This window comes from Dipteris shenzhenensis, chromosome 13 (assembly GCF_047967505.1).
Source record: "Dipteris shenzhenensis isolate YYH24624 ecotype China chromosome 13, Dip_SZ_1.0, whole genome shotgun sequence".
NCBI classification, from domain to species: domain Eukaryota; kingdom Viridiplantae; phylum Streptophyta; class Polypodiopsida; order Gleicheniales; family Dipteridaceae; genus Dipteris; species Dipteris shenzhenensis.
Window position 1 is genome coordinate 7,413,750 of NC_141608.1, and position 72,089 is coordinate 7,485,838.

The window sequence follows — 72,089 nt, forward strand, 5'->3', positions numbered from 1 at the left end:
TCTCAACTTCTTCACCTTCCTCCCCGTTTCTTTCTCGACCATTACATGCCATTCCTTGAACCTACTAAAAGCCTCATCTTTAGTCTTTAGGAAGTATATCCATATCCTTCTACTGTATTCGTCGATCAGCATCATGAAGTAGTAGGAACCACCCAAAGCTTCCGTCTCCATCTTTTCGCAGAGGTCCGTTTGAACGAGCTCTAGAGGAGCCTTTGCCCTACTGGCCTCTTTAGGAAAGGGATGCCGATGCTGCTTGCCCATCATGCAAGCTTTACATACATTGGGTAGATCTGAAATTTCTAGTAGGTCTGCAATCATTCCACTTTTATGCATCTCCTTCAAAGAACTAAGGTTTAGATGACCAAACCTCTCATGCCACAGCTTAGTGTTCTTCACATTCACTCGAGCACTGAAAGCTGAGAGTTCGTAAATGTTGTTGTGATGTGTACCTTTAATAACGACCTTCCCTTGAAGATCCAGAATCTGTGCACCATTCTTATCGAATTGAACTTTGAGGTCCCGATCCGTGATTATGGAAATGGACAACAAGTTCCTCTTGATATCTGACACATAAAGAACATCGGACAACTATTTTACAACTCCATCTGACTTGAGAGCAATCGTACCTTTTCCTTTTGCTCGACATTTTGCATCATTGCTGACTGCTACCAAGATGTCATTCCCTACCGGCTGTAGAGAGGTATACCAATCCTTCCGACTGGTCATGTGGCGCGATGCACCACTGTCAATGATCCACGGCTCATCCGTAGGTACATGAACTACCTCCGTGCGAATCTCCTCAATTGCGATGAATAGCTCTATTGGTACTGCCTGCACGCTGTTGCTCGACTCTTTCTTTACTCCATTCTTCTCATCTGCAATCTTCTTTCAGCACTCATTCTGCTTGTGCCCTGCCTTGTTGCAATAGAAGCACTTAATCTTCTTCTTTCTCTTTTTATCATCAGATGAAGATGGGTTACCAGAGTCCTTACCCTTACTTTTATTTGATCCGGTCCAGAAAGCCGAATCTTCTCCAGTCCTCATCTTTTGATGCATCTCCTCCTCCAGAAGCATCGCGCTGAAATCCTCAAAGTTGAGGGGTGGATTTATGTTCTGTGTATTCAGCGCTGTAACAAGAATGTCGTACTTTGGTGGGAGAATCCGTATGCACCTTCGTGCTAGATTCTCACTGGTGATGGTGATGCCAATTGCAGTCATCTGATTGTGCAGATTCTTCACCCTAGTGATGAACTTCTCTGCCGCTTCAGACTCAGACAACTTCTCGTTCGCGAGTTGAGTCTCCAGATTCTGAATCCGCATCTGATTCGTGGTCTCGTACTGATTTTTCAAGACCATCCATGCCTCCTCTGCTGTGGTGACATGTTGAATTAACGCCATGATGGAATCACTAACACTGTAGACAATAGAACATAGCACATCTGCATTTCTTCTTGTCCACTTGAGAATCTCATCCGCAGTTGGTACTATCTGTTGTCCTACATTGGCTGGATCCCGTCTCACAACCGGCCTCACATCCACCCCAGTAGCAGTGTCCCAAAGCTCGTATGCGCTTAGGATGGTCTTCATCTTGAACTTCGAGAGTGGATAGTTAGAGCCGTCCAACTTTTCGCTTTCGTTGAACGGTGGGATTCGCAGTCTTGCGGGCTGGGCCATCTCTCACAATCTGCTTGCAAACCAAAAACACACTACCAAATCTTCTTGCTAGAGTCTAGGCTCTGATACCATGTAAGAAAATAATATGTCTGTGCTCAACAGATAAGAGGATCTCATATGCAAGAGAGAAAACAAGATAGTATGGAGAATCACAAATTTGATTACTGTAGAACTGATACAATAGATGGCGCTGCCTCCCAACCATGCGTTCTTGTGAAAGAAGCTTCGATGGCATGTTGGAAACAGTAGAAGACGGAGGCTGGATGCTAAGGAATCAGGGTTGCTATAGCTAGTGATGAAATGGCTTCACGGGCTTGCTCTTATATAGCCACCAATTGTAGTCAGTTAGGCTCAATTGGGTGACCGACCCAATCCACCCAAAACGGTTGACTGGGGGTCGGTCCCGAAATAGGCCACTGACCATACGATAGAACCGATGCGCAAAACAGAGGAACTAACCTATAGTCTCCGTTCAGCCCAGAGCCATCCGAGATCATCTGAGGCTCCAAATGGGCCTCGCAACCCGAGAGTGGGCTGCCCCAGGAAATGCTCCGTCTACCCTCAGTGTGGTCAGTCAAGGAATGCCTTCTCGCACTTGCATGTAGCCTAGTTGACAGTGTGCCAACTCTATCTGAAGCTGTCCAGCCATCAGGCCACACATGGCCCCCATCTGGTGTCCAAACCAGGACCTACCGGATAACCGAGCTACTCAAATGCCTTCTCCTCATATGGGGGGCTTACAAGTAGAGTTAGCTGGTTCCCGCATAGTTACACGAGAGTGGAGCATTGATATATAACACATATGACATTTTTGCTAAGCAAGAGGGAAGGCATGATTGTTCGTTGGCAAGCTTTTTGCTCTGGTAATTTCTTTACGAGATTTCTTTTATAAATAATGAAAAACAATTGGTATGTCAGATAATATCTTATATGTATTTTCTAGCAATTGAAGAAAATACATACTGGATCATTACTAGCTACCCAGTTAAATCAGAAACTTTGATGTGTGATTAGACAATGACATACATATACCCTTCTGCTGATCACAAAATGGTATATGTCACTTATTGCTCCTCGCATCATAAGGAAAAAGAATTATGTTTTGTATTTGTTATTATTTCTCAATATCATACTAGTATGGGATGGTATAGATATTGACAAATATGACAAATATAATGCTTGGACTTGTATCAAAATAACATAAGAAATGAATGGATGTAGTAGAGTACTTTCTCTTGGTATAGGATAAGAATAAAAATAATCTTTCATAAGTTTTGAATTGGCTAAATTCGTTATCTCTTGGTTAATGAGAGCTTAAGATCTCTTGAAGAATTTTTTGACCATGATGATACTTGATGAATATACAAGAGAGTACTCTTCACATCTCTACTCGTTGACTCGAAAAATCAAATACACAACTGAGGTCACTTGCAATCCAAGCAAGAGGGATTTTATGCAATTGTATTTTTTATATTTCTTTCTATGGATATTATTTTATTTTAGTCAAGTGTGACTATGGCAAGGTATTCCATAGGAGCACACCAGATGTGGTAGGGGTCCTAGTGGATGCTTTGTGGGATTTAGTTGGGGATGCCTAACTACCTGTGTTTTTATAGGCTAGATGGTTAGTATTGTGGGTGATTAAATGTTAATACTAGTGTTATTGCAATGGGTCGTAAGGTGTGTATTTTGATGTCTATATATCAAGCGTACAATTGTATTGGGATTAATTGGTGTGATGATTCATCAATTGATTATAATAACTAGCACTAATGTCACTAGTGTTACTAGTGTTATTGCAATTGGTCACAAGGTGTGTATTTTGATGTTTGTATATCAAGCGTACAATTGTATTGGGTTTGTCGGTGTGATGATTCATTAATTTATTGTAATAACTAACAAAATTGGTGGCTTGAGTACAAATGATGAGCTGGATAATGAGAAACGGAGATGGTGTAGGTGACTTGGATTGATCAAAGTATCGAATGGTTACCAAAGGCCATGGGCCATATTATAAAGTAATGAATATTAAGCCGTGGTCTAATTTATCTTATTAATTGTGGATGAGGGCATATTAAGCCTTGTGATATTTTGAGCTCGTGGAGCTATGTTAAGAAATCCCTCTAATTGTGGAAAAGGGATGCTTTTGGATGTACTATTATTGGATCTTTGCTTTTTGGAATTACATTATAAATACTCTAAATGGGAAGTAAGTGCCACCATCTAGGGGGGCAGATTGGACCCCATGCAGTGTCGCTTTCTCTTTCTCTTCTCTCCCCCACTTGTTTCCTTGTTCTTGGTTTCTATGGTTTTGGTAAATCATGAATTTGTGATCATGTCTAATTCCAATTTTTGTAACATTATCATATTCTTATCCTTGCAAAATATGAATTGTCTCATTCATCTATGGTTGAATTTTGAATGTGTTGTTGATGCAATATAATGTAACATAGATTTCAATTCTAGAGTGTTAAATACACCACCCCTAAGTTTGTTGTGCAAAGAGGTGAACCTTTTGACCCTATACATATCCCTTTCCCTTCCTTTGTATCCAAAGTAGTTGCAAAATTATGACCACCTCAACTTGTCACTAGTTTTTAAGGGTCTTATGAATTGAATTTGAACATTTAGGAAATATCCTTATTTCTAGTTAAATCTCATAGAACTATGCATGCTCTCGATATTAAACTAAAAATATCTACAATTGAAGTTATAGTGTAACAATTATAGCTATGTATTATTCTCTTCATATTCCATGCAATTAACTTCTGGAAATATTATGTATATTATTTCAAATTCAATTTAGGGAAATATTATGAATATTTCAATTCAATAAAATACCAACTCTACCAACTTTGGCCATTCCAACTACCATTTCTGGCAAAGCTACAAGGAATTTGATTGCCGCATAGAAGGCAAAGTTGATCAAGATAAGAACAAAAAAACCCTCCATGACACGAATTTGGCCATTTGGACACCCCCAAAATGGACAAATTCATGCCATGGGAGTGTTTTGGTGTTTTTGGACACTACATGCCATCCCAATCAACTATGTCTTCTACGTCAGGGTCAAATTTCTTCATCTACCCCTTTAAAATATATATTTCTTTTTAGAAGATTCATGAAATGCATCAACATTTTACAAGGTGATGTAGGGGAAGCTTAAAAGTCAAATAAAAAATTACATTGGCATAGCCAACCTACAAGGTGCCTCCAATGATAAACATAAAAAAGGCATTTTTACAAGGTGATGTAGTGGAAGTCCAACGTTGTTGAATTGCCGTTCAAAAAATATATTTCCTCATACAAATTATAAAATGCATCAAATTTTTACAAGGTCATGTAGGGGGAGATCAAAATATTAAATCACAAATTACATTGACATAGCCAACCTACAAGGTGCCCTTGAAGTCTTGCATCACCTCTCCAACAACTAGCATATGCACAACTTTGTGTCCTTCGGTATGAAGACTCAATATTATTTGTGCCCATTGTTCCCATTTTATCCTCCATGAAGTTCCTAAAAGAAGAGCACAAGTGAAACTTAGCATAAACAATGCGGTACCATGGACATTAAAAGTAAGAAACACTAGGGAAACAACCTTGTAGCTTGGATTGTCCTCTTCAAAGCACCTCTAGTGGGTGAAGATGCTTCTTTTGTTGCAAACAAAGTAAAAGGTCATTGAAACACTAGGGAAACAACCTTGTAGCTCATATTGTCCTCTTCAAAGCACCTCTTATGGGTGAGAATGCTTCTTTTCTTTTGCAAACAAAGCACATATTGAGCCTCCAACTATAAGTTCACATGGTACTTATTGGAGATATCCTCAAATGGTGCCATCAATACTCACAGAGTGTAGAGAGAGTGTGGGCCTTGATAGAAGGTATGCATGGATGAGGAGGGATGAGAATGGGCATGCCTAAGCAAAAGGGACGAGAAGAAAAGTGACTTGGTTGATAAGAGTTCCTTTTATATAGCATGGTCCTTATCATGATTCCTAGAGTATCATTATGTCAAGACAACAAATGATTATCCTTTTTTTTTTAAATGATTGTTTGCACTTGTTCCGATTAGATTAAAAGAAAAATTTGAGAACGAGTATATATATTAAGCTGTTTATGCTGCTCTATGATATTGAAAAATGGGTGTGCTCAGAATTACCAATTCTTAAGTGCTACATTTAATTTTCTCTACACATTAGGACTTTTTTTAAATCAAGGAGGATATCGATAAATATGTAGCTCTTGACCCATCCTTAATATGAGTTGGAAGGATCAAGATAAGTACGTGACCCTAACCTCCTTGATTATAGAAATTATAATAGTGTGATTATAATAGAAATTAAAGACAAGCTAAGAAAAAGGAATTTCCTTTGGAATATTTTGATTGAAATTGTCTACACTTTGGATTATTCTATATATTTTCTTCAATTGAAATGCCCTTTTTTTTTGGTTTATTGAAAGCCAGAGTTTAAATTTTGCGAATCTGATTGGGGAACATCGATAACAACTCTGCGTTCATATTGAAGCCTACATTGCCAGAAGACATAGTAAATCATATTCTAATTTGTCTATGTTTATGGATGGATGCAAGTGAGGTTACACGCTTCTCTATTTTTGAAAATACAAGTTTATATTAATATGGTGTCAAATATATACAATAGTCAAAAATGACCAACAGACTTCCAAAAGAAGTTCTGATCAGTAGATATATCAGTAGCCATCCGTTCAGCTGAAAAACCAGTAGCAGTAACAGAAACATCTCTCGCGGCTCTTCTTTGGGTGCCAGGTGTGCAACCACTTGCAATATAATCATGCCTGGGATGCATGGATGGGGGCACGGCTTTCGAACTCTAGTTTACGGTCTGGGTTCTAGAGGCTTGAAGTTGAGAGGAGTGACTTCATTACAAACTTTGAAAGTAACTCCAGTGCGGTCCGTGACACCGGTCTCTTGTAGACAACCAAGGGAAGGGGGGCAATGGTGAAGACATAACGTAGGCCGGAAAGACATGCTGGGATGCCGTGGTGGTGAGGAGAGGCTGTGACGCAAGGGAGCTGAATACAATTGACCTGTGGGAATAGGGAAAGAAAGAGCAAGCTCAGGACTCTTGACCGCCGTCATTGCCTAGCCGTGAGAAAGTACCAGCTGTGGGGTGGAGGTCGTGGGGAACTGTTCTTTTCCCACGTGTTTTTGCAATTGTGCCAGCAGGGCAGTCTCCTTCTTCGTGATTTGTTCATCCTTTTTGCAGCAATCTTGGATTTGCTGCAATAGTCGTGATATCTTTTCAAGATTTGCACCTCTTTCCTCTGTTCATACATTCATTACAATTTCATTGGTACCAATAGAGACATTACCAAAAATCTTAGCACATCTCTGAGCCCATAGAGACCAAAGAACGGAGCTGTGCATAGTGTTCCAGTTTTCCAGGAACCTGGTTGGTATGTCACCCAATAGAAGGAAAGCATAATTGATCGAGAAAAAGCCAAACTATTTGTGCACATTGTCCCATTCTTCTCTAGAACATCTGCAGTTTAGAAACAGGTGGGAGATATCTTCCTGCGCTCTGTTACATCTTTGGCAATACCCATCTCCTTGTCCTCAATGCTCATTTGGCTGTCCAGACTCCTTTGTGCATGACGAGCCATAAGAGGCAAGCCTCTTTCTCTGGGAGTTTCATGTCCCACATTTTTTCAAATCTTTTAGACCACACTCTTTTCGAATCTGCTCTCAACCACTTCCGATTTAGTTGAGCTAAAAGCTCTTCCTATCCTTTGACAAAGATGGGGACGGTGTAGAGTTCTGACTAGCCTACCCACCTAAATTCTTTAGTAGATGGAGGAGCCCTTCCACCCATCCATGCAGTTGATTCTCTGTCCCAAATTGTCGGTCTCACAACGGCTAGCATCTCTAAGTCGAATCTGTTCAATTTAAATCTAACTCTTAATATGTCATTTTCTATCCACTTCCTTTGCTCTCTATCCCACATATCTCCCCAGACTCGAATCCCTTTCTTGTTGAGCCACAAGGCGTTCTTGATTTCGTCGTCTCGGAGCAGGGTGGCTAACCAAATGGCTGAGAACCAAATTGAATTATTTTTTGTGAAAGTGCCCGTTTTCCTAGAGAATCATTTCCAGATAACGTATGGCCTCAGTGACTCCCAGGCTACCACATACCTTTCCAAAGGTCTAACCCCTTTGCTATGCAAGCTTTCTTTTCATAGAGGGCAGACCCAATCGGAAGGTGTTTCGAATGTTTCCACCTGACAATCTTTACCTTATATTTCTAAGGATTAAGTAAAGCCCAAATCTTATCCAGGTTCTGCATTGCCTTTATGATCCATTGCGCCATGAATCTAGCCACAGATTTTTCGACATATGCTATTCATAACCCACCTACTTCCTTTGGTTTTGTGCAGGTTTGCCATTTCACTTTAGGGACCTTATGGTTGACCTCGTCTCTTCCCCAGAGAAAGGATCTAAACAAGCTATTGATTTGTCTTAGGAACTTCTTGTTTGGGAATTAGCAGAAGGTTAAATAAATAATGGAGGGGTAGATGTAATGGTTGAGGACAAACTTTCTTCTTGCTAGGGTCGGTTGCAGCCCTTGCCATCTGTTCACCTTGCTTTTGACCCTGTCTAAGACCCAGTCCCATCTGTCCTGCATAGTGCAGCCGAACCCCATAGGAATTCCTAGTAATCTGAAGACCTCTCCTTTTCTTATCTCTTTACACCCCTTATTATACATGAAGAGGGGGGGAGGGCTCAAAGTACCATATATAACTATTTTATCATGATTTATTCTGGATCCCGAGGCCATGCAAAAGGTATTTAGGCATTCCAGCGTGACTTGGATTGAATATTCGTCATTGTATGGCATTAGATTTGTGTTGTCTGTGAATTGTTGACACATAATCTGTCTGCCCCCTTTCACTTGAATTCCTTTCACTGTGCCCTTGTCTAGTTCATCATTGACGAGCCAACCTAGAGCATCTGCAGCTATAGCGAAGAGAAGAGGGGCTAGAGGGCAACCTTGTTTGATAGATCTTTTAAGCCCGATAGGTTGTGTCATTTTACCATTTACTTCAAATTTGCTTCTAGATTGACACAGAAGAATTTCAACATAAGACACAAAGCCGGGTCCCACTCCCATGTCTTTGAGGGAGGACGAGATGAATCCCCATTCCATTCTGTCATATGCTCTGTCGAAGTCTATCTTGAGGAAGCATATGTCCTATTGAGTCTCCTCATCTAGTTCAAGTCCTTCCCACAAAGTGAGAATAGCTTCCAGGATATGCCTTCCTTGTATAAACCCCTTTTGTTCCTCCCTTATCTAGCATTGCATCTTGGTTTTGAGTCTAATAGCAAGTTCCTGTGCAAAGATCTTATAGTTGATGTTCAGCATAGTCAACGGTCCCCAGTTCCTTAGTTCATCTTTTGGTCCACCTTTAGGAATATGTTTTATCATGCATGTGTTGCTTCTTGGGTCTAAGAAGCCCTTTGCCTTGGAATCTTGCCAGAGCAACATGAGATATGGGCCTACCATTTCCCAGAAGACTTGATAAAACTCTATAGGAAGTTGATCTTCTCCTGGAGTCTTACCCTTCCCCATTTGGTCTATTGCACCCTTTAGTTCCTCTAGAGAGAGATCTCTGTCCAAATAGATGTTGTCTCGCCCAGTATAGTTTCTCCCCTACTCGATCTTGCATCGCCCGATATGTTGTCGCCTTCTTATGCTCATTCAAGGGCAAAGAAATCAAAGAAGCGCATGGGATATGAGGTAGAAGGAAAAAAAAAAATACCACAGCAGGGCTTTAGTTCATTTGTTAACCCATGTACATTAACTAAGAGACACATAAAATCTTTTTGACTCATCATTGGGTGGAGCTTTTGTTCCTCAACTTCTTGAAGTTGATCAGGCTCATTTGAGAGGATAACATGAAACCTCTAGATAACCTCCTCTTTTCTCTTTTTGCTAAACTCTTCTTGGTCGGGTTGTCTAGGTGGGAGTTGTTCATCTCCTTTTCAAGCTGGGTGGTTCTTTTCCTCTTCACTATGGTGAATGGCTGTTCATCCTAAGAGATGGTTTTGAATTCGGCTTGCTCTAATTGAGCTTCAAAGTTTTGGGTGTTGGGTACAAAATCCTCTTCACCTGAGCTATCTTCCATGTTCTCTTCGTTGATTCTCTCTTCTACAATCTGTTTATCTTTCTTTTCTATATCTAGCCACCTCTCTTTGATTTGATTTTGATCCTCTTCCTATGGTGAAGGGATTGGTTCCTCAACCCTTGTCTTATCCACTGTCTCTAGCTCCTTACACTTCTCTTCTTGCTTCTCTTTACCACGGTTGTTGCGGGCAGGGCAGTCTTTAATGAAGTGTCCTCCCAAGCGAAAACAAGAATTCGGGATATTTTTATAGAAAATTTTTTGTATTAGTTCTGCCCTGTCTCCATCTAGCAGTCGAATGGCATTGGGAGGATCTATGGACAAGTCCATCAACACACAGGCTAGCGGGTTTCCTCTAGGGCTTATGAATCTCTCCGTTTGTACTCCTAGAAATTGGCCAAGGCGTAAACAGAGTGCTTCCAATTGTGGAAAGAGCGATAGGGGAAGGTCTGGGAACTCTACCTAGATGGGCGCTTTAGTGGGTGGAGGTAAGTCAGGATTGAAAGAAGGCTCCCATAATTGGACAAGGAGGGGTTGGTTCCTTATTGTCCATGTACCTTTCTGCACTACTTCCATCGCCATTTCTACCTTTTCAAAGATAAAGACGATATAGCCGTTTCTCAGGAAACGAATACTCGTGATGTTTAATCCTTTGCACAACTAGATGTTTCTAATCCACCCCTCTAGGAACATCGCAGGAGGGCATGGGTCGTGGATGTAGCCAACTACCGCACAAGAGCAAAGCCATTTGGTTGTTTCATTTAGCATTCCATTGTGAACCTTCATTGTCAGAAGCTTACCTTTGAAAGAGCTTCCATCTGAGCTAGCGAGCTTTTCTGCCAATCTTGTGCTGGCGGAGTCGTCGTAGATACGATTGGCACGTAGGGAGGGCTATTCCCATGCAATTTGCTTTGTGGCTTGTGGTGCTTTGAAGAGGCTTCTACCTCCGCCTTGAACATCTCCAGCATAGGAGCCTCTCTGCATGTCCTACATGGGCACCCCTGCTTGCATTTGCTGCACTGGATTTTGTCTTGGTGCTCCATTGGTCTGTCGTGCTTGTTTTGGCGCTGAAAAGGCGGCACCTTTAGATTTTTCTATCGTTTTCTTTCTTGAGGACGACGGACGATTGTCAGAGGTAGATTTGAAAGAGCTTAGTATTTCTATGAAAGCTGCACGGTTGACGTTTTGCATGTCGTTGTCCTCCACATGGAATGTGAAGCCCGAAGTCGTACCATCTTTAGTTCTCTTTGGTTCGCTCGAGATCTTGCATGACAAGGTCTATTTTGCTATTGTGTTCATGATTCAGAGTCGGCAACTCTAGTCCACTCGAGTAGAGGGGGATTACTTTGGCAGGGTGAGCTCCCACCCTATCTTTGCTGCCGTCACTAGGGGTGGTCTTGTCGCCGCCATCACTAAGAGACACCCTATCCCTACCGCCATCGCTAAGAGACACCCTATCCCTACCGCCATCGCTAGAGGATGCCATTGCCTATCCCCTCACATGCTTCTCTATTAGATTTGCATTTTGAAATATTTGGTACAATTTTATAAGGAATAAATGGATCTAGATACTCCAATGAGTACTCTTTTAATGGACCTTTTGTAATAGCTTTTGGTATATATTAGCCATTTTAAAGATCATAAACCTTTCTAGGAAGTTGTTTCTATAAAAGTAGTTTTGTGAAGACTTGGAAGAATTATACAAAAGATCATTTTGATAGGCTTTCTGGTCGAGATAATCATGAAAAATGGTGACTTCTTCAAGGTAAGCCTCTACTCACTCAGAATTATTTTAGAAAGTCATATTGGAAGAGAGAACCCCTCCATGATGATGATCACAATTATATGAGGAATATGATTTATGCAATTTATTGAAGACTACTCTTTATTTATTTATTTTTTCAGCTTACTATTGTAATTATAACTATTTAACTAGTTAATATATCATTGACTTTCAAATATACTCTATGGGGATGGAATTAATAGATGGATGATTGTCATTTGCATGTACTATTGAAGAGTATAAGAATATATTTAAGAATTATTTTTTACAATTTGGTTCACTTAAGCATTATGTTTGAAAATGAAATTTATCATCTATATAAGCTAGGCAATAGTTTTGCTAATTAAAGCGTGCACATGCGCCATGCGTGCGCATACAAATATATGTTAGATTGTGAGTAGTGCTTCTTGACTACCACTCTAGATCCCATTGTGCTTGTTGGATCCTCTCTTTCCCTGGATCCACTTTGATTTGGACTTTGACCTAAATCCCAATCCATATTGGCTCAATTTTGACTCTATTGTATAGATTATCAATTTTTGTACTTCTTCCTATATTCCTAAATTTGTCTTTGGGGGCTCATTGAAATTATAAGTGCTCAAGAAGACCTACATAGAGTTGCACTTATAGCTAAAGATTGCAATCCATTGTGCAAAGATTTATGGCTCAAAGTTATAACCTATTTGGTAGATCTTTGTCCCAAGAGCATGAGCTTGATGGAACCAATTACTCTTTATGGCAATTCAAGATTGAGAATATTTTGGTACATTTATTTTTATGGGGATTAGTGGATGGGGATGAACCTCATCCCACAAATGATGCACCTACTACACCAGCCACACCTAATAGAAAATAGGTTGAGCCTACACTTGGAGAACTTGCAATTGCTATAACTAAGAAAAGCAGATGGGATCCCCATGATTCCCAAGCTCTCTCTTAGTCAATAAAAAGATCTTAGACTATAATCCCTCACATCAAGCCTTACAAAAGGTCTTTGTTGCATGGCATGTCTTGCAGACAATGTGTCAGCCTAAGAATGAAGCAAGGATTTATTCATGGATGATTTATTCCTATTAGTTTCGTTAAGAAGCGAAACTTGTTGAAAGTTTGTATGCCTTGATAAAAATAAAGGTTTGAAAAATTCGCCAAGATTTGAAAATTTTATGAGAAAAATTTTAAAGTTTTGCTAGGATTTACAACATTTTCTTTAGAATTCAAAAGAAATATATAAAATTGTAATATGTTCTACAAATATTATGAAACTTTGAAAACTAGCTCAATAAACTTTCTCCAAGATTTTATATTAATATATAAGTATAGATTCGATAAAAACATCCCTGATTTCATTACTCAAGGAGCTTGAAACTTTGAATATGCATGAGGGAGATAGTATGCCAAACATCTGACTAGGATCCATGAACTTAGAAACTTCCTCCTGAATTTAATGAGATTATCTCTGAAAAGACTTGACATCCAAGACATTACAATCATTTCCAGAGTCCTATCTTAGTTCCCACGTCTCTATCTTTGTCTATGAGGGATAATGCCACGCCCTCCTTGAGTAAGAGTAATGAAAATAAAAACTTCATATCTAAATAACCAAGAATAATGAGAATAGTTTTAATCTTAAAAACATCCCCAAAAGTAATTCAACTCTTATATACATCGCTTTTGGCAAAATGGCTCATGTAGATTATAGATCGTGGCCATTCCAAGAATTTTAAGTATGAACACAACTATGTTCTATTGTGCAATGTGGAAGCTATAGTCACTTATATTGCACCAGACACTATGGTCAAGATATGAGCTGACTACATAAAGATGATCAAGTAAAGGGAAGTACTATTGCAGTTTGAGATTTTCTATTTCATGTGCTTTGAAATATAATCATGTCTTTTGATTGGATTTATGCTTGTAACTTGTGATGTCTATTGATTGGCAAAGATTATGAAATACATATAGTTTTGGGAGTGTAAAATCATGCCTACTCGATGTTTGAGACTTTTTCCTTGCAAATTTATGACAAAGATTTGGATATGATAGCTATCTTATGTGCATCTTTGATTGCAGATGCTATTGTTGGCACACAATAATTTTACTTTTTGCTATCACATGTATATCCAATTAATACAAACCATGATGTAGAGCATCTATAGTGAGATCTAGTAGTCTTTTTCTCTGTCTTACAATGCAATGATCATCCTACAAAATAACAATAGATCCTTTTCTACTAAAAGAGGGAATAGAAAGAAAATTTGTCTTTATTCTTGGAACAAGAAGGACAGCTAGAAGACATAAATTACTTCCATCATTGAGGGAAATTTTAGTTTCTCAGCTTTCTTCATACGATATGAAGAATTTTTGGCATATGATACTATTTTGTCAATAGGAGCAAGCTGTAAATCAACAAAGTAATGTTCTTGGATGTGCCATTGTCAAAATAACAAAATATATTTGTAGTATCACTCACACTTAGTGAACCAACCTCAAGCTTGGGAACATAACTACATACAAGAAAAGACCATTCTTTAGCCACACACTTTGCTAAAGCATTATCCTTGATAGCCTTTGAAGCATAAGAAACTAAGACTGACATTCCAACTTTCTTTTTGGTGAGGTGCCAAGTCACAAATTTGAGATTTAGCATAAGATGACATTTGAAATTCGGAAAGGAATGAAGTTTCTTTATTCCAAAAAGAGTCATTTATAAAGGAAACACATCCTGTAGGAAGAGAGAAGTACCACCCTACCACCTCACGCTCTACCTCCAATATCTCAATCCCAATCATAATCTCAATCTCAATCTCAATCTCAATCTCAATCCTAATTGGATATAGAAAACAAATCTCAATGTCAATCTTAAAATTCGTGCACCAAAACCTTGATCCCAACCTTGATCTCAATCTCAATCTCTATCCAGTGGCTTGTCTAGCCAAGCAACTTGAATCATTATCTCAAAAGATCAATTGTGGCATGCTATATTCAGCAATGTGAACTGTAACAATTTATAGCTTTTATACAGACATACTATGGTAATGAATATGCCTATACTAGAGAATCCTCTGAAATGTCTTACGAAGGATACATTTGGGAAAGATGCATAGGAATGTCTTTCTAAAGGATGTTTGAAAAGAATTTGTACTTTATGGCCTTTATTGATGACTTTTCTAAGTTTACATAGGTCTATCCTTTGAAGGAGAAATTATATATTAGATGTACGCACATCTCAAAGTCCACTCACACGTATCAAATACATGCATTTTCATACATTTGTAGGGATCCAAACATTTTTGAAAAGTTTTATGTCAGGGGAGGTGATCAGTTCCCTGCACTCAGTGATTGAGATTGGGCTTTTGTCTATGGTGATAGAAATTGCACTAGTGGAAATTGGTTCTTTTTTGGCAACCCATGCAAGAAATTTCCCATTGTGGCCACCTCACCATGTGAGGCTAAGTACATGGTAGCCTTCACCACTATAGTTGAGTGTGTATGTCTCAAGGGATTGATGGTAGATCTTTGTGGGATTTTGTAGCCTCCTATTCTCACTGACAGTTAGAGTGCAACTATAGCTCAACTATAGTAGCACTAAACCCTATATTTCATGCTCTCATGAAACATAGAGGTATATTATTATTATGCCAAAAAAGATTTCATGTAGGAGAGATCAGCTTGATCTATTGTCCTACACTATAAACTACTAAAAATAAATCTTAATGTTTATCTCCTAATTTTATTGTTAAAATATCAAATAATGTATAGAATTTTATTACAATAATATGGATGAGATGCTTACCTTGATTGCTAAGCTTTTCCATGGAAACAAATTTTAACTTGATTTCCAAACCCAAAGTTTTATTTTTGTGAGCCCTCAATATACCACGTGCCACAATTGTGGACTTTGATCGTGGTGGAAAGAAAAGTACATTGGAAAAGGCAGAACTTGTAAGAGAATATAACTGCTGGGAAATTCTAAAGACTACATCACAGCTAGTATGAGAATATGATTGCTGGGAGATACTAAAATCGTTGGAAATACATGGTCTCATTAAGGAGGACCCTTGAGAACACGGCTTATTTAGAAACAGCTAAACTGGAGCATGATACCCACACTCAAAACCTTTTCGAGGAAACACTGTATGAAGTAGTCATTTTCGATTGTTTCCATGTCCTAACATTATCATTCAAAAGACCCTGCTTAGCTTTAAGGAAAACCATGACTTTCATCCATAGTATATGGTGCTAGACCTTACCAATATTTATTCATCAATTCACTCTGTACACTTATCAATCAAAGTAAGAGTCAAATCAACATGTTGAGACTGCCCCAAGCATTACAGCTCAAATGAACAACATGCAATCACAAGATTACAGTGTGGGTAATTGTACAATTGGCACCATGCTGAAGATACCCAAGTTTGACATCAGGCCAGTATGCTTCACATCATGAGGCTGACACTGGGCTTGCCTCTGCACAGTGAACTGCAAACTGGGTATGCACAGGAATACTTTTTGAAAATCCAGGGGCCATGTCCTTTGGGCTCTGTTAAGATGCTTCTCATGCACCCTGGGCTTGGTGCCCTGCCGTATTATCATGGACATCAAGGCTCCAATTATTCAAGGGAAAAGGGAAATGTACAACCAAATTGAATCAAAATACCTCCATGAAAGCTACGAATATAACCATATCATTGGATTGTTGAACCTCTGTACACAGCATGAAATGCAGTCTACCAAACAAAACTCATACAACTTGACAAAGAAAGTAGCTATGTTTTGAATGCTATTTCTGCATCCTGTCCCAGCATTTCAGGATGCGCTGACATGATCACTGCAAGGTATTCAGGATTCCGCTGTAAAAAGCCACTAAATTCATCCCAACTTATCACACCATTGTGATCCAAATCCAAAGAATTAAAGAGCTTCACAACCTGTAGGCACCCAAAAACTTGGAGTGAACGCCATCTCACTGCATCAATTTAATATATGAGGTTTGCATAAAAGAGCATCCCTGTTACCTCTGAGCGTTTGATGTTTGGAAAAATATTTCTCAAACTCTGTTCTACTTCTGTCCGTGAGAGCAGACCATCATGATCCACATCACATGCATGGAATGCTGCCTCAATCACTCTTGAAAATGATGTTTGTCCAGACAAAAAGGCCATCCCTGCTACAAACTTCTTACCACAAAAAACACAGTCAACCAAGCCCAAGCGATATATAAAAACGTTCTTGTAAATTAAAATTTTCCCAGATAAAAGAACTTTTATCAATGCTTGACAAACCAACCGTACAAATCAACAATCTGCGAGCCACTTATTATTGGAAAAGAAAGAAAACAGAGACTGGTTGTCAGGAACACCAGCCTGTTCCCAAAGAACCCAGTTCACTACCTAACCCTTTACCAGCAGGCTGTGGGCTGCCTCGTTTACTTATGTCATACTTGGCCTGATCTACAGTATGCCATTTCCCAAATAAGCAGGTACATGCACAAGCCCAGTACTCAGCAATAGCAAGCCGTGAAGCGGGTCTTCCATTACTTGAAGCCTACACAACATTTGGGACTATTCTATGGTGATGAGTCTTCACTAGTTTTGCATGCTTTCACAGACAGTGATTGGGCAGGTTGTTACGACACGAGAATGTCTCACAGTGGCATCTGTTGCCGCTTGGATCTTCATGCATTTCATGGTTCAACAAGAAGCAGCCTACGGTTGCTACTTCCCCTTGTGAAGCTGAGTACAAGGCAGCCTCCACAACTCAGTTGAGCGTGTTTGGCTCGCAAGTTGCTTGCAGATCTTGACATTGGCCAGCCATCTTCTACTATCATCTACACTGACAGCCAGAGTGCTTTAGCTGTTGTGCGTAATCTAGTGTTCCATGTATGTACGAAGCACATTGAGGTCCACTATCACTATGTTCGAGAGCAACTGTCAGCTGGAGATATACTAGTGTCCTACGTTCCCACGGAGGAAAACTCAGTAGATCTCTTCACGAAGGCTCTACCATGACCCAAGTTTGAGTCTTTTCATCATGCCTTACACTTGGCACCCCACATGATGTTGATCTCCCTGTACTATCATAGGTTGCTATATCCATCTTGGACGAGCATGTGCAACAATGATCTAATTTCCAAGTATACTTGAGACGTTTCCAGGATAGTGAAGGGGGGTTGGTTAGCACTTATCCTGGTATGTGCCTTGTAGGATCAGTCAACACTTAGGTTGACTTCCTTGGTCAACCCCTATGGTTGACTTCGGGGCCTATATTGGCAACCTCTTGTACTTTCCCATTATCCATTTGCAAGTACTTCGTTTTCCCCCAGTTGTTGTCTGCTCCTTGCATTCCTTTCACACTCCATTGCTCCCCGCAACCAACAACTCAAACCCGCGAGATATCCTAGAGATAGATCTAACATTCACCAATGGAGACCGATTACTCTATTGGACACCACTTACACGATCTTAGCCAAGGTCTTGAGCTTGCGGTTGCGATCCCACGTCGCTGATATCATCCACAACACGCAGACAAGTTTTGTTTGGAAGCAATATACTAAATAACTTCTTCACCTTTTGGACGGTAGCAGTTGATGGGGACTTGGGAGGAGTCTCAGCCTATTGCGATCCCTCCTCTGGTTTTCGAGAAGGCTTATAAAAGGGTGGCATGGTCGTTTTTGGAGGGCACTGGGATGCCATTCAAGCCAATATGCCGGGAAAACATGCCCGAGTTTACTCAACAAATAACCTAAGGAAAAGGCAAGATGCTAGAATGGAAAGACTGGGTAAATAAGGGCACATCAGCCCCGAAGAAGGCATTCATCTCCGACATAGAGGAGAAAAGATGGATAAACAAGGCCCTAAATGTATAAGTAAGAGGCCTAGCAATGGTGACTCTCCAATGGCGGAAGCAAAGGCACTCATTACCAAGATGGGTGTCAACCTCACTTTAAGGCTGCATGGAAAGCGGGGAAGGATGATGCACCCATGAGGCTGATGGTAATTAATTCAGGACTGCCATGGATAGATCTACCTTTATGAGCATGAGGGCCATGCTAAAGGGAACTAGGACATATCTGGATGATGACCTCATGCTCTTGCAGTAGGAGCATTGAAGAGTAGGAATGGTACGTGTCATGGCAGCCAAAGAAGAAGGAAAATGGGCTGCCTATAGAGATAAGAAAGTCATTATCTGAGAGAGGGCAACGAGAGGAGGAGAGACATGGGGACAGGACATGAGGGTGTCAAGGCCATGGGGTAGGGGAGAGCATGTATTGAAGATGGTGGTATGGAACTACAATGGCTCCTTATAGTCCGATCCAGGGCGTTTTTCGGAGACTTACACTGACAGAGAGATGATATTCTACACCGATATGAGAGTCCAGAGAGAGAACTATCCATAGTCACAAGATACACCTGGGAGTCACCCTACAAACAGGAGAGTAGGAGGGATAGTGGGGTACAAGGTTCTAGAGGGATAGTAGGTCTTTTCAAATTATGCCTAAGACTGCTTATCTCTATGATGCGAAAGGATGAGCACGCATGTCATATGTGGGTGCAATTTCAGTCACCTGACACACAACCGCTCTTTGTTGCAGTATGTTACTTTCCCCCAAACACATCATCATACGCGCATGAGGTTTCACTACAGAGGATCATAAACCATATGATACGATTTATGATGATATCATGGAGTTCTCCGGGAAGGGGAGAGGTACTCCTCCTAGGTGACTTCAATGCACGCATAGGGAACAGACAGGTGGAATTGCTGATTCTGAGTCAGATCCCCTCAAAGTGCCATAGAAGCACCCAACAGAGCTTGGGATAGTGAGACATTCGGAGGATGCACCACGTGTGATAGGATATGGGACACACCTATTGGAGATGGGAGTGGTACACGATCTGATAATATACAACGGTCTTCAACCTGCTTCCCACATGGAGGAAGTAGCAGCACTGTGGACTACCTATTGCGCACCCCAGCTTTTGTGACACGGGTACATGACTGTATAGTGCCCCCCCTCTTGGCACCGACCACTCATACTTAATCATTTAGCATCTTGATTGCACTACCAGACCGAGGGCGTGATCCCCCCTTCCCCCACCCAAGTCCGGGTGTACTTCGATCATGCTCTTGATGCAATATACATGAGCCACTTATCTTGTGGGCTAGCAACCCCGATGTAAAGTGATTCATGACAATGAGTGGCGAGAGAGAGATGTGAGGTCTCACCTCATACGAGAGCATGCTTTGGCACATTTAACAAGATCTGAGCCACATCGGATCTCACGACGTCTAATACAACGTAAGAGGCGGGCATTCCTCACACAGGATGGATGAGGTGATTCGATCTTTTCAAGGAGGTAACCCCACCTTTGCATGGGGACTCCTGAGGAGAAGCCACCTATTCCCACCATCACAGACCCAGATGTGTGGCACACCTATGAGACATCCCTCTATGACGTCCCAGTTCATGCACTGTTAGAAATGACCCAACAAAGGGTACACACAGCAGAAGACTTATAGTAATGCCCAGGAGCTCACACAATGTGGTGTGGGGTGTGGAATCACAAACTTCTTTACTTAATGTGCATCAAATAGATATGCAGACTCATCAATAGACAATGAACCAGCCAGAGAAACCACCAAAATAATATATTTCCGTCCAAAGCTATGGACACAATACAAAAGAGAGAGATCCAAAGTCCCACCAATGGTGTGGTCCTCTGATCTTACCACAAGGTGCTTCTCCTATCTGCTCGCTATCTCTAGACTCGAGCCCGCGTGCTCCACCTCGAGCTTCTGTAGACTATTCGTCCAGATCCCTTCCACCTTGCTGTCTTTGCACCAGCCTAGGTGGGCAGCACTCTGAGCCAGGTCTGCAGCTCTACAGCCCACTTGAACCCTCCTAGAGAGAGGCCCACAGGTGCCTGTTCTGCTGCTCCTTCTGCTCCCTGAACTGCTGCTGCAAGTGATGAGTTATGAGGGCACAAAGGCCCTCCTTATATAGGCCCAAGAGCCTGGCCAGCCAACCGAACCAGCAGCCCTAGAAAGGGCCGACTGCTGGTCGGTTCAGCCCCCTGCCCCTAGCCGACCAAAACCGACCCCCTTGGGGTCAACCTACTGACCAGGCCGGGGGGTTTGCCAGCCCAGCCTCTGCTCCCCCGCCTTGCCACATGGCCCTGCGCCACTGTTTGCCTCCATGTGAGGCCTGCTGTTCCAGCCTGCTGTGCTGGCCTGCCATGTGCTTCTAGTAGGCGCCTATGAGCCCTGCATGTATCGCCTCCTGCCAGGTTACTTTCCAGGACCCAAAGCACTGCTGTTCCTGCTGATGTCATTGCGCCTTGTCCAGGGCTCGCTGCAGGTCGAGATCCTGCCTGCAACCCTTGCCATCCGGGTCACCTATTACGTGACTGCATCCTGCCATGAAGGCGCCTTGAGCTGCCTCTGCCAGGCCCTTCACTAGCACCTGGGTACCATGCTTTTGTGCTTAGGTTCACCCCCCCCATGCTCTCCTCATATGGGGGCTTACAGATGGGGAGGTGACCATTCCAACACCCCCTCTCACCGACACATCCAAGCCCAATGCCAACACGTCGATGAAGATGCTCCAGTAACTCCCTAGTTGTAGTCCTCTGGAACTTTTTGATGTCGAAATCTTTTCCTAGCTTTCATCGCTCCACCAGGTCTAGTTCCACTTCCGCACACCATCCTGGTACACAGGTCCATCTTTGGTAGCACCTCCTGGCACCACCTCCTTCAGTCACGTTCCCGCCTTCGAACTCGAGCAACCCAGCCTCTATGATCTTCCAATTGTCCCCCTCATAATGAGTGAACAACCTAGAGTCTTCCAGGCACCATGCTCTGAGGGTCTGTTTCAACCCGTCCTTCCTTTGGCAAGGTCTGCAACCAATGAATATTTCCAGATAACCTGGACCAAACTCTCGCTGAGTTCTCAAGCAAGTACTCTTCTGGCTTCAGTACTCTTTGTCCATTACCTTCTAGCAATCTGCGTTCAAGATTTGAAGAAGCACCAATACTTCCCCTTTTGCCTTCGAAGAAGGCCAATTCCTTCCAATCTCGTATCACCTGAGACAAATGAAGAACAGAGTCTCTCCACAGCATGCTATAAAGGCTCAAATGCAAAATATCAAGTACATACCAAACTGTTGTACTGCCTGTGTGTTTGCCCTGAAAGCAAACCTTGTACCTCATTGAGGCACCCACCAAAAACCTGTGTAATCCTGTACTGTCCCCTTCTGAAGTACAGCATCCATTTGACCATGAGAACCCAGGGCCCTCCATGGAATCCACCCTCGTGTCAGTGTCGACAGCCACACCTGGAAGGTACCAAGCGCTCCATGCTGTCCTTCACCTTCACAAAGACATCTGACTCCTCGTCGACCCACATCTCTATGTCAGACATCCTCACTGTGATTTCGGGATCAACATATCTGACCTCGGTAACACTCGGTGATGTCACCAGGAACAACTCTTTGATTACCACATTTGATTTGGCCTCTCCCTCTGAATCTGATTCGGACTCCTTTTTGTTTTTCTGATCCGCCTTTTTCTTTCTACAGTCCTTTGCAAAATGTCCTGGCGTATCACAGTAGAAGCACTTCTTCTTCTGCTTCCTCTTCGAAGTCTCCTCGTCATTAGAGTCGTCTTTCTTGGACTTGCCACTGTTAGGCTTGCCCTTTCCTTTGCCAGCGTCATCCTTCGGCAGCATCGCCTTGTCGTCTTTGTCCTCGTTGTAGAGCTTCTCCCGAGCTTCCTCCTATAGCAGTAATGGACCCAACTCCTCAAACGTCAGAGGTTTGGTCCTCTGTCCTGCTGTCACAGTCGTAACAAAGCTCTTGAAACTCCGAAGTAGTCTCCTCAGTACCATCAAGGCCAAATGGCATGAGTCTATCTTCTGACCAACTGCTACTAGCTGATCCCTCACCACCTTGACCTTCGTCAAGTGGCTATGTACCGTGTCTCCTTCTTCCATATCAAGATTGTAGAGTTGATGCTGAAGAAGCAAACTCCGGGAGGTGTTATCCGTCTCGTACAGATCCTTCAGAGTGGCCCACGCCTTTTATAGGAGGGCTTGGAGGCCTGAAACTGACTGACCAGGCCAGTCTGCTGCAGCCGACTGAACCGACCTCGTCAGGGCCCCTTTTGGGCCTGAATCTGGGCCGACCAGACCTGGCTGGTCTGGCCTATAAATAGGCCCCCTCTGTGGGCCTTTTGCTGCTGCTGGCTGGTCCTGGTACTGCTCCATGTGCCCCTGTACCATGCACCATCTGTACCAGGCTGGCGCAATCTTCTTGCTGGTGCAGTCCTCCATGCAGCTAGGTAACCTTAGCCCCTTTCCCCCTACACTCTCCTGCCCCCTTGTCCCCTCAAAACGGTGGCTCATAGGTGGGGCAGTGACTTTTCTAACACCCCCTCTCAATGACACAATTGTGGGCCAATCTCAATGCGTTGAATGGGGTGTTCCATCTGCTCCCTGGGAAGTGCCTTCGTGAAGACATCAGAGATGTCGTCGCTGGTTGGGCAGCATATCAACTCTATGACTTCTTCGTCGATGAGTTCTCGAACAAAGTGGTCGTGGATCTCGATGTGCTTCGTCCGTGCGTGGAGCACAGGGTTGTTGGCGATTGCTATGCAACTCTGGTTGTCGCACATAACCACAGTCGCATCTTCTTGGGCCACATTCATGTCCTCCAAGATCCACCTGAGCCACAATCCTTCACATGCCGCTGTACAGGCAGCCCTGTACTCCGTCTCTATAGATGAAAGGGCGACAATAGGTTGAAAGGACTCGGTAGAAGTGAACTCTCCCAATCTGTCGGTGCCGAAGGCTTTGGTTACCTCCCCGCTCTCCTTCTCTACCTGGGCCTTCCAGTCTTTGAATTTCTCAAAAGCCTGGGATTTATTGGCCAGGCAGAATACCCATGTCATGCGACTGAAATCATCCACTGATAAAAGAGAATACCACAAACCTACGAATGAATTTGTCGACATTGGGCCGCAGATGTCAGCGTGAACCAACTCGAGCGGCTTCTTGTCTTGTGATGAGGCCTCCTATGGAAACTTGTCCATGTGTTGCTTGCCTTCCACACACGCCCTACAGACACGATCATTGCCTGCAATCGGTGGAAGTTCATCCACCATCTTTGTCTTCGGCATCTCGAAGAGAGTGCCATAGTTGACGTGACCGAACCGCTAATGCCACAATTTGGATCTACCATGGTCCCCGTGCACCAACAGAGCGTTGAGCCGACATAGCCCATGCTCCTCGACACCTTGAGCCACCACCTGTCCGTTTGCCTTGAATGTGACAATGACTTTGCCGTTGTCGAATAAGACCGACATATTGTGCTTGTCCCTCTGAATGACAGACAAAAGGTTATTGCACAAATTCGGTACATACAGTACACCAAAAATCAGCTCCTCGTTTCCTGTAGTCGTGATGAATGGAATACTACCAACACCCTTCACAGGGCATGATTGGTTATCCCCCACAGTGACCTTGGAATCGGGATGCGTACCTTCCATGGTTTTGAACCACTCCTTGTTGGACATGTGCTTTGAAGCTCCACTATCCACATACCAACTTTCCTCTCCTTCACTAACTGCATAAGCGGATCAATACTCAGTGATGATGAAGAGAGCGCCAGTCGTGACGTTTGCCGATTTAGTCTTTGGCTCCTCCTTGGACTTGGAATCCTTCTTCTTGAGGCACTCTTTAGTAGAATGACCAAGCTTCTCACAGTAGAAGCACTTCATCTGCCTCTTTTTCTCTACATCCTCGGTCTTGCTTTTGTTCTTGGAGTCTTTGAACTTACCCTTGCCGGGCTTGTCCCTTGCCACGAGAGTCTTCTCGTCCGATTGAGTGAACAGTTTTTCCCGAGCCTCTTCTTGCAATAGTAAAGGCCCAAGCTCCTCGAAGGTGAGAGGCTTGATCCTCTGTCCTGCCGTGACCGTAGTCACGAAACTCTTAAAACCTCGAGGTAGCTTGTGTAAAGTCAACAATGCCAGATGACTTGAGTCTACCTTCTGACCAACAACCACGAGCTAGTTCCTTACCCCCTTGACTTTTGTCAAATGGTCATGAACATTGTCTACCTCAGTCATGTCCATATTGTACAGTTGATGTTGGAGCATCAGAATTTGAGATGTGTTGTCTGTTTCATATAGATCCTTCAGGATAGCCCACGCCTCTATAGACATCTCGGCCATCTAGATTTGCAGAAGAATAGAGTCCGTCGTGGTCCCAATGATTAATGCTACAGAGTGGGCATCTCTCTCTTCCCAATTCTCAAGCTCTTCACCATCTACTGGAATGACAATCTTCCCCTTGCTGTCCAGCAAATCTTCCGGCTTTGCCTCCACCCCCGTAGTCAGCTTCCACAACTTCCGAGCCACTAAATGGCTTCAGATTTTCACCTTCCAGATCAGGTAGTTCGACCCGTCTAGTTTCCCTCACTCTTCGAAGTTTGGGATGATGAATGAGAGGAATTTGGAGGAGGAAAGGAATATAAGGGGCTGAAGAGGCAACAGTAGAATATTTGTCCTCCATCCTTGCTGTAATAAAGAACTGTAAACTGTAAACTGGGATAACTTGACCACGCAGCAAACCTGAGTGTCGATTGGAGTCGCCTACTTGCTGAGGTACTCCGATCTAGAGCTGTAAACCTTGCGCTGATACCATATTGGAAATAGAGGATAGAATCACTCACACATCACTCCTGACCTAGCTCATACAACACTCAAAGAGACGGAGAGAGAGATAGCAAAAACTCAAATATATTATTCCACAATCGTGGGCAGACAAAAGCTCAAAGGATGAGCGTGTACAAACAGCCAAGTGAAGCTGTCAGCTGCTGAGCCTATTCCTCTCCCTCTGCGCGCTTGCCTATGCAAGGCTTTCCGTGCAGGTGATGGAGAATAAGGAATGGAGCCCCTTTTATAGGAGGGCCTGGAGCCCTGAAACTGACCGACCAGGCCAGTCTGCTGCAGCCAACTGAACCGACCTGGTCAGGGCCCCTTTTGGGGCTGAATCTAGGCCCACCAGACCTGGCTGGTCTGGCCTATAAATAGGCCTCCTCTATGGGCCTTTTGCTGCTGCTGGCTGGTCCTGGTACTGCTCCATGTGCCCCCGTACCATGCTGGTGCAGTCCTCCATGCAGCTCGGTAACCTTAGCCCCTTTCCCCCTACAGTCTCCTGCCCCCTTGTCCCCTCAAAACGGGGGCTCACAGGTCTAACATCATGATTTCGAGGGTGATGAGTTTATACGAGTTAGTCAAAGGGAGAGTGTGTGCCCCTAGAGGCCTGTCAGATTGGGTTGAGAGAACAAGTGAAGCAGGGATGCACTCTCTCATTGACAATATTTGGGCTCTATATTAAGAGATCACGACTTTCATTGACCACCTAGGATGTGAGGGATCGTTGCTGGCCGACTTGATGACATAGATACTGTTGTACGCAGATGACATAGTCCTTCTATCTTCCTCAGCCAACAGGCTTATAGAGACACCTAGAGGTCCTAGAATTGTTTGCAAAGAGAAAGACCAGACAATCAACCTTGGCAACATTAAGGTTATATTTTCCAACACATCATGGGTAGTACTTCATCAACACAGCTTCACTTATTGAGGGGAGCCAATGGAGATGGTACAGTCATACACCTATCTAGGGGCAATCTTTGCGAGGCCAATCTTCAAGATAATCCTACGGGGCTAGTTTTCACGACGATCGATGCAACCAAGGCATGACTTACATGAGGACAGGAAGCTCTAGCTCGGCTAGAGCGGCAAAGCTTTCAGGCACATTCCCGGGACCCCCCTATGAAGGGATGGCTATTTGACACACTGATGAGACTGACAGCCATGCACACAGCACCCTTCTGGGAGAGTAACCTATCAGTGATTGAGTGGCAGTGTTGAGAGGCTACAAGTGATTATGATATCCAAGATGATTCGGAGTAAGCCCTTAGTCCCCCACTAGATCGTACAGGTAGAGTTTGCCATGACCCACAACTCCAAATTGATGCCATCTTCAAAACGTCACTAATCTTCGCAGGGTCTGGGCCTTACCTAGAGGAAGACTACTGAGGTTAGCACTACAGTCATCTAACAACTAGCTAAGAGTGGGGTTCTCACGGCCTGGTATGCACAAATATCCAGATGGTTCGACAGCTAGGGTAGGGTATTTAGATGGACCGTCTCCACCCCTTGCAGTACAAGATCCCCCTAACCCCTTAGTCCCATGGGATGAGCATCGAAGGATGAAGTGATTATCAGACCCTAGTATCTGGAGGACAGGCGACTCTCACATGCCTTGAGGGTTGCCATCGGACAAATGCGGATCAGATGAGGATTAAGGCAAGGAGATTCACAGGCACACCTCGAGAGCAACGGATCTATAGATTATGCATGTTGGGGGACCTGGATACAGAGGAGCATTTCCTCTGTAGTTGCCCAATTTATTATGAGATCTGAGGACGGTACCACTATCTCTTTCAGGAGAGGCATGGTTTTGGGCCTCTCTTTCGACTGATTCACTCTCACGACAAGGTCTGTGTTGGCCTCTATCTGATAGAGATGCAACGACACAGAGACCTATTGTGTCAGATCAAACAACAGGAGGGGACAGTATCACGGGAGATAGAGACGGATCGAGCTCAGCAATATATCACAGATTTCAGTGCATTTGAAACTGCCCCTGGACATGGTGGAGTAGAGGCAAAGAAAATAGATTATATGAGGGCAGCATGCGTCACCAGAATGAGATGACGACGAGGAGCGATGTAGCCAAAGACGCAGGGACCACAAACGGTGCAGAGATGGACCAAGGCACGTACGATGGAGGTTCATCCCATCACAGCTCTACTCGGAGGGGATAGCTCAAGCATAGGCGTCACTCTCAACATGGCCCACCAGATACAAAGATCACAGAGACCACGCCCCCCACCACAACGAGAGACAACACGACAAATACAGATATGAGATATTTTCGTAGCTCACGGGAGAGCCACCTTGGCACTTATTTATGTGTTTTGACTCTCAGATTGAGTACTACTTTTTGAGTTTTGAGCTTTGATCTTAGCTTACTTAGTACTCAGCAAAGACTCTTAGCAAGCTCTCTGCTTCAGTCCACAATGGCTTATATGAGTTACTATGTGATCGTACTTTGTCTCACAGGCTTGCGAGGCATCCTGAATACGCTAAGACATCTCTCTCTCTCTCTACCGGTTATCGAGTCAAAGGAGCATTTCATCTTCAGGTGCCCAGTGTACTATGAGATCCGAGGCCACTGCTATTGTCTCTTTACAGATAGCTTCAGACTACTCTCCCACTTTCTCTCGCTCAGCAACCCCCCCCCTCTCGTTTATATATATATTAAAGGTCGGAGCTGCAAGCGGGGGTTCTCCAACAGCTCCGACCTACTACAATCCCTTCTTTGCCCGCTGCTGCCTCCCCCATAATGAAGGGAACAGGGGGATGAGGACAGGAGACTAGGCGGGAGACCCTTCGGTCCAAATTTGCATACGCGTGGAGATGGGGAAGGGGAACGGTGACAAGGCGAAAACACAAAAGCAACTCAATCTAGAGGACTTCAACAAACGCAGCAACCAGAGCGGTTTGACAATAGACAGCACCGCGGCCCAAAAGAAAGAAAGTCCATGCCGCTCACCACATCCTCGACCTCTATGGTTACCACCACTATTTCACCACCATCACCCGCCTCATCATCTACGCCACCTCTCTCCTCCCCCTCTCTTGCATCATCATCACAGGTCTCCTCTCCAGTAGCCTCACCACTAGCCCCACCGGCCAAGGCTCCACAGTACTTTCCCCTCGTATCACCTCTACCTCTCAGTCAGCCACCCTTCATCACCTCGTCCGGCCTCGCTACTCCTACATACCACTCCCCCGCCCAGATCATGCTGTCCCCACCCTCAGTACAACCTCAGCAGCCTACCTTCATTCCAACCCCTCTCGAGATCCAGTTCCCACCTGGACCAGGACATCTTAGGCCCCCACCAGATGCTTGGGACTTCCTATTGGCTGAGATACACAGCATCCGGGCCCGTCAGGCAGAGCAGGCCCGATACACCCAAGAGCAGGCCCGCATTATACACGAGCAGGGCACCCTTATCCAGGGACTCAGGCACGACATCACACAGCTTCGAGAGGAGCTCGAGACCCTCAAAGCAGCACCTGGAGGGACCCCAGTCACAGAGATGGAGGCACAGATAGCCATGATACAGTCGGCTATAGCAGAGACGACTAGATGGGTGGACGTGGCGAAACGGGAGCCCGCAAAGGCAACCGTTTCAACCGCCATACACGAGCAGCAGCAGAGGGCTTTGAAGGCCCTCAACATCCGGATATGAGGGATCACGCGAGACAACACCAGCACCACTGCGACGCCCATGGAGGAGGCGATCACCTTTGTGACCACTACCATGGGGGTCCCCGACCATGGCATAGAGGGAGCATGGCGTGTTGGGAGAGATCCCAACCGAGAGCAGCCCCTAGTCATTCACTTCAAAGATTCACATGCTTGACTAGCGACACTCCGACGCCGAGCCGCTCTACGAGAGCATCCCACCCTGTCCATGGACGAGGATTTGACACCACTACAGATTGAGGAGCGATGAGTTCTTCTGCAGCAGCGGGATGTTGCCCGCAAGGAGGAAAAATGAGCCGTGGTCCAAGATGGTAGGTTGTTGACCGACACCCATCGGGCTCCCACCCGTACCCCCTAGGGGGACGGGGCCTATGAGACTCAGGTTTCCGAGACCCTAGATTTTACCATTTGGAACTGTAATGGTACCTTATGGTCAGACCCAGGGAACTTCTCGGAGTCTTATACAAGACGAGACATAGTCTTTTACACGGAGACACACCAGAGCCCAGAGCGTCCACTACCGATAGTTAGTGGCTACACATGGGAGTCAGCCTTCAGGGATGAGACGAGGGATACAAGAGGAGTTCGAGGATCAGGCGGGGTCACAGTATTGTACAAGTCTTCCCTCACTGGAGCCATCTCCATTGAGAGGAAGGACGCACACTCCCGATTCATGTGGATCCGGATCCGATGCACAGACACCCGTGACCTTTTCATAGCAATATGCTACTTCCCACCAGACACATCCCACTTCGCCAAAGTGGCACGAGAGGAGGGTGAGACATCGCCATATGCACCCTTACATCAGGATATCCCAGACATGTCAGCCCGCGGGGAAGTTCTCCTTGTTGGGGACTTCAACGCCAGGGCGAGCATGCGCCAGGCACCACTCCTGGACTTCCGAGACGACTCTATCATGCTACCACACATGGACCTAGACGGAGCAGGTATGACCAGGACCTCATCGGACCGACACGGGCCTGTTACACCATATGGACACGCGCTCCTTGATCTGGGCAGGATGCATGATCTCATCATCTACAACGGGCTTAACCTATGGCCCTCCTCAGGTGGCTTTACTTGCTTCCCATACGGGGGGGGCACTAGTGTAGTAGATTACATCATGGGATCCCCTACCTTCACTTCATGTATCACCAACTTCACTGTAGCACCACTCCCTCCAGGAGCTGATCACACATACCTATTCTTCACTATCGCCACCCCATGCTTAGCCACACCACACACACCACATAGGAAGCACGACACCTACCACGACATACACTTTGATCACAACCTCTCACCAGCCTACTCTGGACGCCTAAACAGACTCCTAACCTACATCGATCACCAGCCTACTCTGGACGCCTCTCACCAGCCTACTCTGGACGCCTAAACAGACTCCTAACCTACATCGATCACATACCACTCATAGAGGACCGTGCTGCCCTGATTAGTCGCACACTCATGAGGCTGCCCTCCAAATCTTTCCCCGCACCACACGGTCCACTAAACCACCACCTCTTGGTTTTGTACCCTGCAACAATTGGTACGATGCGGAGTGCAAGGCTTATCACCGACAGCTCCGACTTGAAACCAAATGTCACCTCCCGAACACACCAAACATGGTACGCAAGTACCGACGTCTCGTACATCGGAAGAAGCAAGCATTTCTTCATCGAAATGAGGAGCTGCTGCACATCTTGTACAGCAACAACTCTAAGGATTTTTTGCGGAGATTCCTTGAGCGTAGGTCTCCATCACCCCTCACCGACACGAGAGTCTGGCACACGTATGCACACCATCTTTATGATGTCCCACACGGTACACCAGCCCACTCCAGATCTCATACACACACGTCGCCCCACCACTTGCTCGTTGTTCACCAGAGGAGGAGTCAAGGATGCAACATTGAAACTGCACAATGGCCGAGCTAAGGATCACAAGGGGCTATGCACTGAGTTTATCGCATATGGGATCAACACATTAGCCCCGATCCTAGCAAAGCTATTCAATGACGCAGTTTGCCTTGGCTTCCCCCGCACCTGGACACTCAACACCATCACCCCCATCCATAAAGCAGGGGATCCTATGGACCCGAGTAACTACAGGACTATCATGATTGGACATGTGATGTCCAAGATCTACGCAGCTGTATTGGATGCGTCGGTCAGCCTGTTCGCAGAGATGAGAGGGCTCAGAACAGAGGGTCAGGCCGGTTTCAAGCGAGACCATGGGACTATGGATCACATACTCACACTCAGGAGTGTCATTGAGGAGGCCAGATCACGGAAGGAGAGGGTATATTGCTGCTTTGTAGATTTCCGCAAAGCCTTTGACACAATATCTCGAGCTCGTCTCATCACACGCCTCCAGACACTGGGATTTGATCAGGAGATCATCTGGGCAGTCATGGCACTGTATGAGAGAGTCTCAGGCCGAGTTCGAACAGGCGCAGGTTGGACAGATGAGATCTTGAGTACCATAGGAGTCAAACAGGGTTGTCCCTTATCACCGACCCTATTTGGCCTCTACATCGATGAGCTTGAGACTTTCATGAGGGCGTTCGGAGGGACCGGTTGCTCACTTGCCGGGATCATCATCAGGATTCTTCTTTATGCAGATGACATGGCACTCTTGTCGTCCACACCCGAGGGGCTCCAGCGACACCTGGATGCACTGCAGGATTTTTGTTTATCCCATGATTTGGAGGTCAACCTTGGCAAGACCAAGGTCATGATCTTTAACACCTCTCGAGCAAACATGCAACGGAAGCAGTTTACTTTTACTTTCGGTGGGTCAATAGTTGAGATTGTATTCTCATACACTTACTTGGGGGTCATCTTCTCCGGCCCGATCTTCACAATGAGACCAACGATGCAAGCCAGACTGAGCAGGGATACGCCTCACTAGCTCGGCTAGAGAGACAATGCTTCCACTCCCACTTCCAGGACCCTCGGACCAAGGCTCTTCTCTTCGACTCCTTGGTCCATCCAGCCGGTATGTATGGCAGCCCTCGTTGGGGACCTGACATGTCAGAGATAGAGTGGACACGGGTGGAGCGCCTGCAGATTCTCATGCTCTCACGGATGATCCGGGGGAAACCATCTGTACCACATCACATCATTCAAGCCGAGTTTGGTGCTTCTCCACTCCAGCTAGATGCAGCCTTTCAGACCATTATATATCTACACCGGGTTAGATCATATGGGGACTGCACATCAGGAAGACAGAGGTTGCCATGGTTGGCTCTCGATTCCTCCATGAGGTTGGCAGCGATGCTAGTATGTACGGACTCACAGATGGTTTGTGAGACTAGGGCTCCACATCGATAGGATACCTCCTTTTCAGTACAATTTAGATGCCCCTCCGGTACTCCCACCCACCATCCCGATCGGGCCACACACCAACCAGGTCATTTGTGAGGATCTCGTGCAGCTACACACCTTTAGGACCTGGTTGGAGCCGAGGGAGCTTCCAGTGAAGCTGAGTTTCTACAGAGATTACTATCTTCGTATTTCGAAGGAGGGATTCATCACACCACCGGGATACTCTGAGCTTCATATGCCTCACTCACTACGGATCTCCATCAGACAGTTTCGGGTATCATCACACCGCCTCCACATAGAGAGGAGCGGCAGAGTAGAGGGGATTCCTAGGGAGCACAGTCGGAGGAGCATTTTATTTTCAGGTGCCCAATGTACTACGAGATCCGAGGTCGCTACCACTGCCTCTTCAGAGACAGCTCCGAGCTCCTTTCCAGATTCCTCGCCTACCCAGATCAGAGATGCCTCGCGGCCTTCATTCACAAGGGGGTCCGACACAAAGAGTACTTACTCAGGCGACGGGGCTTGGCCACATCATCAGACACCTCTCAGAGCAGGATCACAGAGTTCTTCCCATCGAGTGACATTGATCGTCTAGTCTCTAGCCGCAGACGTGACAGAGACCCCGACCCGACGATCGCAGCACGACACACGAGACATCGAGGGGACACACAAATCACTCTGGGGGACCTCCCGTCATTGTTTAAACCCGGGATACGTCCCATGGGAGTCACGGTGGCTCTAGTCTTGCGTCGAGCCTCGTCCAGGAGACCGAGACATACAGCACCCCTTGACGGGCACCAGCGTCCCATCACCGGCTATGCACCAGCTAGGGCGACATGACATACGGAGGATTCCGCTCCGCTCCAGTCCTTTTCTTTTCATTGTTACATCCAGATGTATTTGATTTGATTATGTATGATCAGACTTAGGATTCATCATGGGTGATGATGCTGGTTTCATGGATTGAATGGAAGGTCTTCCGAAGACTCTAATAAAATTTCTTTCTTTCTTTCTTTCTCCCATCAAAACCAGAGATGCTTAGCCGCCTTCATCTAAGAGATAGTTAGGCATCGAGAGCGCCTACTCAGACTATAGAGACAGAGATACAAAACACAAGCAGGCCCATCTCAAAGCATGATCACAGAGTTCTTCCAGCCAAATCGCACAGATCACTGTTCCACGGATAGTCAACGAGCTAGAGATCCAAAGCCAACGACACGACATATTGGTAGAGGGAGGATGCACGGGTCATGCTTGGAGATATCTCTTCCATGTTTAGGTTGCGGGTGCAACCTACGTGACCTACAGGAGTTACCATGGCCCTTGTCAGACCCAAAGCCGCAACCAACAGGCCACGTCAAACCACACACATAGATAGTCACCAGTGCTCTATCTCTGATCTTATACCACCACAACCCCACCAACCATTGGGTCCTTCATGACCTCCCTTCTAGGGACCTCTAGTATTTGCTATGTTTACCGGACTAGGCTTGACATTGGATTTGATTTGACATGATGATGATGGTAATGGTGTAGATGATGTTGATGTTAGGGCTATGTAGTACTGATGCCTCTTTTACGACTATGTAACATTTAGCATCTAGCATGGGTGATGATGCTCAGTTCAGTAGCTCCACCCTTTCAGCTGGTTGTATCGGTTGTCTTATAGTTTCATCGAACCCATCAGTCTTCCGAAGACTTTAATAAACTCTCTCCTGGCATGACCAGGAGACGTGCCAGGACCGCACCTCTGAGTGGCCGATAGCACTTTATTGCCGACTTCATGCCTCCACTGCCTCATCCATCCTGATATCTTGCTGTTGCTGGGGATGATGATGATATTGATGATGATGCTGAGATTGATATATAGTCGACCATCAACATGACTATGTTGTATTTAGGACTTAGTACTGCCATTCTGCATTTTTTGCATTTTGCATTTTGCATGGGTATGGATGCTCGTTTAGTAGCTCCACTACCACAGCTCGTTGTATCAGGATTTTCACAGTCTCATAGACCCATCGGTCTTCCGAAGACTTTAATAAACTTTATTTCTTTCTTTCTCTCTCTCTCTCTCTCTCTCTCTCTCTCTCTCTCTCCCCCCCCCCCCTGCTCAGCCTCTTCTCTCCACTAGCCTCCCCTCTAACCTCTCCGCTAGCCTCTCCGTACAGCCCACCGTACAGTTCTCTGTACCCCCTCCGTACAGCCCGTCGTACAACTCCGTAACCCCTCTATACACCTCGTCGTACACTCCCCTTACAGTCTCGTACATGTCATTGTACAGCACCGTACAATCCCGTACAGGTCGTCCTACAGCACCGTACAACTCTCCGTGCCCTTTTCGTACATCCCGTACCAATCCATCATACTTGCTCGTACCTTCTCACAGCAAAGCCCCTAGGGTTTCTAACCCCGAGTTGGGCTAAACTCCCAACCCGACTCGGGGGTTAGGTTCAGCTAGGGAGTCCTAAGAAATAGCCAATATGGATTGGCCTACCCTCTCCTCCAAATCCCCCTCAACTCCATCAACCTCAACTATCGGGACTCAGTACTCTACAGTAGCAACCATGACACCATCTCCGTATGCACGCAATTACTAGCAAGAAGGGTCCAAACGACCTATCATTGGACAACATGAACAGATTTATTATTTGCAACAAGTAGTCATAGAGAGTTAAGGCTTGAGCTAGCAGAAGTAAAAGCTCGACTTCAAGTTCTAGAGGGACCTGGCAAGCAGGTAGTAATTGCTGAGGTTGTGGACTCATGTAAGAATTCTCCTCCTACTCCTCAACTAGTCTCTACAGTCAAAGATATGGTCCATACTGAAGTACAATCAATCAAGAAAGAAGTGATTGACGAGTTTGACACAAAGGCAAACAAGACTGATATCCAAGAAGAGATCAAGGAACACGAGGCCAGACATGATAATGCATTGAAGATTAGAGTCGGGGGGCTCCCTGAAGGATGGTTCAAAGATTATGACTCTTTCAATGAGACTTTAGCGCATGTCAAAGCAGCCATGCCTAATATTGAATGGAAGGTTGATGATGATGATGATGACGACGGGGCAACTAATATCCGGCATTCCAAAGGACATGCTATTCTTACACTCAAGTCGCGAGATTTACGGATCAAGCTTCTTCGACAATCTTACAAGTTGAAAGAGACTAAGATATGGATAGCTAAGGAACTTACACGAGCTCAATTGAAGAACAAGGCAACGGAATTAGCTAAAGTCAGGGCTGCTAGGAAGGATGGAAAATGGGCAATTTATCGTGAAGGCATAGCACTAATCAAAGAGTTTAAATCAAAACCAAAAGACTCTCAGTCTTAAACTGATGTATGGATGATTACTTCTTCAAGCTATGATGTAGGTATTCTAAATAATTGGGGTTGCTTTTGCACTCCCTTGGATCTGCCATGTGCCCTCCCTAAAGCAGATGTATTAGACGGTTTTTTACTGTCCCATAGACTTGTTGGTCTCCCGTGGACATTAATAGACTTTCTTTCTTTCTTTCTCTCTCTCTCCCCCCCCTTCCTTCCCACTTCTTATTCTCTCTCTCCTACCCCTCTTGCCTTCCTTCTCCCCTCATTCTCTTTCCTTCCCACTCTTCTCTCCCCTTTCTCTAATCAGTCCCCCACCCCTTTTCTACACTGGAATAATTGCATGCAATATAAATAGCATAATGCCTTGATGATAAGTATGCCAAAATTGTGTCCCAAAAACGTCAACATCCCACTGCATTAGGACTGCAATCATAACACCTGAATCTCGGGGCTTGTCTTGCTATCTTATATCTGCAACTTGCTGCACAAAGAACCGTTTTACATATTTCTAAATTTCTAGCTCATAGGTTAGTGATATCTTCATGTTGCTAGTAGTCAACCTTGATGAACTATATATAATAATCCAAACATGACCCTCATAGTTTTCCTTAGCCTCAACATGTACACATGCCACTACATGGCAGCATATTTACCACGTGTTGTACGCAGCAAGAGAGCACCCTTCATCCTCTGGGGAGAACAAGGAAGATGACCCATACTTTTTGTTGCAGTGCACAAAACCTAAACACAAGGTTGAGGAAGCATTTAAGGATAATTAGGGAGCAACCTATAAGAAGTGGGATGTAGTAGTCGGAGCTTTTTGGTACAAAAAAACATCCAAGAGAGGCCACAATTACAAACTGCTACATAAGAGTCCACAAACATTTGTATACTCTCATCTAGTAAGAGCTATTAAGTTCCAAATGCAACCTGTGCAACAACGAAAGAAGGGCCCCAACGTTAAGAATGTTTGGCGTAAGCTCCTCCACTAAAGCTTGGCTAAGCTACCATTGGGAGGGACAGTGTTGGTGGTGAACCAGTTCTCCTAGCGACAAACCGGTACATTGCCTCATGCTGGCACTTTCGCAAAGGATGCATGGGGCAGCTAAGGTGCTTGATGCACTACTTCTTGCCGGGGAGGCTCGGACAGCACCTAGGATACATGTGCCAAGGTTTCTTGCACAACGGTGATTCTATCCCAGGCAAAGGGATGCATGGATATCCTCGATCAAAAGATGCATTGTCAAGGGCCTGGCTCTAGACTCCAAGCCTCAGAAGCTCCTACTACATCAGCACAAACTTTGAAGTTCTAAAAACACACCCGCACAAAGGAGGCTAAAGGCAAAGTCTCACCATTGAATCTTCACACAAGACCCTCTCATAGGAAAAGGGTTGCCACTAATGCAGATGATGAGAATGTGGCAGCATTTCTCAGGCAGCCTCTTTCGGGCCAGCCTTCTTCCACGGATGAATTCAAGCAACAATAATTGATATGGCACCCAAATATTGGCAACCAGGATGGACACATGTTTGGACAACACATACACATCAAGTGGGTATAGTGGGATAGTGGTCCGACGAGATCCCTTGGGGCATGGAGTCGGCTACCGTCAAAAACCCAATGAGAGGCTGACCACCCTCACCCACTTGAGAGGAGCCAGTAGCAAGATTTAGGAGATCGAGGAGGTCCTCCCAAAGGCGTGGCGAGAGTGGCTTGGTAGAGTCCCACATGCCAAAGACTCTCCACGCTAGTTTGGTCATTTCGCCAAGACAAGTTCCTCTCAAAGTCTTCTACCTGTAGCAAGACCGCAATGAGCCATACCCGATCTTCATCAGCATGGGCTTGAATGGGTTGCTTTAGATGTCAGCTGGTGTGGAACTGGACCATAGACCCCAAGATGCATTGAATTTCATTTAATCTCTGCAGGAGAAATTGCCTGATTTGCGGCGTGTGAAGGAATTTGCATGCCTGTGCTCATTTTGATTATAGTTTGATCAAGCATTGATCACAAAATAACTATCATAAGTGATGAGATGATCTACTCTTATATCTTGGAATACACACCCGTGTAATACGCTTTTAGTTTCAAAAAAATGTCAAGTTCTTTTATGTTTTTGCATTTCCACATTTGAAAAATCCTCCTGTAGATCAATCCTTTCTACATGCTATAGGAATGTGCAAATTTTGAGAGGAATCTGCAGAAAAAAAGAATTTAATAGATGAATTGCACAACAGCTCCTCCTACAAGGAGCAAAAAAGCCTATCGGCTGCTTGCAGATCATGCACAAAAACTTCTGCTAGGTGTCCTATTCTAAGACAGAAAAAAAGATAGGATCTTGAGAATTCTTCTTAGCTACAGCTCTAAATAATTGCCTTTGGATCTTTGATACCAGGTTGGGAGCAGATGGAAGTAAGAGATAGGGAAAAGGCCATCTAGTATATTAGAGTTTCCAATATCCTTGAGGACATGGCAATGCCATGTGGCTGTGGCAGGTCAGAAGAACTTTATTGATCCAATCTAGAGTTGAGATTAACTGAATGTCAAATTTTAATAGGAACTACTGGTGATTCTAGAAATGACATCAAAAGTACATTGAAATTGAGCATTAATATTTAGCACAAATTCATTCAGCATCCTGACATTTGCAAAAGCTCTCTAAGATGTTTTACAATTCATGGCATGTGACATCCTTTCCCATACTTGAAATTAGCACATGAAGCCTCCCACATATTGTAAGCCAACGATGTAGTGAGACTTGAGGGGTTCCATGCTAGCATAATCGGCTCCACAATCACATAATCATCATTAAACCTTGTTCTCTGCAACAGTTGTCTCTAGATAGATGATGATCCATTTTCTTTCTCTTCCAAGAGTATGTTTAAAAAAGGATTAGGCAGGATTAGGCTAATCCAAATATGGTGTCTCTATCCACTCCATTATTTGGGTCTCACTATACTGCTGCCACTGACCTGCTCTTTAAATCTCAATGCTGAGCCCCAATGTATCTATACGGGTAAGTACAGGTCTTGCCTTTGCACCCCACAAGGGATCCTAGAAGGCTCTGCATGTTACGTCCACACAGGGTAAACCAGACCCCACCTATACAAACACAAACTTTAAACAAAGAAACTTGATTAAAACTCCGGTGTACCTATCAATTTGGTTTGATAAAAGTATAATCCTAAACAGACAAGCTATCCTTAAGTGTTTCAACTTAAGATATCCATGGTAAGAGCCATGATTGGTCGTTCAAAAGTCACATGGATATTCAAAAAGACGTGCTTTGAGTGGATTTTTCAAAAGATGTTGAAAGCAAAATTCCACACCTTTTATCTTGGGATCAATGTCCTGTTATATTTGTGTACGAATGGATATCGTGAATAAAACTTGTGCATGTAAACTTTGCCTAAAGAAAGATCTTGTGAAGCTGGCTTACCTCCCTAAAGTTGATAAATCCTTTGTCTGCCTTGTCAAACAGTTGAAAGACTTCTTGAGTGCACGGAGTAAGTGGAAGATTCAGTGCTGCTAAGAATTGATCCATTCGAAGGTACCCACTGGCGATAAAGAAAACAACCAAAAGTCATACACCTTTCTCTACCTTCCCAAACATAAGAGACTTTCTTTTTAAAATAGAAAAAGGCACAAAGTAAACTACCTATGAGAGACATCCATAGCACTAAATTTTTTAAGATATTCTTGAGCAGTCTTAAAATCAAGATGAAAGAGCTTCTCCATTGTCCCAAATTCTATAAACGAAGAATCTTGTGGCTGTTTTAGCTTGGCTGCTTCCATGGCAAGCCTTGCATCCAAGAATGTATGGTCTGTCCATGGGACCTTCAACACTTCAGCCATAGTTTTCCGAACGCGCTCAGCATAGCTGCGGGGATGTTGTATTTCATGCCTTGTTGGAACAGCAACTGGAAGATATTCCACCTAATATTCATGCAGACAAAAGGATCAAAGTTAAAACTAAGATCATTATCTATTGAGGGCTCTTTGTCTTACAAAAACTGCCAAGGCAGCCTCTGCTCCACCTACATAACACCTATATATGAAATAATTTATTTGCAACAGGACAAAACAAATGTCTAATATGTGCATATAAAAAATGTAGCAAAAGAAAACAAAATTATTTTTCTATCTTTGTTCCTTACAAGATTTCCTATCAGCAGTAAGACTGTTTGACAACAAATATAGAACATTGCATGTAAGTTGTTTAAATCCCTTGTGGGGAGGCTCCACTATCAATTAATGCATGCAACAGACATATAGTGCGTGTTCATGACACCATATCCACCCACCTCCCTGTCTATTGCCATTGCTGTTACCAAAGAAGACATAACAAACAAACGAACCATTTGCCGAGCCTTAATACCTAGACACAAGAGAAGTAATCTCTCGTGTTTTCCCCACCACTTTACCTTCATTTTCTGAAATCAAAAAGGAAGCACAGGACACAACAAGACATCCCCCTTTACATAAAAGGTGCCCATTCTTGTGTCCACTCCACAAAGTACCTCACTGTAACCTAAGTCCTAGAATATGAAGACTATACCCTCATACGACCTTCAAAACGTTTTCAGCAAGAAACATTTTGTCAAAATGTGGTCAAAAAAAATGTACGGACTGCAGGAATGAACGGAAGAGAGAGAGAGATAGCACGCCTCATACACACACACTGAGAAGGAGAGAGGAGAGAGAAAGGCACAAGAGAACTGCAAGTGATCTCTGGAGAAAACCCCGCTACAACTGGGGGAAAACCTCAAAAACAACGGGCTGCTCCAGAGCTCCGAACACACAGCTCAACAACTAGAAGAACGGGAGCATGAGGGAGTGGATGAACTGCTCCACTGACCTGCTCCTCAAGTGATGCTGTCGGCTGGCTCTGCACCTCTGCCAGGCTCCGCTCTTGGTGGACTGAACTGCTCCACAAGATGCTCAAACAAGGAGTGAGGGGGTGCCTATATATAGCCCCTCACCCTCCTCCAGTCGGCTGCAGCATGCAGGCTGACTCACTGCCCCTATGAGGGCCGACTCCAGCACATAGGGATGGGCACACAGCCCTATAAAAGGGCTCCTAGGGCGCCGACCCCCTGCAGGCCGTGGGCCGACCCACCTAAAGAGCTGCCTACTGCCCTATAAAGAGGGCTCCAGGCCCCAGCCCATGGCCAGCAAGGTGGCCGACCCACCCTCTGCTCCACAGCCCATAAGAAGAGCTCTAGGAGGCGCCTAAAGGGCAGCCCCACAGGGCATACCTGCCCACACACCTCCAAACCCTGCTTGGGAGCCACCATAGCCTCCACATGAGATTTGCTGCAATTCGATCTCCAAAGCATGCACCCTGTCCTGGAGCTTGTTTTTCTCACATATCCATTCAACCTTTTCTTTTTCCCATTCCTCCTTTTTGCCCCTTTCTTTCCTCCATTCCTCCTGCATTTTCCCTCCATGCTTTTTCACCTCAGCTAGTGTTTTATCTACATGTGCCTTCTCCGCAAGGAGGGACACATTAGTAGATTCCAAGCTATCGATTTTTTAAATCAATGCAAGGCATATCTTTTGGAGGATGGTGAGGACATTGGATGTAGTGTTTGGAGTGGTCCCTGCTGTGTAAGCTGTCATGGCATTTTCAAGTGCTTGTTTCCCCGAATGTCCTCTACACATGCTCGTGTAGGCATTGTCCAAAGTCAATATATGTCCCTGTTTGTTTGCTGAACTGTAAATGCAGAAATAGAGAGAATCCTCACATATTTTTTACTGTCCTATGTGGTCTTCAAGCAAGCTGGTGGTTCTTCCCTGCCCTTCTTTGTTTTTTTTTTCAGTATCGCATTGTGTGGATTTGCTGTTGAAATCTCTGCTTCTACACTTTTCTTGGTTCAACAGTTGACTTTCTTGATTTTTCTGGTCTCAAGTTGGCTCAAGGTGCAAGGAGCTGGACTTGAGATGCAAGGGGGGCTGATAGCAGCCATGCCTTGGAAATGAGGCCCAGCCAGTCTAGTGGGGGCTTGGAAGCCCGTGTGGCCTGGCGCGGGTCCTTTGTGGCCCGCACTGGGGTATCAACCATGGCGCAGCAGGCGCACTTGGTGGCGGGGGGACCCGACTGGTATCAGTAGCAGCATCCCATACGGGGGCTATGGAGCAGCCCACGAACTTGAGGGCCGCACGGCATCAGCGGCAGCCCACGTGGGGCTAAGGGCAGCGTGACGCAGCAGCAGCAGTCCATGGTGGCCTGAGGGCAAGGACAACGCGACGCAGCAGCAATAGCCCACAGGGGCAGCACACAGCCCACACGGGGGGTGGGGGATCAACAGCCCACGGGGGCAGCGCACAGCCCACGCGGAGGCTAGGTGGAGCAGCGGGTAGGGCGGAGCTGGAGCGGAGCACGGCAGAGGGAGGCTGACAGAGAGAGGGAGGCTAGCGGAGGAGGAGGAGCCGACGGGAGAAAGAAAGAAAGAAGAGAGAGAGAGAGAGAGAGAGAGAGAGAGAGTTTATTAAAGTCTTCGGAAGACCGATGGGTCTATGAGACTGTGAAAACCTGGTACAAACAAGCTGTGGTGGTGGAGCTACTAAACGAGCATCCACACAAATGCAAATGCAAGATATGCAGAATGTCAGTACTAAATCCTAGATACAACATAGTCATGTCATGTCGGTAGTCGACTATCTCATCATCATCATCACCATCAAGACATCATCATCATCACCATCAAAGAGAGAAAGAAAGAAAGAAAGAAATTTTATTAAAGTCTTTGGGAGACCGTCAAGGTCTATGAGACTAAAGATAACTAGTACAATGAGCATAACGGTGGCGGTCTCAAAACGGTCTGGCCAACCGTTTCTTTAAAAAAGTTATGAAGGACGGTGTGTCTAGTCCTGGTGCAAAAAATGTGTATCTTTTTCCAAATGATACAAAAAATGGCACAAAAAAATGGAGCAGAAGGGGGGAGATACAAATATATATATATATGCCTGTGGTGATCGTCAGAGGCCAATCATAGAGGGCCCGTCAAATGGGAGGTCGAAAAACCCTGCGATGGATGATTGGCCTCTGACGTCACACTGCCTAGTCGAGCTCGGTCATCGGGGGCGGCGGGAGGCCCTATGTTGAAGAACGAGAGCGACGGTGACCCCGGTAGGGCGTGCTGAGAGCATAGAAGGGATGTCATGGACCCGGATGTGCGAGTCTGTCCGCTGGCGTAGCTATCGTGGCTCTGGCTCTCGCTCACGTCCGCGTCGTCGGCTAGACTGAGGAGAGGTATCCTGTGACTGGAAGAAATCAGTGATGGGTCGCTGAGTGTCCTCACGCTGTGTAGGCTGCGCATGCTGTCGTGCCCGGAGAGATGCATCTCGGTGGCGGGTCATCTCATGTAAGAAAGTGGCAAATGGGTCTATGAGACGATGAAAAATCCTAATACAAACAAGTTGTGTGGTGGAGCTACTAAACGAGCATCCACTCCAATGCAGAATGCAAATGATAAGTGATGAGTGCTACATAGTCATGTCAGAATGATAAGTGCTGAGTGCTACATAGTCATGTCAAAATAATCCAACACTAACATCCTCATCACCGGAGCATCGAGGGGGATGAGGTATTGAGGGCATAAAGTCATAAATAGAGTGCTGGCAGCTGCCCGCAGACGTGCTCCTATGTCGTCTGAGAGAGAGAGAGAGAGAGATGTTTCAGTTACAGCATGAAAGATTTTCTTTTTTTTGCAGATTTGGCATTTTTCAAACATTTCCGCCGGGGGTACTTGTTGGTTCCCTAACAGGAACCCTAGCAACTCAGCGCTTTATCTCCGGAGAAGCACTTTTTGTGGGAGAAAGCGTTTCCTGAATGGGCGTTTGCGGAACCCCCTTGGGGGCGGGGTCCCCGCCCCAACACCCCAAGCCCCCCCGCCCCTATCCGCGCCCTCCGCATCAGACTCGAGAACAATTTTGCCGCCCGCAATCCCGGCCAGTTCCCTGTATAACCGCTGCGTGTGATCGATATGTTGGGCAATCGGTTCCAAGAGTTGGACCATCTCGGCTCCGCTCTTGGGCAGGGGGCTTTGTTTTTATGTGGACTACCCATCACTACCATCAGGAGGTGGTCTTTTCCAACGTGCAATTCCTTCTTCCCAACCCTTCAAATCAAATCAAAGTGCAATTTCGGGGGTCGGCATCTTTCACGTAAGCACGAAAACCCTGTAACAAAAGGTATTTATCTGGCTGGGACGTCAGTGGCTAGGCAGATGGGGGTATGGAAACGCCTAACGTCTTCGGGAGGCCTTGCAGGCCTATGAGAGAGAGAGAGCACACCTCACCAAAACCACACTGAGAGGGAGATGGAAAACAGAGACGACTGCAAGTGGATCTCAGGGAAAACCCCCAGAACTGCAGGGGAAAACCTATACTGTATAGATGCACAAGAGCGGTACAAGAGGCGCTCAACTGCTACACACACCTGCTCCGAAAACAACAAAGAGGAGGGGCCTCTTAGGCACTCCCCCCCTCAGTCAGTTGGTAGTGCAAGGGGCCAACCCCATGAACTAGGGGTGGACCAGCTGCTGCAGGGGGGCCCCGACTAGCACGTTTGTCCACTCCCCCTCTGGCCCGACTGTCCTGCCTGAAAATTGACCCAAGAGGTGGCCATATGGGCCCCCCGTCTGGACCAATGTAGGCGCACCCAAGGGGCTGCCAACGTGGCATAACCAGGCCCAAACGCACCCTAAACAGGGCCATACTGACCTGCAGCCCCCCTAGGATCCTCCACAGCCAGCGTGACAGAAAGCAGGCCCTAAAGAGCGCCGTACAGATCCGCCTGACGGGGCTGTGGACCCACCACAAGAGCATGGCCCAAGTGTGTATCTATCCCCCCTCCTACTCTGTACTCACAAGGGGCAGGCACACCCACAACAAGGCCCTCTCTGTACTCTATCCTAACCTCACGGGGGCAGGCACACCCACAAGCACTGGCCCTCTCTCACAAAGGTGACATCAGGAGATGTTGACCTCTAACAACACAATGGATTTGGAGGCCCGTGATCAAGCTCAAGGCTCACCTTTTCCCTGTTCATGTCATCGTCAATGTTTGAGGCTGAGAGAAACTCCCTTGTTTACATAGTTAGGGAGGTCTTGATGATATGGCAAGAAATCTTACCAGTCATACAAGCACCCACACAACACCACTCTCTCGTTGACATGAGGATGAAGGGGGCTGGACATCACGTAAATCCTGTAGGGGACTGGATAGTGCTTTATGGGCTTCTCAGCATCCATGGTATTTCTGCAAAGCCTAGCCTACATGAGATTTTATATTCAAGGAATTCATCAGTTGTAGTCTCTGTAGCCAGCTGTTAGTGTAGACTCCATCAACTTAGACAATGAGCCTTCCCCTGGGCTTTCTCCAAACACACCTGAGAATAGCTGATCATTGTATGTTTGAAGCATTCTATGAGTTCTTCTTCTTGATAAAGGTCCTTCACCTGTTTAGTGAGTGGCTGGTACATAAACTTTCAGTCAAAGACTTCGTCCAAACATTGGCAAGTTGAAGAAATCCTATCCAAAATTGCACCAATCATATTTCTAAGTAGTAAAAGAAGGGAGGTTTCCCACCTGACCCCTTTGTCATCTGATATATATCTAAATGTATTGAGAGCTTAAGTCTTGAGGTTTATTCTTTGAAAACCTATAGTTCCATTCATATGCTTGCCTTCTTTTCTAATAAATACTATATCCAAGCTATCAAAAGTTTAGGGAATAGCTCCATATGCAACATTATTTGGTTATGTATGTTTAGTCATCTTATGCAACATTGCTCGCCTTTTCCGTAGAAATAGTTCTATGTATTTTCAAGGCAAGTAAATTAGCTCAAAACTAATAACGATTTCCATCAACCTCCGTTCTAAATCACTTAGCCATCTGGCCAATACTTCAATATGCGTATATACATTTGAAAAGAAGGCCTAATGAAATTCAAAGCAATCTGATCATATTCTTATTCTATTTACCTAGTGTGCATCCTTTCTTTCTTTGAAGCAAAGATCCTCTAAAAATTATAGATTTGCCATGCACAAGTTCCTGACATCACTAGTAAAAAGTTCTTAAAAATAAGAAAACAGAAGAACATGAACTTCAATTAAGGATAGTGTGAAAAGGTACCTCCATGAAATTTATGGTTTGAGTCATTAACTGAAACAGTACTGGGAAGGGACCTGTATCAACCCATGCTGGGTTTACATTTTGATATCGCACCACCATGGGTTGAACAGGAAGACCCGGTGAAAATGCCCCGGTCTTAAATGAAATCAAAGCATTTCCATTTGTAGTAGTCCCTTCTGGAAAGATAGCAATATGAGGCCATCGATTATCCATGGCCCTCCTATTAATGTGTGATGCGGCATCATGTCTTGAATTTGGAGAGATTCGATCCACTGGAATGATCTGTGTGAGATATAATGGCAAACATATAAACACAACTTCTTAATCATAAAAATAAATATTCCAACAAACTATTCATCGCAAGGAAAGAAAAGAGAAACTATTTATCGATACAAGAGCCCAGATGAACAATCTAAACAGCTTTTACCTACCTAGAATAGCAATGAAGTTAACTTTATCGTGACAATTTCAGTCAATTGACCCAAGCTAAAGGAACACAAAGCAAGGACTGTGAACTGTGTGTTTCGTAGTAAGAGCAGTTGAAAATTATTGGCTCTCATGAACATTGCAAAGCCATGGCAATCCACATTGAGAATCTAAGGAGGACCTCATATAAATCCAAATAAAAACAACTTGTAACAATCCAAAGAGCTAATACAAGCACCAATCAAAGAGCACTGTGAACAGCAAATATAAGAATATATAAACACAAACTAAATCAACCTTGTTCTTACTCTCTTATTTTAATCATGGAACAAACTAGCTCATGGTTTTCACTCACCTTGTATGCTAGAAATAACAGAAGGCAATTGAAAAGGATGCACCCCTATGAGATTTTCCCAGTCACGAAATTTTATCATCAAGCAAGGTCACAACTTCAAAAAGATGAGAACGGACCTTGGGATCAAACACACATTGGGTTTGGAGGCCAAGAAGGAGATTGGAATACAGTTTTCTTCAGCTGTCACAATGCGGATGATAGTGAAGGTGGAGGTATGGTTTATAGATGAGGTGTTTCGGATGCCCTAAATGTCTAGAAGATGGACTGACCAGGCGGCCTTCTATCATTCATGGTGACATCACTTCAAGTTGCCTTCCAAGAGATCTTTGATTCCTAGCTTGCTACCTTACCCCCAAGGATGGGGGATATAGCAAACATTCAACAACGGTGATTGATCACTCTCTTTGGCATAGCCAACAAAATCTTAGCCAAGTTCTTGACTCTTGATTCTTCACCTTTGCCCGCTTCTTTGAGTCCTAATTGAGGGACCACGACATGGACATTTGTTTGTCTAGGATTGCGTTGTATCCTCGCTAATATCTTCACTTTATGGGAGGTTACAGATTAAGTGAAGCCATAGGATCAGCTCTTGCCTTCCTTCCACTGTAGTAGAATCTATTATGTCATAGCCTAGCCAAGACCCTAGTCGTCTAGAGGTTCCTGATATAGAATCCATACTCTCTGCTTGACACACCAACCTGCACTTAAATGCAATTCTTCAGTATGTGCTTCCAGATAGATGCACCCTCCAATTGAGAGGCATCACTGATCATCTGATCATTGCTTATAGTCACTATATAGTATGATCAGTCCTTAATCAATAAGCATCCAAAATCAAGCACAAAAACTGCACCTCAAATGGGGCAATCCCTTGTTGCAATTAAGTGTAAAACATTACACTAATGCAAGATCCCCAAATTCTAATGGCCACATTTTCAAAGCATGAGAAGACAATAAACTACAGTAAAAACTATCCAAAAAACTGCACAAAGTCAACCAGCCTGAATGACATGGCAATGCTCTAATGTTTGTACTATTAACTATCCAACACGTAAAATCATAGGACAAAAATAAGCAATCCAGCCTGACTTTTGTCCAACTTTCAAGAAGACAGCATACAATTATGCAACTTGTCTACAATTTTCCCAAATTCTGCATACTCTTCAACCCACATCGTATTTCCACGACCCAAACACTCCAAATTGTCCAAATTGCATAATCTTCAACCCACATCGTAGTTCCACGACCCAAACACTTCAAATTGTCCATACTGGAAAATTTATTTCAGAAAGTGGATTTTCTGCCATAAATTCGCACAAGGGCATTCCGCCTACTCCAGACAAAAATTAGGGCTAGATGATGTGACAAGTTGAGCTTAGCTGATGTTTGATTATAAAAGAACCCTCTAGAGTTCATAAAACTAAGCATTAGCTTCTGAAAATTGAAAATTCCCCTAATATTGCAACTGATCTGCATATTGCTGTACCCCTTTGCCTTCAATTTCTTTGCATAGTTGCCACCATAAGTCTTATTACTAGTAAACTATATCTATTCAAGGTGGTTTTCACGAGTAAAGGTTGAGTCAATACCCTATTCAGGACCAAAATTTCAGCGACTTATTTCAAGTATTTTCATAATTCTTGAGAGGAAACCCTTTCTAAATTTTGTTGCTATACATGCACCATCTCCATGATGATGTGGCATGCTACGGGGCAGTCAATAGAGCGAGCGAGCCCAAAAAAGCGAGCGACAATTAGTTGAAGTGGTTGGAAAATCAAGCAAGCAAAGAAAGAATCTAAGTTTTTTATAAAATAATTGCTTGAAGTACAAAGTATTCAAAAAGGTGGTTATGTGTCATAAAAATTATATTCTGATGTATACAAGTTTTTTAGATGATGCAAAAAGGCATGATATTCATCTAAATCATGCCTTGTCATTTGATTTGATATGTAACATTATGCCATTTATATTTGATAATCAAAAGATGAAGGGATGTTAAAAACTCATCTTTTGGGCCAAAACAATCAAATGTTGACATCTTGCCAAAATATAGGGATGTGAAAATGTCCTCTTTTGGGCCAAAACAGGGAGCGTGTTTGGACTTGTAAATCAAAAGATACAGGGATGTGAAAATGTCCTCTTTTGGGCCAAAACAAGGGAGCGCGTTAATTATATTTGATAATCAAAAGATGAAGGGATGTTAAAAACTCATCTTTTGGGCCAAAACAATCAAATATTGACATCTTGCCAAAATATAGGGATGTGAAAATGTCCTCTTTTGGGCCAAAACAGGGAGCGTGTTTGGACTTGTAAATCAAAAGATACAGGCAAGTACTTTAGACGATTATCATGTCTTTGTGCACCATCTAGTAAAATTTAATGCACCAAAAAATGAATTTGTGGCCAATTTGTTGCATTGGTAAGATTAGTGGGAGGTAAGAATAAATCATTAGGGAATGATATTTTTGTAGTAACAAAGAAACATGGGTTTTGTTCCAAGAGTGAACAGAGTTAAAAAACCTAAGCATTTACATATGCATGGAATCTAGACTAATCCATGCAAGGAGTCCTTGGAAAGATGATCTCAATTACTCTAGTGGAAAGAGAGAACTTGATTGTAGTAGGGTTTGTCTTTGATACAAACAATGACTTGGAAGTTAAACATACAAACTGTCTCATGGATGATGTGAAATTAGTGTTAATGGCTTTAAAGTTATATGCATGTTTAACCTTCTGGCATTGAGGGAACATATGCACTTTTGAATAAGTTATTATTTTTTGCTACTAAAATGGGGGATTACAAATCTTTTATTGTTTTTTATCGCTCGCTTTTTTTGGCTTGCTTGCTTTTTGGTAATCCTCGCATGCTACCTCAGGCGACTTAGGGTTTAGAAGAGCAAGACTAGATCTGGCGATCCAATTCATGAGTTTAGGCTGTAAGAAGAGCAAGACTAAAGTGTGTGGTTATCATGGGCACAGGACAAATCAGGCCAGGGAAATAGAATAAAGCATCCTCCTTAAAACTGAGTTGCCATCAACGCAAGTTACAACAAGATCTTTAGAGGCCGTTGGGAATGTTAAACGTCCAGTATGCATGAGCTAGTCAAGGGCCAAGCCTATTAGGTGCAGCCGTGGTCAGCAAGTACCTAGAAGCAGACTGAATCAGCCCCTTATAGCTAGTGGGACAGCACTAGAGTGTCAGAGCACTAGTGGCATCAACAGCAGCATCCTAACCACTGTGGGCGTATGCTCAACAGCAGGCCGGTTCACATGGCAGGCTTCCAACCCTGTAGTGGGCCAAATCTCCTGCAATAGACTTCACTGTAAAGAGATTTGGGGGCAGCAAAATGCATCATTTGGCTTCATGATACAACATAAAAATTGTTTCCCTCCATTAGATGTAGTGGGCATCTAGAGGTGAATCATAGAAGAAATTGAAAGCAAAAGTGCATCAACTTTTAGCAACCCCAACCTAAACGTGTCACAACATTGTAAAACTAAACACACAGCTTCCTAGTCCTGCAGTTCTAGCTTGTTTCCTTATTTGCATAGAACGTATCCTATTCAAAAACCTTTCAATCCACCACAATGTCACCCTCGTTCACGTTGACAGGTTGATCTCGTAATGTGGCCATCTGTATTAAGAAAGTTTATGTTGGATTAAGATTGTTCACATTGTATTAAAAAAGTTCACATGGATTGGTAACCCTTTCCAAGAAATGACTCCATGGTCTCATTACCCCATGGGAAGCCAGATTATTAGCTGATGGTAACTAATGATGGCAAACTCCGCACTGACAATGACATTTGAGTCTGCTACTGCGGATTTAAGGTAATCCTAGCGACTTGGAGACAATGACACAATGGAACTTGTCAGCATGCTTTATGTAAGTGTTGTAGGATCAATGTCCCTGTGTTCCCAGCAGTGATGGCCAAAAAGGATTAGTGCAACAAAACATAAGTGATAATATGAGGGCTGCATAAACGCCTTTTATAGAAATAAACTTAATGCCATTCCCATGGTTCTTTATGAGGAACAGAATCACCTTCACGGATTACGATGGCAGTGTGAAGGATGCTGCTCTGTTACAAGCACACAATGATAAGGTTTCACATAACTTGCAGCCCAGTAATTTAACATAAATAGTACTTGTATGGATTTCTCTGATTTCATATTTCTGTGATAAGTGGCACACCTATTCGAGCAATAGCAGGAGTTAATATGGCTTAATTTTGGCTGGTTTGCCTTTAGATCCAGTTGAGTCTTCAGAGGAAACTCATAAAGCACTACTTTCATTCCCTTCACTTCACAGAATTTTGGCTTCATTGTCTCTTAGGTCCACATACGTTTTGAACGCACACATAAACCATTGGATGCAAAATGGCGATCTGAAGAGGGCACCTGTAAAGCTTGGAGGAAAACGCCAACGAGAGGCAGCTGTGCATTTTCCTTTGCACTCACGATAATTGGCAAATGAGCATAGAATACAAAGAGCGGTTCCAAAAAAGACATGTGATTGGAAACGATAATAGGAGCCACATCACGAGGTGCACATTTCCCCTTCACGGGTATCCAATAGTATCCAAATATAAACATGACTGCCCGTACGCCAAGCCGTACAGGCCAGAGCATGAACCTCCTCCACTTTGAAAACGGCTTCAACAAAGGGTCTTTCAGGCCAATGAGAGCGACTTTCACGGAGAGGTAGCAAATGATAAGGAGCCCAAGGAGACAGATGAGGCGGACAAGGAAGATGGGCAGCATGAGGGTCATGAATGCTACACGGAGAGGAGTGAGGGAGCGAGGATTGGCAAATGGGTTGACGGGAGGGTCCGGTCCGATGGAGGGGAGTTTAAGCAGGCTACGAACTCCAACATGGTGGGAGCTATAGGACCCATGTGCATGAGATTGAGAAGGTGATTCGGCCATGGCGTTCAGAGCTTGTAAGGTACAGAGAACCTTCTGAGCTTCTGCAAGGGAGGCACCGTGCACCTAGCTAGCTAGCTGTTGCTGAACGAATGCCACTCTTGAGATGTATGCGACTGATGATAGCTGATACGTCCAATCTATCCAAGATATCACCATGGGGATGAGATTGAGAAGGCGATTCGGCCATGGTTTCAGAGAGGCTTCTGCTACCGCTCACCAAGCTAGGTGCTGCTGAGGAATTGAGAAGGTGATTCGGCCATGGTTTCAGAGAAGCAGTCACAGAGTCGATGAGTGTATGAATAATTATTATATAGTAGTTTCGTGTACGTTTCCTGTAGCGAGCCACAAAATCTACCAATGCCCACGTGGACTTCTGCACTTAGATCTGTTTTTTGTACCTTTCAAGTTTCATGATGCTCGAGCACTCACGCCGTTTTTCTATGGCCTGCATACCCCCTCGTGCAATTTTCTCTTTTCTTTTTTGGCATGCACTCATGATGGCTTTTTGTCTATGCTACATACAAGCATTCAAGAATTGTTTTAGCTACACATTTGAAGGCATATTGTATCAACCACTAACACCCAAAAAAAAAAGGAGAGGACATGTGGCAGCTTGGAGGAGAAGAGCCTGCCACGTGTCACAAAGAAGGAGCTCTTGGATGGAGGCTTGGAGGGGGGAAGGATGGAAAGACGAGGCAAGCTTTGGGGAGGAGGTGGAAAGACAAGAGGCACCTTTAGGGGCAAGGAGGAGATAGAAGGTCAATGGAATGGAGGAGATGCAAGGTCACCTTCAGGAGGAAGGAGGAGATGGAAGGTTAATGGAATGAAAGGAGGAGATGGAAGGTCTCAGAGCCATGGGTTAAGACTTAGCCAAAATTTAAGAATGAAACATCCACCTTTAAATGGGGAGTGGTTGAGTCATGCATCTTTGCCTATGCAAAGCACGGGTTCATACTCATTTGTATTATTGTTTGAGAGTGATTTGAGTGGTTTTTGGCTATGCTAGCCATCATTGAATGGATAAGGCCTTCATATTGATTCTACCCTTAGATGGGAAATTATTTGTTTAGAATTATTTTCAACTTGTAGGCTTATTTGTGGCTCAAGGGCTTCAACGTTTCATGCACTCAAGAGGGCAACTATGGATTTCGTCACTTGGGTTGCGCATTTTGAATTAGAATATGTAGATGGAGGTCTAAGGATTATCAACATAGTCAGTGGAGATTTGCTTCGACTACATGTTTGGAGCTTCTAATGCGTGTCCAAGAATTTTTGAATATTGCACCGCCGCTTCTTGTTTGCTCCCCCCTCGGTTCAACAGGGTTTTCGGCATCGCTTCTTATTTCCTCCATCCTCGGTCCGAAGGGTGTTTTGAGGGTGCAATCCTTGCGAGAAGCAACCTAGCATGCCTATGTGCTACGAGATTATTGAATGGTAGTTATTTTGCAAAACTTAAATGCATAGTCAAGGCTCAGCTCTAATTCATAAGGCCCCCAAGCATAAAATTGACACTGGCTTTTTCTTTCTGGGATGGTTGCCCTAAGGGGAGCGACCCTTCTTGCGAATTTAAAACGAGACATCTGAGTAATTGATGAAGTATCAAGTTGATGCGGGACAACCGTCACAATCTTTCCGTCACAATCTTTGGGTCTATGCAAGATCATTTTTAATCCTTAATTCTTCTTTGTCTATCTCCTCGCTATTCTATTGGAGTATATTTTTCCCTCTTGATGGACACATTCCAGGAGGTAGTTTCTCTTTTGCTTCATTGTATCTATCACTCAAAGGTGTATACGTGTCTAATCATTGTCCGAGCCCTAGCTTTGTAGTTGACGTTGCCCTATCTAATTGTACATGGCATCCAAATCACAAGGAGCTTTTATATTGATCATCATCCTGTTTCCAAGCATGTGATCTTTGGATTGCTTTCCATTAACTTTTCATTATACTGAAAAGGAAATCATTGCAACCTACCATTAGGAATTTAAGGATGTCCCATAGTTTTCACTATAATGTCATGCCAATAGGTTTGAGAAGTGGTAAACGATGGTGTGAGAAGAAGGGTAGTAGGAAGATGATGATTGCAACTGCCAAGGATGTGGAGATAAGTTTCTTAATCCTGGAAGATCTTGGCAAAGAACAGGTCGCAGCTTGCTTCTGCTCCTTTATCCAAAGTGAGGATAAAGGAGCTTTGGGTTAAGGGCTTGAGGTAGTGTGAACTCGACACGTCAATGCCTTTACTCGTCTAGCGACAAGGCTCTTCACTCTTTTCAGGTAGGCTTTTGAAGATAAATATCATTCACCTTGTTTCCACTCACACATGCATAAGGGCGCATATGCTCATGGCCGATACCAACAAGCAACGGGAAGCATCCCGAGGGATTTGAATACAAGCAATTATCTCAAGTGAGTGCACACCCAATGCTGCTCTGTTGCTTCCCACTTCTATTCCAATATCCTAAGCAAAGCAACTGCGTAGCCACTACTCATTTAAATTAATTGCATTTCTTCCCAAGGTTCTTACCAAGGGGTTGGTGGCTTGTTATATGTTGCACAACATGTGCATCAATTCTGGGATGGAGACAAAATGGGAGCCTAAGTGCCCACTCTCGCAAGTTTTTGGCTTGACATCTATGCCATTTCATGACCATAGTCCTAGGGGTAAGTGTCATTCATCTCCATGACGTGATGTTTTGTGCTTGCCTTCTTCCTCAGGTATTGGACCCTAAGGCAAGCAGCGAACAACGTGTAAACTATCCAACAACTGTCTATCTACATGAAATTTGTCCAACAACTAGCATCCACCAATACTTATGAGGAAATGGTTTGCAAAGGAGAGCCCCACAATGCCTAGCTTATCTTCGACAAGGCATGAAAATGAAACTTTTGGGTAGCAAAGTTTCAAATTCCAAACAAGGAAAAGAATACCATGCTAGCATTTTCAAGCATTTACCAAGGTAGCCACTTGTAGGAGTGCACTCTAACCTTGTCACCATGTAGGAGGGCATTAATACCCATGTTGCAATAAAAGATAATATCTTCCTAGAAGGCCTTTGCAATCAATAATGATGCATTCCTAGAGGGCCTTTGCAATAGGGATGCTTTGTTGTCTTACCTTTCACTAGCTTTTCAATTGGGAACTACAAGCCATCGTATGTCCTGAGAGAACACAATTTCATCCTCTTTTTCTAATATCATGGCCTTCTATATCCCATGTCCTATCTTTTCTTTTGCAATAAGATAATAATTGCTAAACAAGAAGGAGGCTATGTAAGCCCATATCCTAAGGATTTGTTGTGTTATGTGTGTATAAATGTTGCTATGTATATATATGCTATGAACATCTTTCTATGTGTTGTCCATATATATGTGTGAACGTATGCTTTAATTTGGTTCTTTGTCTGTATTTATATTATGCTCCAAGTGTGCTCCAAGTCCTCGAGCTGGTGAATGGAATTCAACCACATTCAAATGGATGGTATAAAGCCCTCCAACTTTTCATACTTTTTAAGAATCTCTAGCTATCAGGAAAACCAATCTTAAACCACCGAATGGAACATGCCCGCATTCCTTGAGATGAGATTCTTCGCTTATAACCTCACCATTCAATATTACTTGAAACAAAAAGGCTAGACTGGAGTAGTTTTTGCCTCAAGGTAGGGGCTTAACGACCCTGCCCCCCAAATTTCCATCTTTGGAATTCAATGTTTAACTTCCTCATCTTCAGAAATATCTAAATCAAAATGGTCCCCTTCTCCTTTCGCGATTCTCCCCCGTCTCCTCCCACTACTTCAATAGACACTCCCAGAATGGTCTATCTGAAATACAAGAGATGTTTTCATGTGGCAATGATAAATTGAAATTGGTACAATTAAGTGAGATCATGGTGATATATGTAAACGAGGAAATCTCCCATATCATTCCTAGTTTCTCAAAATGTATAAAGAATCAAGGAGATAAGTAATTCAATCCCGGGTGGGCAATTTATTTTGGCCCTTATTATTGCCTTTCTAACAACTATTTTAGCCGTAAGATTGTGTCTCGCATCGTATCGGTGACTGGTTCGTCACCGCATAAATATGCAGCCTAGTTGGCTCGATCGAGAGATTTCAATCCCAGTTAAATGAAAGTGATCCATTTTAGGAATCCGATTCTTGGGGGAGAATCAGGAAAGGGGGGGGTCATTAATCCCCTCCCTTGTGGCAAAAACCTACTCCACACTGGCCTATTTATTCTCGAGTAATACTGAACATTTCTCTTAGGTAAGGGAAGAGCTGAAATCAGCCAACCAAGAAGGGGGGGTGAGCCACAAGGGCCACCCGAAAGGATCTAAAGCCTTTTCTACAATGCTATAAAGTGTGAACCAACTCCCGTAGTATAAAGAGCAAAATAGTAAAACATGATTGAGGAAGACTTCTCGGGACTTGCAAAGCTGACCAACAATGGAGATGACTTGTTTATGCCTATCAAAGAACCTTTTGATGCTAATTCACGGGAAACTATACAAGACATACAAGATAACTAATATATGAAATGAAAGTGAACGATGGAAATGTGTTAGTTTCTTACTCATGTAAATGAACTATTTCTTGGCAACTTAGATGACTTGTTTAGAGTTTTGTTTTGCACCTGATCAGAAGGAATTGTATCTTAACAAATGGCTTTATGGAGCATTTGTTTTAATTCATATTTAGCCACAAGCTTTCATAGGTTCACCTCTCCTACCAAATTCAATTAGTTAATTAGGCTATGTTTGTCTATGGCTTAATTTATCTATACTTTAATTAACCTATGTTTTTCTATGGCTTAATTTATTCATGTATTAATTAACCTATGTCTCTCCATAGCTTAATTTATTTTATGCATAGATTATGTCCAAGGGGGCCTTCCCTAAACGTTCAAGAACCCAAAGCCAAGATTCGAACCCAAAACCTCCTTTGCTAAAATCTGAGCCCTACCACTATATTATTAAGTAATATTGTATGCATCTTTCCTTATAATAGTATTATAAAACCCCCCTCCCCCTTCGAGATGTCCTTTCCTCTTTAATGCCCTTCATAAGTGGTGCCCCCCCCCCCCAATCTCACACATCCCTCTCTCTTAATGCCCCCCCCCCCTATTAATTTAATCAAGCTCTCTCCCTCCCCCCTTTATGCTTAAATATTTTTCCATCATATACCACTCCCCTCTCCCCCCCTTATAATAGTATTATAAATCCCCCCTCCCTCAACTAATTAATTAATATGATTTTTTGAATGTTAGGGACACCTATTATGCTACCTATATCTTTTTTTTATTTCTCTTACATATGTCTATCTACAACTATGCTTGGCCGAGGTGTCCCACATCCTTGGGGGCATTTACTGTCATGGTTCTTAGGTTTCCTCTCCTTTTCCCCATCAAGGATAGAGAAATGAACTTCAATGTTTAATATGGTTTGCAAAGTACCAAAACAGAGCGATCCCAATGAGCTATTGAACATTGATAAAATTTCAACTCAGTCTCCCTCAACATGTACTCGATTGGGACCTTTTGCATCAAATAGTTCTTCTTCCTCACACATCCTAGTAGCTCTTATTATTGCTATGTAATATACCTTGCATGGATGGAGTAAGTTGTGGCCTGTTCCATGGCCCTAGTGAAGGGCGTTCAATAGATAGGCACTATAGTAAAGGGAGGGGCTGCAAAAGCGCCTAGCAAAGCTAGTCGGCTAGAACACAGCCCAAAAATTTCAGCCCACAGCTCCATATATGGGGAACTATGGAGTCAGTTGGGCTTGTTCCAATTGGCCAATAAGGGGTAAACTGGTTGGGTATTTTGGGGCCCTTATAAGCCTATAAAAGGCCCCCCTTGGGGGGCATAATAGCATGCAGCAGTCCCGCAAATCAAGGAGTGGAAGGAGTAGCAATTCACACACCCTCATGCCTACATCTAGGAGGAAAAGGAGTCTAAGAGAGGCTGAATACTGAGCTCACATAGGGGTAGTGCCTTGGCTGTCTTCTAGGGTAGCAAGGAGATGAGGTCTTTGGATAGAGAGTCTACATACACTTGAGGTGGAGCACACGGGCTCTGTGTTCTAGAGATATTCGACAGATAGTAGAAGTACCTTGTGGTAAGATCAAAGGATCACGCTCTGGTGGGACTTTGGATCTACCCCATTTGTATTGTGTCCATAGATTTGGGCAGAAATTTATTCTTTCGGTGGTTTCTATACCTTGTTGGATCATTGTCTATTTATGAGCCTGCATACCTATTTGAAGCACATAAGTAGTTTGTGATTCCACCACACCACACACTATGTGAGCTTCTAGGTTATCTATCAATTTTCTGTTGTGCATACCCTTTGTTGGTTGATATCTAATATGGTATCAGAGCCCAAGTAGGAGGCTCACAAGTGTGGAAGCTTGAAGGCAAAGACATTGTTGAAGGGTGACCCTGATTCAGAGGCCCTAGGTAATCAGAGGACAACCCTGATTCAGAGGCCTTAGGGATTCACTTCCACGACTGGAGGGCTATGCCCTTGCAAGAAGGAGGGTGACTCAGGTTCAATTAGGTGTGTATAGAGTTCTAGTCGACAGATGGTTGAGTTTGCTTTTCGATTTTGCTATGTGGTTTATGTGGGGTTAAAGGCCCCTGTGCCTAGGTAACCCTGGTTATACACATGTCCATATACTCAAACATGTAAAATAAGAGCATACAGAAGATTAGGGTGATCTTGCACCCACCAAACTATTGGCTCCTATTTTTCTCCTTCTCTCCCTGCCCATAGGTTTCCGTTGTGCTCTCTCAACTGGTATCAGATCGTGGGTGTTCTAACTGAGCCTGGGTGTGTGCTTAGAGCTCGAAATCTGTTGCTGTTGCTCTATAGCAAGGAAGGAGAAGCTTCGTTGAGAGACTTTACTTGCATCGTGGTGTGCAGAGTCATTGTAAAAACTTTTGGAAAGTCCTTTGAGTGGTTTTGGAAGGTCCTGGAGTGGTTTTGCAAGCCCATAGGTGGTTTTGGAAGTAAAGAAACATTTTTTAAGTAGGAAAGATGGATTTACCTTCTGGTGGCCATTTTTTCCCTATGTGAATCTCGTGGGTGTTGCTGCTCTTATTTTGGACCAGGGTGGCTCATTTTGTGAGCATTTTGGAGACTTTGAGGGCATTTTGAATTTATTTCGTAAGTCCTTCTCCTGACTCTATTTTTTTGTGAACCGTGAGCTTGAGTCTAGCTACCATTTCCAAAGCTCTTCTAGGCCTCCATCTAGCTTCCGGAAAGCTTGAGAGAAGTAGCAGGAGCAAGAAAAACTCGATGGAAGCAATCATTTTGCATTCTTTGAACTCGTGTAAGCTCTAGATGCCCATGATTCGGATACACTCCACAGACCACCATTTTTCGTTCGATCAGGGACGTGCCAAAATGGTGGCCTGCAAATTTTGGGGTGATTTGGTGTCTAATGCTCTATGTCATTGATCTATGTCTCTGATGTTGCAAAATCCTTTAATTTTTCACAGAGGTGACACGTGGGCTTTTCACTAAGGTCTTACTTGCAAATAAACTACAAGGGTTGACTCCCCCCTTCGCATCCGTCGGTTGGGATTTTGGACTTAATAAGAGAGAGACATTTGCATATTGTCTTGTTGAGCCCAATTATGCAGTGATGCCCATGTTTTGAGGCATCTCAGGTCCTTTTTTCAGTAGCAATCATTGTCGTGGGGCTGTGATTTTTGGGACATCACTCTGGTTGTAGTCTGAGCCATATTTGCGCATTCATGGTTTGCATTGGGTTGCAGTGGGTGCTTTACAAGCCATTTGGAGGCATTATGATCCTTGTTGGATGTGCTGATAGGCCCAGATTGCCTTCTGGGATGCTTTATTGATGGACGTTTAGCACACAGATGCTATTTTAATGCTGAGGGACAGTTTTGACACATTGCAGTTAATGCACTGATAGTGCTACGCTCTCTTGGATGATACATTATTGATGCTTATTCCCATGAACGGTGTATATGCTTGAGGCATTTGGCTCTTATTGGCATTGGGTTTGCCATTTTTTTGTTATTGTAGGTTGGCATTTTCTTTTGGGCCAGATTTGCTCATATGGATGCATAGTATATGCACATGAGTCAGATGCATTTTGATGCTTTGAGATTTGAGTTTTTGGTGATATTACCCTCCATTGTGTGGCAGACGTATTTGGGTACACCTAGTATTTGGTGTGATTCTTTCATGCAAGCACTAGCATTTAGGATTTTGCTTTATTTGCATCATGGCATCCTCTTCCATGTCTAAAAAGGAGTTTTTTTAGCATTAAAAAGTTTGATGGTACAAAATTTTCTTTGTGGAAAGAACATATAAGGGATGTGCTTATTCAAAAGAAGTAGACTAAACCCTTGGAAGGGATTGCAACTAAGCCTGTAGCTATGTCTGAGGATGATTAGAATCAATTGGATGCATTAATAAAAGTCTACTCTTAGAATTCATCTTATAGAGTCAGTTTATTTCACAGTAGTAAATGAGCAGACTATGGAAGATTTGTGGAAGAAATTATGTGCCACTTATGAGAAGAAAGCTGCCTCTAATAAAGTTTACCTCATGAAGAGGTTGTTTGAGTTGCAGATGAAGGAAGGGGTCTCCATTTCTTCTCACTTGAATGAATTCAATATTATTTTCAGCCAGCTTCACGCTTGAAAACTGAATTTTGATGTGGAGACTAAGGCAATATTCCTCTTGTGTTCATTGCCATCCTCATGGGATATCTTCCGTAAAACTATCAGTAACTTTACACCTGGTGGAGTACTGAAGTTTGATGATGTTGTGGATAGCTTATTGGTCGAGGAGATTAGAAGAAGTCTATGTATGGCAACAAGCATGATGCATCCTTAAATGTGCAAAGGGGCAGATCACAGTTCAAGGGGAAGTCCCAAGAAAGAGGGAAATCTCATAGCAAATCTAGGGCACAGAAATTTGAGTGTTACCATTGTGGCAAGAAGGGCCACATGAAAAAGGATTGCTACAAGCTAAAAAGAGAGAAAAATGATAAGAAAAAGAATGCAAATTGGGGTGCAAATAAGAAGGCAAAGAGTCCAAGGGAGGATAAAGGAAGTTGAAGACCAAGGAGATCAATGCAGTCACTAATAATAGAGTGACAATGACATTCTCTTTATGTCTAATTTACTCGCAAATTTTTAGATGATGCATACTCCCAAGATTTGATTTTGGATTCTGGTGCTTCATTCCATGTTACACCCCATAGGGAATGGTTCTCCACTTATGATAGTGGAAAGATACGTTGTGTGCATCTTGGAAATAACTATGCAAGTGACATAGTGGGAGTAGGCAACATAAAGTCTTCTTTTGCAAATGGGTTTGCTTTTGTTTAGAAAAATGCGAGACATGTGCATCAAGATCAGCTCTTATGATTGTTCCTAATCTTAAGTGCATGTGTTGGTCAGTGTTGTTGATTCCACTTCAACGCAGGATCAAGGGGTGGCTAGACGCCGTGTTGAGGATATCGCTATGGATGTTGCATTAAGGTTATCATCCCCCGATTTTGCATTACGTATAATGCATTGTGCCGCATTATAATGCAATAGGTGTTGCATCAAGGTTATTTCTCCCAGACACTACGTTATGATTCTTCCTATGGACGTAGTGTTACATCAATGCCTCCACCTCGCATTACAAGTAATGCTCTAGGTGTTGCATTATGCTAATGCACTATCCCTATATTAAAGCTAATGCAATTTGGATTGACTTTTTATTGCAACATGGGTAGGTGACTGATAGCATTAAATGTGTGTTTAATGCCAGTCGATAGTTGGTGGGATCTGTCAGGGTTAGGTTAGCTAATGCAACATGACACTATGGTATAATGCGACATGGCATCGCGTTAAGAATATGGCAATGTGTTCCATGTAGTTCTTCAATGGAAGTTTTATGATTTTCAAACTGATTTTCAATTTATATGAAGAGTTTTTTGTGTGCAGGGGGTGCTAATCTACCTATTCTACCTACTCAGTGCAAGAAACAATAAGAGAGAACAACTTTTTAAGGAAAAATGGGGTGTTTTGCAAAAAGTCATGGTGTTCTCCTTTCAAACCACTCTTATCTCAGTGTTTTTATTGAGATTTGCTATCATACACACCTTAGCAATCACGCAAACTATCTTTCTACAAACTTTGAACACTAAAAAACACCAAAACGACTTCAAAATCACTCCAAATGACTTCCAATACCTCTCTTCTACTCACCTTTCTATACACAAAAAGCAAAAAACTTTTCTCTATAATACTTAGCATTGGGAAATGGATACATAATGAGAGAAGCAAATGCAATGCCAAAGCACACCTAGAAATCCTTGACAGCGGTGCAAAAAATTTGTAGTCTGGTGGTGACTCATGTGTCATGAATATCTTGCAGGAACATCGATGGAGTACTCCTCCAAGCTACTCTGGGTTTATAGCAATGCATGCAAATGCCATAGACTAGTGTCACTCTAGTGAGTCCTGGCTTGTTGCAATCATGAATCCATAAGAAGAAGAAGAGGGACAAGGGGGAGGGGTTATGAAGAAGGGGGAGGGGAGACAAAAGGAAGAGGATAAGAGAACATTGCATTCATGAAATCTCCACAAAAGGCACTCTGAGGGAACGAGAGACAACTCCACAGAGAAGAAAGAGAGCTTGTATTCCAATGTGTGCAGCCAACAAGTGAAGAACAAAGTCAACCATTTGGCCTTTTATATATGCCACCTTTTGAAGGGAGGTCCAACCCTATTCTCTTTACACAACTCTCTTTTGTCATTCCTTACAATCATCTTGGGCACATTTGCACAATCCTAGCTCTACAAAATTTCCACTCTCCACCAAGTGATATCACCAACCAGTAGTGAAAAAATGGGTTAACACTCACTATAATGTGTTCACATGGAGTAGCATAACCCTTAGATATGCCAAGCAAGAAGAGGGTGCACTAGCTTTGGAATGGTCTACACGAATGCACTAGGAAGGTACCACACAAAATTATCAAACCTTTGTTGGTGCTTTGAAGGCTTGCACTAGCCTTGCGACAATAGAAGCAAGAGAGAAATTCCTTAGGAATTCTAAAAAACCAAGGTGCCTTCACAAAGATAGATCAAACCACTCCCGAGTAGTATACATTGGATAAACTCTAGTGGTATGAAATGTGGTAGCACGGAGAATGCACATTGTGTCTTTGATAGATTGCCTCATTTTAATGTGGTTGCATGGACTAGCATGATCCTGGCATATGCTAGGCAAGAAGAGCATACACTTCAGTAAGCTGCAGCCCAGATACTTCTTCCACCCCTCATCCTTCAAAAACATCAAAAAATGCAAGGTCCCATGGGTTAAGCTCAATGGCATGATTTACAGGCTGTAACTCCCATTCCAGATTCATCTGATTCCTACAGACACCAAGCAAAGTTGTCCATGACACAGCAGTTGGTTGGATTGGCATGTTATTGATCAGACTCTTTACCTGATCCCATTGTCCTGCGCGCCCAAGTCCGTCCATCAAACAATTAAAATGCTCAACCACAGGAGTGATACCATGATGTTGATCCATGGAAGTCAAAAACTGACAACCCTCATCAACCATACCGGTATGGCTACAAGCAGAAAGAATGCTAACAAAGGTAACTTTATCAGGCATCAGTCCTTCCTGCAGCATTATCTCGTAGAGTTCTATCGCCTCCTTGCCCTGACCATGCTGTGCATACATGCGAATCATGGCCGACCATGTGATTACATTATGTTGCAGCCTTTGATCAAAGATCCTGCGTGCATCTTGCAGGCGACCACAATTGCCATACATATTGATGAGAGCATTTCTGACTTCAACATCTAAATCAAATCCAGCGCACACTATACATTCATGAACCCACTCGAGGGATGCCTGACAGGAACATGCAGAGAGGATGCTGACAAAGGTCACCTTGTCTGGTCTGAATCTTTTGTCCCACATCTGATGAAAAAGCTGCAAGGCTCCTTTGCTATGCCCATTCTGAGTATACACTCCAATCATGGCATTCCAGGAGATCACATCCCGCTCTGGCATTCTGCCAAACATCCTAAGAGCGTCAGGCAAGCTACCGCATTTGCCATACATGTTCATGAGCGCATTCCCAACAGAAACGTCTGACTCAAAGCCAATGCTTGCAAGGTAAGCATGCATACGCTTTCCTTTTGGTAAGACTGCCTGACTCGCACATGCAGAGAGAATGCTGACAAAGGTAACCCTGTTTGGCAATACTCCCTCCTGTTGCATTTTGTCAAAAATTGCAAGAGCATCCTTGCCCTGTCCATTTTGAGAATATGCTGTAATCATGCCAGTCCAGCAGACTATGTCACGATCAGGCATTTTTTCAAATATTCTGCGAGCATCATCCGGGCTGCCACATTTTCCATACATATTGACAAGGGCAGTCCCCACAGCGATGTCCAATTCACAACCACTGTTGATTATCTGGGCATGCATTTGTTTGCCTTCAGCAAGGTCTGCCTCACTTTCATACAGAGAGAGAATGTTAACTAAGGCAGTGTGGTTTGGCAGGACTTCATCTTGCTGCATTTGATTAAAATGTCTGAGAGCATGCTTGCGTTTCCCATTCTGGGCATACGTGGCAATAATGGCACTCCTCAAGTCCGCATCCTGCTCAGGTGCTTTGTCAAACAATCTTTCTGCATCCTTAATGCTGCCACATTTGCCATACATGTAGACAAGGGCTGTCATCACTGAGGTGTCTGAATCAAATTTTCTGCTCACTATGCGGGCATGCAACCTTGTCCCCTCAGCTAGATTTGATAGCATAGCACATGCGGAGAGAATGCAAATCAAGGTTTTATCATCTGACATAATTCCTTCCACGTTCATCTGTTCAAAAAGAGTGAAAGCCTCCTTCCCTTGCCCGTGGTGAGCATACGCTCTGATCATAAAATTCCAAGAGTACAAATCTCGCTGATGAAGTTTGCCAAAACAATTGCGTGCATCTTTCAAAGCTCCACATTTGCTATACATTTGTACAAGGAGATTTCCCAAAAACATGTTCTTCTCGAGACCACTTTTTTTTATATGATCATGGATGCAAGTGCCAAGAGACAAGGCCTTCGTATCACCACACCAGCGTAAAAGAGAAGCAAGTGTAGGAGAATCAATTTGAATGCAAGGTTGACATAAGACTTGTTCGACTAAGCTTTTGTTCCAAAACTTTTCCTGTTCTAAAGCCATCTTCCTCAAGGCCATGCATTGCCTTTTCGCGACACTCTTTAAAATGACTTCACCTCCATATTCCTTGAATGCTGCTGATGGGGCACGCATCAGAACAACTTCCACTATCTTCCTAATTGGCTGTGACCATCCATTTTACCCCTCCGATTATTGGTCATCCAAACGAAGTTCTTAAAAGAAAACTAGGACCTGTCAATTGACTCAATTGCAAAACGCAGCAAATTGTCAAAACAAGCAGGTGTGAATCCTTCAGTAACCCCATCCTTGTGAAAGGAGGTGCCACACTCAAAGCTTTATTGACAATTGAAACGGCCATGAATCTAGATAAGCTAGTAGAGGTACACATGGAAATGCAAGCATAAGTTTATAAACTGTTTGGTTGGTCATGCGGTCAAGGACATTAGAATGATGAGAAAAGTCCAGTCACGATGTTACCTTGAGGAAAGTTGTTGAGCATCAAGTTTAACCTCATTATGATGCAGTGCGAAGGGGGAAACTGAGTAGAGTACACAGCTCATACAAACCCTAATAAGATTATGTCTTGGACTTTTTTTTGGGTTGATTAATGTAAGACGTGGTGAACCTATCAGACAAGCCGCAGGCAACTAAAAAACCCACCTTCCTTTTTGTCCTAATTAACGCCATTTGCCACCAGTTTTGCCTGAAGGCTTCACCTATCACAACAACGACGCTCGAGAGTATTGACTACCGCCATACTCCTATTCTCTGTATCTCCGTATCCAGACTAATAATACCACCCTAAATACACAAAGTAATGTTACTAATATCCTGATCTTCAGACGCTCCAAGAACCCCCTAAACGATACGACGGGGCCTTTGATTTCATTTAAACAAAAGCTGTGCAAGGCAGCTTATATTATTTATGCTCAGATAGGGCCGAGGCGATGCCCGGATCAAAACAATACATGAAACGATTTAACAAAGATGGATGACGCAACGGAGATATATCCTCAGAGCACCCGATGTCCACCGTTGGTCTTACCACCGCAACAAAGATGTAGAAGTATAGCAGAACCTCAAACGATGATGCTCAATGCCCAAACATCCTCTCATTGCTCCTTGCATGACAATGGGCAATTTGTCCTGCCTTGAGAAGAAGTGCTCTGTTACTATCGAAAGTGATCACAAACCGCCCAAATATCGAAAATATTTGCACTATCTCCTCATAAGTTACCAAAGCTTCCAATAGCTCTTGCTTACCTAACCAATTCTTGCAAGAGCTATTGGAAGCTTCAGTAACTTACTAGGAGATAGTGCTACTAGGTTGCGGTAGGCGGCCTTTCCGTCATTTCCCCAACTCCAAATTGAACCGGAATCCTCACCTCCAATTGGAGTTCGAGTGAGCTTTGTCCAACAATTACTCAAACCCGATGGCAAGAAACAAAACATGCAATTATCTCCTTCCTTATATAATAGATTTGCGGGAAGAATGAATACAAAAGTATGCTTTTGGGTCAATTTTGGAAGTAGTGTTTTAGTCCTTTAAATCAATCTAAAATCAAGGGCCTAAAATTGTCCACGTGGCTTAAGGAGAGCTCACAAAGGTTTGCTTTTCTAAAAAACACGTTTCAAACCCTTGTCAAGATCAATGCCTATAATCACGACACATGGCTTAACGAGGGCTTAGAAAAAGAAAACTTCCTTCTAGGCTGCCTACCGTAAATAATCATTCATGTCTTTTCTCATGATTCCTTTAGCACCTCTACACACACCTTGACATCCAATATAAACATGTTGAACTTGAAACTATGTTCATGATGTTTTGTACAGCTGCAACATTAATCAACCCATTGGTAACTATTTGAGTATCGCTCGTATTATATCAATTCGCTCGAAGAAGTTTGCCATGACACCATCATCAAATGTGTTTTACCTCACATCAACCCTCTTTACATCACCTCTTTTGAGAAGTTTCCTATGACAACATGACCAAATGTGTTATGCCTTATATCAACTCTCTTTACATGGAATTGGAATTCAGATGGCCATATTACATTTAAGGGAAGATACGAATATCAACAGCAATTTTAAATAAATGTTATTTTAATCTTTTCTCATGAGTAGCTTAGAAGCATAAAACCATGACTTTTGCAAAGATTGTGACCCTTGGCAATATTATTTCTCATAAGTAGCTTAGAAGCACAAGACCATGACTTATGTGAAGATTAAAATCCTTGGCAATATCTTATTGCCAGCTTCTTAAGATCACTCGCCTCTAACAAGCCTTAGTAGTTGCATCTTAAGCCATGCCTGAGGGTGCACTACTAGGAAAACTTGCACATGACATGCAATATACGAACCCTGCTTACGTATGCGTCCTACATTCCTTTTCCTTTTATAAAAAAGTGAATTTATGATTTTGTGAACTTAAAAACTAAAGCTTTTGCATGTATATTTTTGTGAATTTTTTGGATTAGAAAGAAAGAAGGCCATAAGGCAGTATAACACCCTGCTAAGTGGAGAAACCGAAATCAAGGAAGGCACCAAAGCATCGCAATACGTTGAAAAAAGGGGGGATGCAATAGGTATTAATCAGAAGAGAGAGAGAGAGAGAGAGAGAGAGAGAGAGAGAGAAGAAGCATAGTCGGAGCAGGACTTGATTGAGCAGGGAGCCAAAGCAAGGGGGTGGTAGCTATGAGGAAGAAGCAACAACTAGAGTTTGTAAAAATTTTGATCAAGAGTTCGACACACCTAAGTAAAAAATGCAACAACTAGAGTTTGCAAAAATTTTGATCAAAATTCAAAATTTTTAATAATATTGAGTTTGACAAACATAATATTGAAAAAAGATGTCGAATCCTCAGGCAGTCCAGGTTTCGAGGTTGGGGTCCACTTACCTGCCACCATCCAAACAAACTACGTGTTAGAACATCATAGTTCTATTTGGGTAGACAGGTAATGCATGTTTTCCCCGACTTGTTATTGCTTTACCTAAGAATATAAACAATCATATGGATTCTTACTAATTTAAAAAAAATTAAGCCACAAGTGAAGTTTAAGTCACTCCATTGGAATCCTAGAATGTTCTTCTCAAACTTAACCCTCTTGGAAGGAAACAATTGATCTTACACTATTGTAAACAAGACCAAGAAAAGTGCTTACACTTTATTTTTTATATATTCAATGCAAGTCCCGCATGCATGGGTCCTAGTATCTTCTCCACTCTCTAAGTTTTCGTTAAGTATGGAGAGTCCACACTTGAGGTGGCACCGAATAAATAAGGTGGGGGGAAAGAGTTCTCCACGAGATGCTTGGTTGGTGTAAGTGCCTCACACAACAAAGCCGGCTCTGAAAATAAAACAAAACAAAATGCAAGTCATGTTGAAATTAGGATGAATCCAATTTTGTCTTGCATATCAAATCTACTCATCCAATCTAAATTGAAGGATGCAAATAGTGTCTGGAAAGAAAAGAGTTTAAGATTATGTAGTGAGCTACAACAAAACCCTCTTTGACTTGCTAACTTAAATCTATAAGAAAGGTTAGAAACCAAATGGCATATTGTGTGTTTGCAAAAAGGTAAAAGACTTAGAAGTGAGAGTCCAACTTATTTATGAGGCTTATAACATTGAGTTGAATCTTATAGCTCAACCTCGTATTCCTTCAAATTATAAGTTTTTATGTGAATTCTAGGATTTTATGCTCTTCAATTTATTTCCTTAGTTCCCATTTTATGGGACGTTACACCAATCATTTGTCTATTCTTGTTATAATTATTTCATTATACTTTAACATATTGTTAGTTATTATTTGTTTATCATTTTTCCAAATCCCTCCCCATCATGGATATTAAAGGAATGGTAATTGGAGGGAATCAACTCTCCCTAGAAAATGGAAAAAGCGGTGAGCCCTTTTTGAATTTGTCAAAGATGTTCAGAGGCTCTTTTAAAACAAAATGTTGACCTTAAATAGGGGTCGATAAGTGTAGCTAATGCCAAAAACAACTATGTCTTCTTGATTCTATAGATTGAACTAGGGAACTAAAAACACCCACAAATGATACTTGAAGAGCTATCGTCACCTGAATTAGGGTGGAGAGAGACCCCATCAGCAGGAGGAATCAATTTGATCAGTCGTGCATGAGTCAATTCAAAGGTGATGGATCGGTCGAGCACTTTGTTCTCTCATCTTTACAAAATTTAAAGCATAGAGGCTTGGTAACTCAGGATAAATTTCTTTATCATAAAAGAAACCCTAATACATCTAGTGGATCACACGTAGATGAGGAACAAAGAGTCTCACATAAGAAATTGCGAACAAGGAAAAAGGTCAGTGATTATCCCCTTGAGAGCTAGCAATAATTTGGGACCTCTCTAGAGTTGAACTCAACTTTTGAAATTAGAGACACTAGAGCATTAGAAGAGTGAAATGTTGTTGGAAAGAGCTATGGATGCAATTATTTCCATGACTTGCTTGTGGATGGAAGCGATGTAATTAGCAATATTGACGTCAAAAGAGGTATAGGCATGACCATGTTGATAGATCCAGCAAATAGATCTTCACCTTGGTGCTTTCATCTGGGGAAGAGATACAAGCAGAACTACATTGTTGATAGATCAAGAAAATAATCTTCACCTTGGTGCTTTCATATGAGGAAGATTAAGTCATTGACGAGGAAGTGGGAGTAGAAGGCCTAACTATGACTACAAGGTAGCTATTTGGAATTTGAGGGTGTTTTGTAGCTACACCAGATGCATCCAGAGACCATATTTTAACAAGAGTTGAAGATCAGTAATGTGGACTATGCGTGGACCATATACAAAGTCCACCTATGCTTGAATGTGAAAGAATGCACCATGATTCCAATTTAGAACAAGATGGCAAACCATTGTAGCCCTCCTTCTAACAAGGTAACACAATCTCTAAGGCCCCATTTAGAGAAAATTTACATTAACTTAAGAACTTGTAAAAGGGAAAAGAAGGGTGTATTTTGAAGGAGACGAAAAGAGAGGGTGTAAATTTGAAGGAGAGGGAAAGAGAAGAAAGCAGGTGGAAGTGAATAAATATGAGAAAACGTGAACGAGTAGAAAGAGAGGAGAGGAGAAAGGTGAAAGGGGATGGACCATTAAGTATGAGTTGAGCCCCTAATTTAAATAAAGGTGATGTCATACAAGCTAAGAGACAAAGGCATTTTATACCTCTCATATAAGGCCAAAAAATTAACCCTCAACATCATTATATCAACTAAATTGCCACTAACCCAGGTATAAACCAAGATTATCTTACAATGAAAAAGTTAGCATGACTTTTTGAACTGAAAAATGAACATTGGCTTCGATTAGCTAGAATTAGTGCATTCCCATAGACCCTTTTTACAAGGCCGAAAAATTGGGTATTTTTCTTTCATACTTTTTTGCATGAAAAGCTAAGTATTTATAATTTGGATTTAAAATCTTTGGAGAGAGAGAGATTAACGTCTGCAGAAGACCTCATGGGTCTATGAGAAAGTATAAACAACCAAAAAGTGCCTTACTACATTTGGATAGCCAGAGAGTCAAGGGAGTGCACAAAACCATCTCCTCCTGAGTTATTATAGGGCATAAGTACCTTCTAATACTACTATAAGGTGGCCTTTATAACATTAGTTTAAGACTGAGAGTCTTTGGGTTTGGATTTAAAGTCTCTAATCAATGCTTGTCCATCTCAATAAATTACACTTTTTCTTGCTTTGTGTGCTTCCTTGACTTCGAAAGAGAGGGAAAGAGAAGAAAGCAAGTTGAAGTGAATAAATATGAGAAAAGGTAAATGAGTGAAAAGAGAGGAGAGAGGCAAACAAGGGGATGGACCTTTAAGTATGAGTCGAGCCCTTAATTTAAATAAAGCTGGTGTCATACAAGCTAAAAGACAAAAGCATGTCATACCTCTCATATAAGGTTAAAAAGTTAATTCTAAACATCATTAGTATCAACTAAACTACCACTAACCTAAGTTTAAAGCAAGATTATCTTAGACTAAAAAAGTCAGCATGACTTTTTCAACTAAGCATGACTTTGATTTAAGGCTTGAGCAAAGTATCATGCCCATCAGCCATTTACATGATTGGGCACACATATTTTCCCCCTTTTCACCACGTCTCATACATGAGTATTAAAAAAGAATACGCATCGACGTGCTCCTATCACATGTGCATTTGTCTAATGGGTATGATACTTTGCAAATGCCTTAAACTTTTTTACTCTTAGGCCCATTCAAATTATCATGCCTGTCAGACACCATGTGCATTTGTTGCTAGAAACACTAATCATCTCTTCTTTGATAGAGCAACCTTAATTACTGATCATCGCCTTAATAGCATCTTTATTTGCTTTGATGCTAGCATCACTAATCATCACTTCTTTGATAGAACGAACTTAATTAGTGATCATCTCCTTAATCCACGAAGACCAGTTAGGATGCAAGTGGAGATATGCTACATTTGTGTAGTACTTCAACCACAATTTCTTGTTTCCCACTGCTCTCCATGTCATGTACCTTCCTTCCCAAGAGCTGCAAGTTGGAGCTTGAGCTCCCATATTTCCTGCTACGGGTAATAGATCTGCTTCTTGGGGTCTAAAACGATCCTCTACTTTTGAATCTTTGCATAGGAGAAAGGCAATGGGAGGGCTACAATGGTCGAGTAAGAGACCTTGCTAACTAGAGGTGAGGCAAAGGTCTTGACCTTGGGAACTTCCATGGTGGCCTCTATGGATTGGACCCCCTTGAGAGAGAGAGAGAGAGAGAGAGAGAGAGAGAGAGAGAGAGAGAGAGAGAGAGAGAGAGAGAGAGAGGACCAACTATACACTAAGTTGGATTCCAAAGAACCTGAAATATATACATCATCTCTTGGGGTTAGGCTTAGGATTTGCACCACGAAGCCTATCTCAACAGTGGGATTTACACCATGATGTACACCTCATCTTAAATTGAAGTAGATAAGCAAAGGGTGGCTTACAAAATGCAATTTTGAAAGTTGTATGATGGCAATAGAAATGAAGATCAGAATGATACACAACATTGCAGAGTTGGTTCAAATGAAAACCAAGCTAGCATCAGAAGTAGCTGAATTTGTCAAGGGAGATGGATTGTTGATGTGTCGAAATAAGAACAAATCAATCTCGCCACTATTGAGAATTTTCTCTCTGATGAAGTGATAATGCACTTCAATATGCTTTGTACAGCCATGGAACACTAGATTCTTTGCCAACTGAATACTACTACTGCTATCAAAATAAAGTGTCGTGGCATCACCTGATAAAATCTCATTGGCTACTCTTAGTTTACCACATGATAGGGCAACTTAGCCAAGACAAAAGGAGAAAGCACTCATACAT

At 43.3% G+C, this 72,089-nt stretch overlaps 2 protein-coding genes across 3 annotated transcripts; both read right to left on the reverse strand.

Annotated features, from left to right (window-relative positions):
- Positions 1 to 15,749: 15,749 nt before the first annotated feature.
- LOC147894973 (lysophospholipid acyltransferase LPEAT2-like) lies at positions 15,750 to 51,810 on the reverse strand. Of its 2 annotated transcripts, XM_087383275.1 has the most exons (6): positions 50,999 to 51,810; positions 45,816 to 46,097; positions 39,334 to 39,611; positions 39,115 to 39,232; positions 16,635 to 16,793; positions 15,752 to 16,547 (listed from the first exon to the last, which is right to left on the reverse strand). In XM_087383275.1, exons 1-6 carry the CDS (start codon positions 51,524 to 51,526, stop codon positions 16,386 to 16,388), a joined length of 1,527 nt encoding a protein of 508 aa, XP_087239401.1. In that variant the 5' UTR covers positions 51,527 to 51,810; the 3' UTR covers positions 15,752 to 16,385. The 2 variants fall into 2 exon arrangements, with proteins under 2 accessions (XP_087239402.1, XP_087239401.1); XM_087383276.1 differs by lacking the exon at positions 45,816 to 46,097 and having other exon boundaries at positions 15,750 to 16,547.
- Positions 51,811 to 62,838: 11,028 nt separating this feature from the next.
- Positions 62,839 to 64,848, reverse strand: LOC147894974 (pentatricopeptide repeat-containing protein At1g74600, chloroplastic-like). The gene has a single exon (XM_087384276.1). The coding sequence runs from the start codon at positions 64,846 to 64,848 to the stop codon at positions 62,839 to 62,841; it is 2,010 nt and encodes a 669-aa protein (XP_087240402.1).
- Positions 64,849 to 72,089: the final 7,241 nt, after the last annotated feature.

Coding starts and splice junctions, on each gene's coding strand:
- LOC147894973 (XM_087383275.1), bottom strand. CDS start 51,526: ATGGCCGAATCACCTTCTCAATCTCATGCACATGGGTCCTATAGCTCC. Junction 39,233..39,333: donor GCTATGGATGTCTCTCATAG/GTAGTTTACTTT, acceptor CTTTATCGCCAG/TGGGTACCTTCGAATGGATC. Junction 16,794..39,114: donor GATTTATCAACTTTAGGGAG/GTAAGCCAGCTT, acceptor TGTGGTAAGAAG/TTTGTAGCAGGGATGGCCTT.
- LOC147894974 (XM_087384276.1), bottom strand. CDS start 64,848: ATGCGTGCCCCATCAGCAGCATTCAAGGAATATGGAGGTGAAGTCATT.